The sequence below is a fragment of the Marmota monax genome, unplaced genomic scaffold, assembly GCF_021218885.2.
Source record: "Marmota monax isolate L192 unplaced genomic scaffold, Marmota_monax_Labrador192_F-V1.1 WCK01_AAM20220418_F8-fsc00118, whole genome shotgun sequence".
Classification (NCBI taxonomy): domain Eukaryota; kingdom Metazoa; phylum Chordata; class Mammalia; order Rodentia; family Sciuridae; genus Marmota; species Marmota monax.
The window spans coordinates 189749-261837 of record NW_026695231.1 but is presented as its reverse complement, the minus strand read 5'-3'; the positions used below and the strand labels follow the sequence as shown (position 1 = coordinate 261837).

The following is a 72089-nucleotide window of genomic DNA, read 5'->3' as shown; positions in this document are numbered from 1 at the left end:
ATGCACCAAGAACAGTAAATAGTGTGAATAAGACTGAAGCCCAATTGGACACAGAGAGGTACGCCTGTAATCCCAGCAGTTTAGGAGGCTGAGGCAGGAGGATCATGAGTTCAAAGGCAGCCTCAGCAATAAGCGAGGTGCTAAGCAACTCAGTGAGACTCTGTCTCTAAATAAAATACAAAATTGGGCTGGGGACATGGTTTGCTGGTCGAGTGTCCCTAAGTTCAATCCCCAGTACTCCCCGCCCCCCGCCCCTGAAAAAAAAGAATGAAGCCCACTAAGAATCCAAAGACAGTCCAAGGACACGCTAGCAAACATTCATTCATTCATTCAGTTTGCTGGTTGGCACTATTTTAAGCACTGTGGATACCATGGCAATCAAAATATATACAGTTCCTCTCCTTGTGGAGCTTATGGTTTTATGGTGGGGGAGTATATGGAATGGAGTTCCTCAAGCTTGGGAAGAGAGGCTGAAAAAACTGCTCCAGAGAGTTGCCTGAGGTTCTAGTTCCTAGAAGTTGCAGGCCTCAGGGTGTCAGAGGACACAGACATACCCTGATGACCAAAGAATTCTGATGTGCCCTTATTGTTGCTTTGCCGCACTGATTCTGAAATGCCACCAGAAATTGCTGCTGTGGACGGCAATGGTGGAAGGACACAGAGGGGTGAGCACAGAGCAAGGAGGAGAGAAAACCAAAACCAACATGATCGCCATCTGAAAAGAGCCGGAAAACCAAATTCCAAAATGCACACAGAAATGGAATGCTCAGAGAGGTAGACAAAAAAGTCAGTTATCAGGAAAGAGTTACACTGCAGATTCAAACTAATTTCATAGACCAGTCTAACAAAGAATTTAGAATAAGTACATTTGGAGTGTCAAAAGGGATGGATAAAAGAAATTATCCAAATTACAAAACAGGTAGGAAAATATACCAGGTGGTATAAAAAGGAGTCAACTAAATATTTCAGAAATTAATAACATAAACATTGAAATGAAAAATACATTAGCTGGGGTCCTAACTCAGTGGTGAATGAAGTGTGTTCTTAGCATGCATGAGTCCCTGTGTTCAATTTCCAGCATTAAAAGAGAAAAGAAAAAGAGAAAAAATATATGTAAATTTAAGGGCTGGGATTGTGGCTCAGTGGCAGAGTGCTTGCCTCGCACATATGAAGCACTGGGTTGGATCCTCAGCACCACATAAAAATGAATAAACAAAATAAAATATTTTTAAAAATATATGTAAATTTAAAAAGAAGAAGAAAAATACATTAGATGGGGAAATTCCTGACCTCGGTGAAGTTGAAGCTCACAGGATTGATATAGAAAAGGTGGTTAGAACACAATCAAAATATAAGCAAAGAAGAGAAAGTATTAAGAGACCCAAAAGATCAACTGGTAGATTTCTACTACCTTCTAATAGGAATTCTGAAAAAAAAAAAAGAGGGAGAAAGGAGGGGATGATAGTAAAACAATATTTAAAGAAATGATTGCTGAGAATTTTCCAGAATGAAGACTTCAAGTCAAATATACAATTGATTGCTGGGCATGGAAATAAGAATAAATTCAAAGCTGACATGCTGTAGCAAAATTACAGAATGCCAAAGGTAAAGAGATTTTTTTTTATAAAGTTAACAGAAATAAAAGATGGATTACCTACAAAGAGATGAAAATTAGTCTGACATTAGCCTTCTCATAGAAGATTCAAGAAGATAAACAGAGTAACATGTTCGAGGAACAGAGGGAAACTATTCGTAAATCTAGACTTCTGTAACATGACGTTTCAGACATCCAAAAATTAGGAGAGTCTGCCAACCACAGACTGTCACCTATGAACTTATAAAAACTATTATATTTTTATAAAAATAGTTATTACATTTTTAAAGTTTTTTTAAATCAAGTTATTTTTATAAAATTATAATAAAATATAAATTATGCAAATTTATATGTATAAATTTATAAATTTAAAATATAAAATTAAATACATAAAAATTATAATAAATTTAAATATATAAATATTTAACACAAAATGTATACACATATACTTTATAAATATATATTATACTTTGATAAAAATAATTAACTATTGATTTTTTAAAAGATCTTTAAAAATGAAAAGGGTAAAACTACAACTCCAGAACAGAAATAAGATGGGGAACAGGGTTCAACTTATACCTCAAAAATGCTGGGGTCCTTGTTGTAGTTTACAGGAAAATGAAAGTTCTGCTTTAAAAAACATATTGAGGGGCTGGAGTTGTGGCTCAGTGGCAGAGCACTTGCCTAGCATGTGCGAGGCACCAGGTTCGATTATCAGCACCACATATAAATAAATGAATAAAATAAAGGTCCATCAATATCTAAAAAAAAATTTAAAAAAATAAAAAATATATTGAGTACAAATAAAATGAAAAACCAAACAAAAGGATGATGATAAATAAGTAAAGTGTTCAATTTATGAAAGCAGGCAAAGCACAACATAGAAGCCTAAATTAGAAGAAGATAATAATACAAGTGAATAGGAAAGAAGTTATATTTAGGGAAGATGAATAAAATGAAACACTGGTTTTTCTAAAATGACTTACAGAAATAAACTCTGAGCATAAATAACACCCCCCAAAAAAAGATGAACACAAAAATAGGAATAAAAAGGGATAGAAATGGAATGGAGATTTTAAAATATATAAATAAAGTCTATTACAACTTTATTCCAAAAAATTATGGAAAGAGAAGAAATGGATAATTTTCAATAAAAAATATTTGATAATTCATTTAGATTAAATCAGAATAAAGCCTGCACCACTAAAGAAATTAAATTCTTAATCAGAAGTTCTCCCACCTTCAAAGACAGTAGGCCTAAATGGTTTTACTAGTTCTTTAAAATATAGATAAAAGGTGCTTAAAAAAAAAAAAAACTGTTTCAGAGAATGGAGGGGGAAGGACAATGCCTAATTTATTTTTTGAGATACTAAAGCCAGACAAGGATGGTACAAGGATGGTAGTAAGGAAAATAATTAAAAAAAAATTTTTTTTGTTGTTTTCAGTTGTAGTTGGAAGCAATGTTATTTATTTATTTATGTTATAAATTTATTTATTTATTTATGTTATAAATAAATTTATTTTTATGTGGTCCTGAACATTGAACCCAATGCCTTGCACAAGCTAGGTGAGGGCTGTACTGCTGAGCCACAACCCCAGCCTCAGGAAAATAATTTAATCCCACTTTTCATGTTGATACAAAATCTTAGAGAAAATATCATGATCAAGTAGGATTTAATCTCGAGTGAATATATAACTCAAAAATTTATAAACAGGCTGTGGATATATACAGCTCAGTCTGTAGAATGCTTGTCTTGCATGCACAAGACCTTGGGTTCAATCCCCAGCACAACACACACACACACACTAAAACCTGTTTAAATTAACAAATTAAAAACAAAAAAAGAAAAGCCTTTTTCTTTTATTTTTTTAGTTATCATCTCACAAAACACAGAGAAGACATTGGACAGAATTCAACATTCATTCACGGCTTTAAAAAAAATGTAGAAGGCAATTTCATTACCTTAGAAAAGCCATATATCAAAACTCTGAAAGCCAATATTAGACAAACTGATATTTTAAAGATATTACCTAAGAAACCAGTTAGAAGCATCTATTCACCACGAAACTGAAGGTCTTAACTGATGCCAGATACAGAATAAAGAGAGAGAAGAGAAAGTAAACTATTCTTGTTTGCAGAAAATGTGATTTTCTTTCTTTTCTTTTTATATTTATTTTTTAGTTTTAGGTGGACACAATATCTTTATTTTACTTTTATGTGGTGCCGAGGATCGAACCCAGTGCCTCAAGCATGCCAGGCAAGCACGCTACCACTTGAGCTCCAACCCCAGCCCTGAAAATGTGATTTTCTACATAAAGAACTTAAGAAAATTCAGAGAGAACTAGAAAGTGTTCAACAAGGGTGCTTCATACTGAAATCACACCAAAATATCATAACATCATAACTAGAAAACACAGTAGGAAAAAATCCTGTTCACAGCAGAAACAAGTTATGTGATACCTAGGAATAGATTGGTTAAAAAATATTCAAGGCCTCTCAACTATGAAAGTATTATTGAACAATATAAAGGAAGAATAAATAAATAGATTAGAGAAATCAATAAAGTAAAGCTGTCAATTATCTCCATATTGATCTATAGACTTGATGAAATTTTAGTTTTTCAAAGTTGCTAAATGATGAGAGAGACAGAGACAGAGAGAGAGATTCTTTTTTTTTTTTTTTTCTGGGGGATGAGGGGGGTGGTGCTGGGGATTGAATCCAGGGCCTTGTGCATGCAAGGCAAGCACTCTACCAACTGAGCCCCAGCCCTCAGAGAGATTCTTTTTTTTTTTTTTTTTATGTTCACTTTTTAGTTGTAGTTGGACACAATACTTTTATTTTATTTTTATTTTTATGTGGTGCTAAGGATCGAACCCAGGGCCTTACACATGCTAGGTGAGCACTCTACCACTGAGCCACAACCCTAGCCCCCAGAGAGAGATTCTTATTTATTTATTTATTTATTTTATATTTTATTTTTTAATTGTAGTTGGACACAATACCTTTATTTATTTATTTTTATGTGGTGCTGAGGATTAAACCCAGAGCCTTGCACATGCTAGGCAATCACTCTACTACTGAGCCACAACACCAGCCACAGAGAGAGATTCATAACAAGATAATTAATTGTAAAATTCATATGATAGGGTCAAGAAAAGCCAAGACAATGTTGAAGAAAAAAAAAAAAAGAGTGTGACAGTATTTGTCTTGTTAGATATTTAGACTTATTAAAAAAGACTTGGCATTGGCACCAGAGATACACACACAGATAAATGGAACAGATCAGAAGCCCAGAAATACCTTATACACAGGAGGAAACTCTACACAACTGAAGTAGCACTACAAAGCAACAGGGAAAATTATGGGTCTGCGACCAATGGTTATTCATGTGGGAGAAGAACTGGAGTTAGATTCCTACTCATATATCAACCATAAAGATTAAAGATCTAAATGTAAAAAGCAAAACTTTGCAACTTTTAGAAGAAAATACATTTGTTATTGTCAAATGGGGAAACGTTTCTTGCATGAGACACAAATATACAAACAATAAAATATGAAGCATAGATTTGATTACATTAAGATAAAAAAAACTTGTGCACACAAAGGATACTATAAAAAAATTGAGAGAATTTATGGAAGAGGGGATATAACCAAAAAAAGGGACATATTTTAAGATGCAGAAATTATATAAATATAATTCTTGGGTCACATGGCAATGCAAGTAGCTTTTAATAATAGAAATTAAAGCAAAAACAAAGCATAAAGTTACAATGAAGTTAAACAAAACAAAAATTAAAATTTAAGGGCATAGTCATTAAAAGGTAATTAAAATAAGACATCACATAAAAAGTTTTCAGAGCTGTACTGAAAAGTGAAGTTATATTCTATGTTTTCATGATTTTAAAGGAAAGAAAAAAATGAAAGAAATCAACCCCAAAGTTTACAAAAACAACAACAACATTCCTAAGAAACCAGGAGAAAGAATGAAAAAGAGGCAAAACCAAACCTAAATGAATTAGAATATAGAAAATGTACCAAATCAATTCAAGAGCTACTTTTAAAATAAATAATAAAAACTAGAGAAACTAAATAAGAAAAAAAAAACAAACCCGTGGATAATAAAATTAGAAATAAAAGATTCAGCACCAGATACGGAGATATTGTAAATGTAAGATGACACTTTGGGAAGTTCTGAGTTACAGATTTGAAAACCCAGATGAAATGGAGAGTCTTTTGGAAATATATGCCTTTTCAAAATTAGAAGTATAAAACCTAAATGCTCCAATTAGAACCAAAGAAACTTAAAGAAAAAGGGGAAGATTTTCCTACAGGAAAAAAAAATAAGTGTTTAGGCCTAGAAAACTTTATAGGGTCTAGGGAAAAATATTTGAACTTTTAAGGAATAGGTAATTATCATATTTCAATAATTATTCCAAAACATTGAAAGATATGGCCGCTTATCTAATTCGATTTAAGAGATAATCCTGATGTCAATCCCTGAACAAGACAACTCAAAAGAGAAATTGTTATCTAAATTATGAGTAGAGAGAAGAAAATCCAAACACAGATAACAGAGTATCAAAAACGTGATCCAAGTAGGGTTTAACTTGGAAAGAAAAATTATGTTTTAACATCTGAAAAACTCAACAGTATATCACATCCATATCATATCTTAAAAAAGAAAGTCCCAATGAAATTCTCAATAGATGCAAAATACATTAACATTTAATTGCTATTCTTTATTTAAAATAATTAAAATTTAAGACTTCTCAGCAAAAGTATTTACTTGAAAGCATCAAAAACATCCTTAAAAATGAAATAGTAGGGCAACATTATTAAAATCAAGTTATGTAGTTATGTAGTTTACTGTCATTTTTATTTATCAACCTGGAGATTCTGATCAATGAGTACTTACAAAAAAAAGATGCAGAAATATTGTAAAAGAGAAAACATTTTGCAATTATTTGAGGTATTTAATTATATTCCTGGAAACTCAAAGAACAATTCAACTAAAAATTATTAGAATTGATATGACAGTTCAAGAAAACTGCTAAATATAAAAAGATATAAAAGGCAGTAGCTTTTCTACAAAAAAAAATTTTTCTATACTTTTCTATATAGAAATGTTATCTAACTAGAATACAAAAGTTTTAAAAGATCAAATTACAGTAACAATCAACAATAATGACATAATAAACCTCTATAAAATGCTTGGAAATTGCATTAATGAGAATGTGAAGGAACCATATAATAAAAACTGCAAAACATTATTAGAAAATGAAGGTTTGAATACTAAATTTTTAGCAATGATATCAGTGTTTTTCATAATAATTTGAATGATCAACATGATTTTAATAAAAAATCCCAATATGATTCTTTTCAGAATTTGACAGAATCACTTTAATGTTCAATGAAAGAATAATCAGGTATGAATAGAAAAGAGAATATTGACCTTAGAAAAAAATAATAATGAACAATTAAACCATTTTAAAATTCACTGTCAATAAAACTGTGGAACTGATAAAAGAACAAGAACACAAATATGCAAATCAAAGGCACAGAATAGATATTTTGAGACCATATTACATATGACAACTTATGTGATAAATTTTTGATTTAAATAAAAATTTTATTTAATAAATTGGGCTTGATTAATTGATTATTTAGAAAAAAATAATTTAGAGATTTACCTCAAATTATAATCAAGATAACTTCAGATATATAGTTAGATATGAAATATAAAACTATTCAGTAAAACTAAGAAAACCCTACAAGCATATAAAAAAATGTTCAACAACTTTAATCATCAAGAAATGAAAATTAAAACTACATTAACCTACCACTGTACACTCAACAGAATGGCTAAAATAAAACCACTGACAACACCAAATGTTGGCAAGGAGGCGGTGCAATGGAAACTCATGCAGTGTTGGTGGGAGTGTAAAATATCACAGCCACTTTGGCAGTTTCTTATAAACCAAACCCACATTTATCCTGTGACTCAGCAATTCAACCCTGAGGTATTTACCCAAGAGAAATGGAAGCATACTTCCACACCAAAGAACATTTAGAAAGATGTCCATAGCTCCTTCCTTTTATAATGGCTGCAAACTATAAACAGTCCAGCAGTAGAGGAATCACAGACAAATTATAATATAGACAAATGACAAAATCTTATTTTTGGCAACAAAAAGACAGTCCTGAGCATACCAACAGAGATGAATTTCAAAAACATTACACTGAGTGAATGAAATCTTATACACAAGAGTTCATACTATGATTCCTTCATATAAATTTCTAGAAAAGGAAAATTATACTGAAAAAAGTTTTTAAAAATGTGTTTGCCTCTGGGTAAAGTGGGAGTGAGGATTGACTGGGAAGAGACACTAGGGAATTTCTGGGGTAATTTCTCACCCCCACCCCCCACCTCTTATTAAATAGTTTTATTTTAGATACAACTCACATGACAAATAAATCACCCATTTAAAGTGTACAGTTCATATTTTATGGCCTATTAATAGGTATATGTAACCATCACCTTAAAAAGAAACCCATACTTTTGAATGTCTATATCTTGGTAGATGTATTTATCTGTTCTTTTTTAAGACTCACTGATGAACTGAGAATTTATCTACTTCACTGTGGATATATAGAATATATAATTTTTTAAAAATTTGTTTTAATTGTAGATGGACACAATACCATTATTTTTATTTATTTATTTTTATGTGGTTCTGAAGATGGAACCCAGTGCCTCACACGTGCCAGGCAAGCACTCTACCACTGAGCTACAGTCCCAGCCCTAGAATATATAAATTTTACCTTTAAAGAGCTTTTTTATATTAGAAGAAAATATGAAGCAGTTTTCAAAGCTGTGTATATGATAGCTCTTTATTCAAAAAAGAAAATACCGAAAGATTTGATCACTTAGAATCTTTTTTAAAAAATATTTATTTTTTAGTTTTAAGTGGACACAATATCTTTATTTTACATTTATGTGGTGCTGAGGATCAACCTCAGTGCCTCAAGCATGCTAGGCGAGCACTCTACCACTGATCCACAACCCCAACCCCTTGATCACATAGATTTAAGTATAAAAATTACATAATCAGGGCCGGAGTTGTGGTACAGTGATAGAGCACTTGCCTACCATGTGTGAGGCCCTGGGTTCGATCCCCAGCACCACATAAAAATAAAACTAAATAAACAAAATAAAGATATTGTGTCCATCTACAACTAAAAGTATTTTTTAAAAATACATAATTATTCTTTTATGTATATACATTATGTAATTATATATGTTACATATAATGCTCATATATTTTACATATCTATGTATCAAAGATATATAAATGTAGTCAAATTAAAATATAAATATCAAGTCAGAGGTTATTAAAAACATATGAGACACCCACCCGGTGGCAGAGTGGCCGGCTAGGCCTAAAGCGTCACAGAGGTTTGAGTTAAAAACAGATACCATTAACAGGCACCGATTTTTAATAAAATCCCATTTACAACTTTTTTTTTAAAAGCATATTAAACAGATCTTTACTACATATTTTATATGTGTAATAGATTCTAAATCATTGCAAATATTGATACCCACAGATATATGAACAAAGACTAAACAAAAATCCATAAACAGGAAATAAAACTTGATGAAAGTAGGGGAAATTTCTTTATGTTTACAGAAATTGAAATTAAAAGAAACACTTTTCAAAGGCCCTATGGTTTATATATTCTGATTTATTTATTTGTAAGAAATATGTTTCTTCTCCTTTGAGAGAAAATATTTGAAGTCTGTAAGAATGGCTATGCACAAAGATGTACAATATACTGGCTTATATTTATACTTAAAATAAGCCTTGAATTCTTATAAATATTATGAATATTATGATTGTTATGAATGGGTGAGTGGGCATCAGTCGATCCTGGTAGACCACAAGAATGTTTAGTGCAATTCTACTTGAGATATTTATTATTCAGATATTAACCAAAGTTTAAAATAGAGGATTAGTTAAATTAATTACAGTAAAAAATAATAAATGGATTTAGGACTCTTATACAACTATTACAAATGATGTAGAAGAATACTTAATGATGTGAAAAAATGTTTAGAGTACTTTATAAATTAAAAGAATAATAATTGAGAGAAAATAAAATGCTTATTTTTTTAATATTTATTTTTTAGTTTTAGGTGGATATAATATCTTTATTTTTTATGCTTATGTGGTGCTGAGGATCGAACCCAGTGCCTCACAGGTGCTAAACGAGCACTCTACCACTTGAGCCACAACCCCAGACCCGATAAAATGCTTTTAAAAATGAAAACAAGAAGGGCATGAAATATGGTTAACCTTTCTTATTGGGAAAAAAATATATATATACATATATGTATACACACACACACACACACACACACACACGACTAAAACTCAAAACAGTCAAGAAGTGCCATTTGGGGCTGGGATTGTAGCTGAGTTGTAAAGCATTTGCCTGGCCTTAGAAATACTCACAGCCTGAATGTGTGAGGCCCTGGGTTCATTCCTTAGCATTGCAAGTAAACAAATAAATAAAATGAAGGTCCATTGAAAACTTAAAAAAGAAAAAAACTCAAATGAGGTGATTGAAAAAAAAGAGGTGTACTCGGCATGGGGGCACACGCTTATAATCCCAGCAGCTCGGGAGGCTGAGACAGGAGGATCTCAGTTCAAAGCCAGCCTCAGCAAAAGCAAGGTGCTAAGCAGCGCAGTGAGACCCTGTCTCTAAGTAAAATACAAAATAGGGCTGGGGGTGTGGCTCAGTGGCTGAGTGCCCCTGAGTTCAATCCCCAGTATCCAAAAGAAAAAGAAAAAAACAAACAAACAAACAAACAAAAAACCACACACACACATAAAAAAAAAGAAAAAGAAAATAATGAGGAAAGAATACAAGGGAAGGAAAGATTGAGGGAGAGAGGAAGAAAAAACAATAAAGGAAATAAGAAGGGAAAATTGAAGAAAAGCATACTACAGGAAGACATCAGAAGGAATTTCTTCTATGAGTTTTCCCAAGCTAACGTTTATTTTAGCATATATGTCAAGCACCTGGATCCTTGAGAAATGTGCTACTAATTTAATAACATGGTCAAATTCACATTCATTTATTTAAAACTATTTGTAAGAGAAATAAATCAGGATCAAAAGTAAGGAGCCCTTAAAGAATAATGACCACATCACATAAAACTGAATTACATGGCCTGGTCTGATAAGTACTTATCTACCTGTAGGAATAATGAAGTAGAGGATGTGAGATTATGCAGTCTCAGACTGCAGCTTTAAGATAAAATTGTAGGGGAGGTTCAGACCTTAGAAATACCCACAGCCTGAATTTGGGTCGAAACACCAAATGACAGCCCCTGGAAGAGGTGATGATGATGATGATTTGAAGTGCTGGGGACTGAATCCAGGACCTTGTGCATGCAAGGCAAACACTCTGTCATCCCCAACCCCCAGCACATTAAATTTTCTTTTCTTGCATCTTTCTCAGATGTTTGCGATGGGATCACAGAGCCCCACTCTCTTACCAACCATTTTGGATTGGCCCTGAATATACTGGCTTATATTTATACTTAAAATAAGCCTTGAATTCTTATCAATATTATGAATATTATGACGGTTATGTATGGGTGAGTGGGCATCAGTCAATCCAGGTAGACCACAAGCATTCATCTGAGCCTCTCAGTTGAGGGTGCTTGGCTTTTTCAATTTTCCATGGTGCAAACATAGAATATGCAAAGGGCATGTGTAGTCAAGAGATGAGATTTGATAAAATTAATTTTTCCTGCTTCATCAAAGACATTCAAAAGTGAACAGGAATGCGTGTGTGATTCAGCTTGGAGGCTTAAAAATAATTATTGGTTTCTTTGTGAATACTTTATGTAGAAGTGAACTTATAATTAGTTCTTGACTTTTTTGTCTTTATATTTTGAGAAAACATTATTTGCTTATCCTGTGAATGACACCTTGCTATATACCAAACAAAGCTTACAAGAGAGGAAAACATGCCTGGGCAAAAGAGCACGGTGGAAACAAGACTGATGGGAAGTGTCAATTTAGGGATGAAGGCACAGGGAAAGAGAGAGGGAGACAGGCAGAGGAACCAAAGCAGGAAGAAACAAGAGAGCGGTATCACTGATTGCAGAGAGAACAACTTTGTAATATGCCATAGCTATACTAGTTGGCCCTCATCAAAATTTAGAAGCAAGTTCTCACATATAAAATAAAGTATCTGTTTTTCTCCATTTTAAAAAATGGCAGAATTAATTGTTCATTAACTCTGCCCATATTTACTGAGCACCTAATATGTGCAGGTCCCTAGTTAGACACTGGGGCTACAGTGGTAGGCAGATCTTCTTCCTATCCTTTCTTTTACACTTTTTATTGTGTATGTGAAAGTCAAGTCTTTTTGTGTTCTAAGTGTTTATTTTCCCAGTGACCATTGGTTCTTCACATGCCATCACAATGCCCAAGTACCAAATCGACTTTATTGGTTACTATTCTTGAATTGATGGTTTTAGGTCAAGAATCAGCAGGTGAAATTTATTCTGACAGTCGTCCTGATTTACCTTCAACATATAAATGTGTTAAAATTACTGTCACTTTTTAAAATGAATTTTCTAAAGGGACCTTTTTCAGCTGAGTGCTCTACTTTCATTTGATTTTAGCATTTTGTCCCCAAGGATGTAAGCAGTTATCTTTTCTTATTAATGTTAGTACCTTCAGTAACCACATCTCCAAGCATGTCCCCACTTGCTGAATCCCCAAGTCCCTGGCAGGTAGAACTAGAGGCGGGAAGACCAAAGGAACAGAACAGCTCTGGTGTTCATAGCCTTATCACATTCGTCAAATCTGCACATATTTACTAAGCACCTAGTATGTGCGAGCCTCTAGTTAGACACTAAGGCTATAGTGGTGGGCAAACCTTGTCCCTACCCTCCCAGAGTTCAGGGTTCATCCTCTGAGATTGGCAGAGCACAATACTTCCATTATCCAACATGGGACCAACGCAGAATACTTGAGTATCCAATAGGAGACCAGGAAATTAAGGCAAGGAATCCACTCAGCTCTGGAACGCTATGGAGCATCCAGGTTTTCTCTTCTAAGATGTAATCACTCAGTCTTTGCACTCAACAGCTATCAGATTTTTTTTTTTTTTTTGCGGGGTGGGGATTGAACTCAGGACCTTGTGCATGCTAGGCAAGCACTCTACCAACTGAGCTACATGTCCAGTCAAAACTTTTAATAATTAGATGAAGAAGCTTTAAGAAGGCATTCATCTCCCTCCCCACAGGCTTCCACCCCATCTTTAAAAAACTGGAAGAAAGACTTTTGTCCTCCTTCCCACCTTAGAAGCAGCAGCATTTTTCTTAACCTTTTTGTTCATTTGTTGCGTGCTGGGGACTGAACCTAGGGGCATTTTACCACTAAGCTACATCCCCAGTCCTTTTGCTTTTTTTTTTTTTTTTTGACACAGAGTTTCCCTACATGGCTCAAGCTGGACTTGAACTTGGGATTCTTCCGCCTCAGTCTTCTGAGTAGCTGGGATGATACGGTGTGCCACCACGCCCAGACAGCAGCAAATTTCTTTGCACAAGCTTTGAGTATCATTATAATTATTAATATTACTAATATGATTTTTTTAAAAAGGAAATAATTTGCTAAGGACTTTAACTCCATCTTTCACTGGAGTTGGGTAAGTGAAACTATAAACACTTTTTTTTTTTTTCCTCCTGTAGAACGATCAGATTTTGAAGTACTTGTCTCTGGACCAACCCTTGGGGGACTCTGGGCTTGCCTGCCTTAATACCATCTGAATCGTTTACAAAGAAGCACAACCAAGAAAGGAGGGCTGTTTTTTCCTGGGGACATTTTCTTACTCCTTGGCTCATTTCAGCTGTTAGCGGCAGCTGGTTACTCCAGGGCGCTGAAGTGCCCTGTAAACATTCTAATGCCGTGTATTACTCATAGTTTGAAAATCACTTTGACTCCTGAAATGTAATTATGTTAATGTCAGATGAGTCAGCGGGAGGACCGTGCGGCTGCCCTAGTGGCCTCGAACGCACGTCCTCCAACCTCAGTGCCTCAACACCTGGGGGAGAGGGGAGGGGAGAGAAAGAAAAAGAAATCTCCTTTTGAGGTGTGGAAAGAGAAAGATAAATTATGCTTATGGCTCAAAGAACAGCTTCAAAGGATTGGCCAGTTTCGCTTTCGCTACGACATGAAAGAGATAGTTGAAGTAAAATCAATAACCCTAGGCTAATCTATTTATGTGAAGAATAAACAGGAATTTGCACAGTTTCTACAAAGACTTTGTGGTTTCCCCCCAGGGATGAGTGGAGTGGAGACTGGTTACTTTGGTCACTAGTCTTTTTTTTTTTTTTTTTTGGTTCCAGGGATTGAACCCAGGGGCACTGTACAACTGAGCCACATCCCCAGCCCTTTTTAATATTTTATTTAGAGACAGAGTCTTGCTGAGTTGCTTAAGGTTTCCCTAAGTTGCTGAGGCTGGCCTTCAATTTGCAATCTTCCTGCCTCAGCCTCCCAAACTGCTGGGATTACAGACGTGAGCCACCTTGCCTTGCCACTATTTAAACTTTATTTAGTTTTTTTTTTAACAGTTTTATTTGTATTCAAAAGACTTATCTGTATTCAAAATCATTTAAAATAATATCTAAACGAAATGCCAGAATAGCACCACAAATTAAGATAAAAAATAACAAGGAAGATGTTGAGGCTGTTAATCAAAGTTCAGAAAGTCATTAACATAAAAACAAAAAGTTTACATTAAAAGAGCCAGATGGACAAAGTATGTAAGAGTCAGTAAATACCTATAGTAATGCTCAGCTTCTGCTATTTTTTCTTTTTTAAAAAAATTTGTTCTAATTAGTTATATATAATAGCAGAATGCATTTCGATTCAACACTATTTAGCCTTTTTTTTTAATACCTTTATTTTACTTATTTCTTTTTATGTGGTACTGAGTATGGAACCTAGGGCCTTGCACATGCTAAGCAAGCGCTCTACCACTGAGCCACAGCCCCAGCCCATCAACACTATTTAGTCTTTTTTTATTTATGCATATATATATATATACCTTTATTTTATTCATTTATTATTTTATTTATTATTTATTTTTTTAAATATTTATTTTTTTTAGGTGTAGATGGACACAACACAATGCCTTTATTTTTATGTGGGGCTGAGGCTCGAACCCAGGGTCTTGCATGGGTGAGGCGAGCGCTCTACTGCTGAGCCACAACCCCAGCCCGACTATTTAGTCTTGATCTGTTATTTTCATGTCTCCCCTTGGAGGTGGTTTCGAATCAAAAGAAATGATGCTGAGCACTCCAAATGTGCATGCTCCAGGACCTTTCTTCTCTGTCATCCCTGGGAATTGGGTGGTTGCTCATTAGCAGTGGAACTTTTCACCCTGGCCAGCTTCCCCCACGTTTATTGGCAGTTTGTAGCATCATTTATAACTAAGCAGGACAAGACTGGAGGTTTCCATAGCCTGGCTGACCATGACTTCTGCCCTATAGCCCTGGTCAGAGTTCAACCTGTTCAATAACCCCAATTCTCCCCATCCAGCCAGATTTACCCAGCAGTTCTGTCCTAACTCAGGATGTCTCTTAAATACATTCACATTGCCTCGGAAAAGGCTTTCGGGCACATTATCTCACCAATGTCTCATAATAACCCCATATCTCATAAACAGAAAAACAGGTTCAGAAAAGGAGTGTCTTGGTCCAACAACGCTGCACATGGAGTGGCAGAAACACTCAAGCCCTGTGCCCTTTCTAGTCTGCCAGCGAGAGAACAGCAGACCTACAGTTCAAGCACTGGAGAATACCAGCTGGTTTGGAAGTACGCCAAGTACACATATTTTTACAGATGAGATGAATAACCAAAATCTAGAGCAAGACGATGACTTGCCCAAGGTCACATAACTTGTCAGTGGCAGAACCAGCTTCTGGACAAAGTCTCCTGACCCTTGCCTAGGGTTTGTCCTCTCTAACCTCTTAGCCTCTTCACTCTGGACTTATTCCAGTTTGGACACTGAAAGAGGCAGTTCTCCACTTCAGTTAAGCTACCCATCTTATGCTGCTAACAGAGCATTCCATTCCCAAACACAGAGGCCCCAGAAGAGGGAGGAAAGTCAAGGAGGAGAACACACAGGAAGAAATGGGTTAACCATTCCTAGTGGCTACCCACAGTGAGATGAGTTATCAGTACCCCAGATGGACCACAGCCCTGATCAGTGGTATCCTTAAACCACAGCTTCTTCTAGGATGAGCTCAGACGACATCACTGCCTCTGTTGGGTGCTGATTTGGCTCCACCCTTGTTATGCAACCCATGAAGGGGCAGGTAAAAAGCCTAATCCACCCTAGAAATTCTGTAACACCCCAATTCCAGGCCTTTCCGACCCCACCCTGCAGACCACCTCTTTGAGTGCCACGTAGACATTACGTATCTGGTGCATCAATCTTCTCACTTTCCCAACTCTCTTCAGGGTGGTACCCACCCAGCCTGGCTATGGGGTACGTTCCCCCAGCTAAAGATTTCCTGAGCAAATGCTTTTCTACTGTAATGCCCCCCCAGCGCCCAGCATTGGCCCTGAAACAAAGAAAAGCCAAGACTCACGTTTTGAGGTGAAGTGTTGAAAATCCTTAGGAAACTGTGGAACAATCTATTTAACTGGAGGATTTCTCCTCTGGTCATGTCTTCCCATCCGGTCCCATCCAATTTATCCTCAAGGCATGATTGGTCTACTAGAGCTGACCCCACCCCTGCCCCCTAAAGCAACCAACAGCTGTTACTATATTGAGTGGCAATATGATGTCATATCATAGGTGACTAACCCACCGAGGCTTCCCTACGAGCCATCATCTAAATATGACAGCCTTCCATCATCCTGACCTTTTCGTGGGAGAAAGTTGAGTGAGGGGCTTGACACTGACTCTTGGGCTCAAGTGCATGTCTGGCCTGCTGAGGCCAACACCTCTGACCATCTGGGGTCACACAGTCACCCCCTCGTGCAGATTCCCTTCCTATTAGAAGAAATACTTAAACCCAAGATAGCGTCCCTCCAGTGGCCTGACTGAAATAACCAGCCATCAGAATATACGATAATGATAGACTTGTGGAAGGAACTGGTGGTGGTGGTGGGGGGGGTTGTATATATTTACTATTTATATATTCCAGATTCTGTGCCAGACTCTTTACATACAGTTTTGAATTTATTTCTCAAACTGCCCTGTGGAGTTAAGTAAACTGAAATCAGAGGGGTTAGGTCACTTTCCCAAGGTTACAAAGCTGGCTGGTGGTAGGGTTCAGATATCAGCCCAAGTCTATGTGACTCCACAGTAAAGTGAACTCTACAGAAAATTGTTACCAGCTCATATGGCATTTTTTTTTTTTTTGGCAGGGGTGGTGGTGGTAACCAGAGATTGAACTCAGGGGCACTCAACCACTGAGCCACATCCCCAGCCCTATTTTGTATTTTCTTTAGAGACAGGATCTCACTGAGTTGCTTAGTGCCTTGCTTTTGCTGAGGCTGGCTTTGAACTTGTGATCCTCCTGCCTCAGCCTCCCAAGCCTGTGGGGTTACAGGTGTGCCCCACCCTGCCCGGCTTTTTTTTTTTTTTAATAAATTTTATTTTGTAGACCAGTTTCAGATTCACAGAAAAATAAAGCAGACAGTATGGAGATTTCCCCAATATCCAGTCCCCCACTAGTATAGCCTCCCTCATTTTCAACATCTCCCACTAGAGTGGTTCATTTCTTATGGAGGATGAACCTACTTGACACATTATTATCACCCAAAGTCCAAAGTTTACATTGGAGTTTACTCTTGGTATTGTCCATTCCATTTGTCTGGGCAAAATTTTAATGACATAATATAACTATCATACAGAGTAATTTTACTGCCCTAAAAATCCTCTGTCCCTTCCCTCTTCAACATTCCCTCCCCTTAACCCCTGGCAACCACAAATCATTACACTGTCTTCAAGTTTTGCCTTTTCCCAGAATGTCATATCATTGGAATTACACAGTGTGTAATCTTTTCAGATTTGACTTCTTTCACTGCATAGCGTGCATTTAAGTTCCCTCCATGTCTTTTCTTGGTTGGATAGCTTGTTTCTTTATAGCACAGAAAAATATTCCATTGTCTGGACGTACCACAATTTATTTATCCACTCACCTACCAAATCAGCTGGCTTTTAAAGCTTCATTCTGGTGTGGTCATTACTGAAAGTGGAAATGGCCACAGGGCCTGGTCTTCCTCTTTCAGGAACCTATGTCTGTCTCCTCACTCCTGTCAACCCATGATATCTGAGAGGGGGTGCAACCTTTCCACTCCCTTCTCTATGTATCATTTCAGCAGCCCAGGGAATAGCTAGGCCACCAGTCACTGAGCTCCAGGGGCAATCTGAGGAGAGCACGCTCTCTCTCTCTCTCTCTCTCTCTCTCTCTCACACACACACACACACACACACACACACACACATACACACAGAACTACAATAAAGTTAGGGTATTTCCTCTCCCTCCATGTTTGTCCTCCAGGTCCAAGGCAGCCATTAAAATATATTTATGACCATCTTGGAATACAATTAGAGAACTTAGTATTTTCATGTACAAAGACCTATTTTAATTTTAATATTTTACTTTTGCAGAAACTTTGCTTTAAGATGTTATTTTATTTTATTTTTTATTGATTTTTTTTAAAAAATGAATGACAGCAGAATGTATTACAATTCTTATTATACATATACAGTACAATTTTTCATATCTCTGGTTAAGATGTTATTTTAAAAAGTATATATATGTGTGTGTGTGTGTGTGTGTGTATGAATGACTTCTACCCAGTTAGCACATGAGAGTCTCTTTTTAAATTCTGCCCATCCTCCCATCCATCCAGCATTCATTGAGCAGAGTTTAGGCTCAATGAAAATCACATTTGGAAGCTCCAACCCACAGTGAGGTGGGCCCTTGAGGAGGGGATTAGGTTCAGACTGCAGTGGGAGGGTGGGGCCCTCATGATAGGATCGGAGGGTTTATAAAAAGAGGAAAAGCACCATGGGCACACACTGAGGAAAGGCCAGGTAAGGACACAGCAAGAAGGAGGCCATGTAGCCAGGAATAGTGGTGCATACCTGTAATCCTCAGGCTTGGGAGACTGAGGCAGGAGATCAAAAGTTTAAAGCCAGCCTCAGCAATTTAGCAAGGTCCTATGCAACTTAGCAAGACTCTGTCTCAGAATAAAAAATGAAAAGGGCTGGGATGTGGCTCTGTGGTTAAGTGCCTCTGGGTTCAATCCCTAGTACCCCACCCCCACCCCCACATCCCCCACCCACCAAAAAACAGAAGGAAAAAAGGCAGCCATCTGCAATCCAGGGAGCTGGGCTTCCTCAAATGCTGAATCTGCCTATATCTTGATCTAGGATTCCCCAGACTCCAGGACTGTGAGAAATACATGTCTATTGTTTCTGCTACCCAGTCTATGGTATTTTGTTATAGCAGCCCCAGCTAAGGCTAGCATCTACCATATCTTGATCTTAGACGATAAGTCCTTCCAGGACATGGAATCTGTTGACTCAAGTTTTTGTGCAGTCACATCTGTCACAGCACTGCGCTCCACTAGTAAATACTTTTTGATGGAGGAGGGGAGGAGGGAGATTTTGACTGAAAATATGCCTGTGAGGCCATCTGAATTAATAATTATCATCAAGTTATAGTTACTATGTTTATTGTTTATAACATCAAATTATTTTTGTTAGTATTACAACAGATCCTTGCATTGTACTTTCTGTGTTTTAGGACCTAAGTGTTTTTACATAAATGGTGAAGCAACTTGTTGCTTGAAAGGCTTTTACAGGCTGAAATATAAATAGATTAAAGAAAGTTTCAAATAAATTCCTGGAGGGTAGATCTACAAGAAGTTATTAAAGTGGAGTTAGGGATAATCAGGGTGCATTCCTAACCAATGAGAGTGATGTCATGAAGAGCAAGTGCCATAATCCAGCCCAGACCATCTTAGTGGCCCTGTCTGAGGCAGAAACTCAAGTAGACAGAGGTCACAGCTGACCTGTGCACCACTAAGGAGTTACTGGATTCAAGCAGGAACCTCTGAGCTTCCAATCCTCAGTGAGCTGGCTGAATGTTGTCTTCTCCCACCCACTGCCCAACCTCCTTTCTCTGTCAGGGAAGAGCGTGTGTCCCACCACCCAATATCTCTCCCTCCACAAAAGCAGTTCTTTGCTTTGTGTCACACAGTGAGTCACCGGGCCTTGTTGGGAACAGACCCAGGATTGCTGCTCTTTTGCTTGCTGGGGCTGTTTGCTAGAGATCACAATCCTTCCACATTAGTAGCCAGTTACATTTATGGCTCTTAATGACATTTAATGGGACTTCTGGGTTGGGGAAATGCTAGGGAGTGAAGACTGGGAGATAAAAAATCAAAACCTGCAGTGACACACAAGGCCTTTATTACTGATGATTTAAAAATGGCAATGGACTTCAGAGTGTCATTCCACTGGGAAAATGATTCTTAGGTCCGAGAAGGAACAGCCCCCTTGCCTGTCTGGAAACTGGGTAGAAGAGAGAAGGAAAGGGGAAGATAAGACAGCCAGCAGTCCTCAGAAGTCACATTCTCCAAGTCTTCCCTATGGTTTCAGACCCCTCATGCCACTCACTGTCTGTCTTCCTCTTTGTCATATACATGATAGTTTACCATGCACATTTATGCTAACTGTCCTGAGTCATATAACAGGGCTGTGAATGATCCATGTTAAAAAGAAGTGGGCTGAGCCAGGCACGGTGGCGCACACCTGTAATCCCAGTGGCTGGGGAGGCTTAGGCAGGAGGATCACAAGTTCAAAGCCAGCCTCAGCAACAGTGAGGCGCTAAGCAACTCAGTGAGACTGTATCTCTAAATAAGATACAGAATAGGACTGGGGATGCAGCTCAGTGGTCGAGTGCCCCTGAATTCAATCCCTATAGCAGAAAAGAAAACAAAAAGGGTGGAAGTCAATTGACTAGGACCCTCTACCACTACCAGCCCATGAGACTTCAGGCAGGTCACCTCACCTGGACCTTAGTTCTTTAGATACAAAACAGAAACAGGAGCTGCTCTGGTTAGCCTGAGGGTAGCTTCCATCTGTGTGTCCAGCCACAACCCAGTCAGAGAAGGTGCTGTCCCCACAGATATCTCCCCACCAAATACCTGAGGTCACCTGTAGTTGTCTCTAATTCCTAGGGAACACATACACAGTGGCCACAGACACCTGAAAACCTGGCAGAACAAGAAAGACCAATGAGCAGCTGGGTACTGTGCTGCATGCCTGTAACCCCAGCAGCTTGAAAGGCTGAGGCAGGAGGGTCGCAAGTTCAAAGCCCGCTTCAGCAAAAGCAAGGTGCTAAGCAACTCAGTGAGATGCTGTCTCTAAATAAAATACAAACTAGGGCTGGGGATGTGGCTCAGTGGTCAAGTGCCCCTGAGTTCAATTCCAGTACCCCTCCTAACCCCCCCAAAAATGAAAGACCAAATGCTTCCATTAGCACCAGAGGCAGAAGCAGGCAGACATATGGAGTCTGGTGGTGACTGGAAACTGGGAGGAAACAGGTATCAATTCTAAATGTCCCCAGGGGTAAGCTGGAGGGCAGAAGCTGTTCTGGTGCACCTGTTCTTGGTGTAGCCTGAAGATGGGGCAATGATATTTAGCCAAAGACCAGTAATGACTGTCAGATAGAACTGACAGCTGCTTGCCCACTTGGCTCTGTTTGGAGTACACAGATTCACCACCATTTTGCTCAAAACTTTAAGAAGCTGTTATTGTCTCTAATTTGTTTTTGGCATGAACATGCTGTTCCAATAGGAAATTGTCCATTGTTTTAGAGTAGAAAGGGGATTGTGATAGAAGAGAAACAAGGTAATTCTTCTGGCCACTGGTTTCCAGAAAGGAATTGGTCAAGGGTAGATGTGACAGGGCTGGGACTGGGACAGGGACAATGAGCCAATCTTAACTCCCAAAATGTGGACTTCAGATTCTGGTTGACCTAGGAATGACTTTCAGCTTACCATTCATTAGCTGTGTGATCTAGAGAAACTTAATCTTACTGTGTGGCAATTTCTTTCCTCATCCATAAAATGGGAACAATAGTTCCTACCTCTGAGTGGAGTTATAAGGATTAAATGAGAGGGGGAGGAAAGATAACGAAAATATCTGACAAACAGTAGCTTCAGTAAATCGTTACTGAAGGATGTTTTGGTAGTGCGAAACTATCAAGTAATACAGGGATCTTGCCCTCTGGGAGCTTCCAAAAGCAACATTAGTGTAGGAATGTTTAAGGAATTTAACACCTTGTGAAGTTAAATGACTCTTTTCAGATCACACGCTATCACAGTTTGAACAAAATTAAAACAGTAATGTTGCTGAAAGCTCAGTCTTTGTCCTCGATGCCAATTCAGAAAACTGAGGTTTATTGTTTTGCTAGCAAAGAAGACACATAGGGGACTCCTGACCCAAAGGAGTGACAGTGCCCATCAGTAAGAACACAGGGTTTTAAAGAGGTGACTCAAAGGCCTCATTCCACCTGTTCTCTGTAGGAGTTATAATTCACTTGTTAATTTAGAAGAGAGTCATTTCTGAGATCTTCCGGTACCATCTCCAAAGTCTGGATTACTTCACTCGGTGGTGGGTGTGCTCGAGGACAAATAACTCTTCCTAAAATGGGGAAGAAAGGTGATACTGTTTCCCTGAGATTAGAGAAGGGGAGAGATAAGGGAGGAGCAGGAGAGAGGAAGAGAAAGAGGCAGGTCCATTTTAAAAATAAGATGCAAAAACAAAAATAATTTGCGGTGGCAGAACAGTAAGGAGCTCTATTCAAAGAATAAAGTGGACCACTGTTATAGTAATAAATGCGTCTAGTCAGCCCAAGTTAATGGATTAAATAAATTTAAACCACAGCATTTCTCTATAAGCGGAGGCATAAGCATAAGCTCAGAGCCTGTAGAAAAGAGGAAAGGAGTCAAGAACCACAGAAAATTCTTCCTGACTCTTGGGTCAGGAGCATAGAGTAATTGAGGTTAATCAAGGAGGGCTTCTGGGAGGAGGTTCGGGAACGTCCAAGGAGCCTTCAATGAGATCCAGTTGCTCCATCACCATCTCAATTGTCAGAAGTCCTCAGTACAAAGGAGAATAAGAGAGGGTCTGAATCTAAGGTGGGTGAGGGGCGATCCCAGTCGTGGTTCCTTTAAGGCATCGAAACTCCTTGAACATTCTACCTTCAGCTCCGCGGCCTCCCGGAGACGCGCTTACGTCACCTTTCGGGGAAGCGGCTGACGTCAGCGCGTTCTCCAGCGCTTGGGGGCGGGGTCGATGACTCACCGGGCTGCGCCCCTTGCCCCCGCCCCTCGCCCCCGCCCCTCCCGGCTGCGCGCACGTGAGCGTGCACTACGCTGGTTTCTAAATTTAGTTCCGGCGGCTTCCCTGGGGTCGCCTGAGGTAAACGCGGGCAAGGGGTTGCGGCGGGCGAGAGAAGCAGTTCTTGTTGTCCCTTCTTGTCTCTCCGTGGGTCCTCCTTCAGGACGGGGGTCCGGCGGGGACTCGTGGTGCTGGAAGGGGGCGTTTCCCGAGGCGCGAACCGAGGGGGTCCCGTCCGCGTGTCAGCCCAGCCCCTCGCGCGGCCTTGCCCTGAATAGGCGCCATTGAACCGAGGTTTCTTCTTGGAGGACCACTTGGGGCAGCATTTGGGGGGCGGCGTGGGTCGAAATCACTAGGGGAGCGGGACTTGGGTCGGAGGGAGTCCAGTGGGCGGTCGATGGCCGACGTGGAGGGGGAGGTCGTGACACTGGACCTCAGAGAACATGCTCCCGAGGCTGAGGTGGCGTGGCTTCGGGAGCGATATCGCTTCCGCGCGGTGAAAGAGGGCCTTCCAGCCTCGGGCCAAGCACAGGGAGGGACCTGAAGGTCACTGGGTGAGGGGCCAGCGCAGGTGCCACAAACCCAGGGCAGAGCCTAACGCATACCAGGGTGACCTTCCAGGAGCCAAATGAAAGCTTCGTGTTTTTTTGTTTTTTTTTTTTTAATTTTTGTTCCAAGAAATTGGTGCCAAACAACTTTTGAAATCCACATTCTCCACTTCTTTGGGTGGCAGGACAGAAGTTCTGGAAATAAGCCCTGTTAGCGTAAAATGAGCTACAGTTTTGACTTTGAAGAGTGGTCTGACTTGTCACAGTGACCTCACTTCTGTTGTTAGGGTGGTATCCTCAGGTTTCGACTTCATTAGGTGGTGTTGGAAAGTCCAAGACAACGATAAACCCCGAATATTAAATGTTAATGTGGGACAATTTCTAATGGTTGGGTTGTTAAGTTTCTTTCTCTCTCTCTCTTTAAGGAAACTGATAAGTTAGATGTGGAGTAAAGATAGCCTTGGTCTTTTATATCCTGCATTGTCTTCCTTAACTCATTCAGCTCTTTATTTGTATCCTCTTTGAATTCATTGATCATTTTTAACATTCTTTTGAATGTTCTTTGACATTTCATCTACCTTAATATCTTTGGAATCAGTTACTAGAGAGTTACGAACTTTTGGAGAGCCATATTACTTTGTTTTTTTCATATTTCTTTTATTTGTTTTTTGAGATTTGCCCATTTGGGGGGGTATATATATATCTTCTACTTTTCTGGGAGGGCCTTCTTGAGAAATAGCCTTCTCTTAATGATGTACCCAGGGCTGTTAGTTTATTGGTAATGTTAAATTTAATTCCAGATGGACTTAGTGTTAGTTTGCCTCTTGTTTCTGGATGTGATTGATGAGTTTTGACACAAGTGTGTAGTGTGTTGGAGCCTGAGAAACCTGTATCCTCTGGAGGTCTTAGAAGAGAGGGTTCTCTCTGGTAGTTTAGGCAGATGTGTTGTAATTGGTAAATCTGTGGTTACGACTTCAGTCTTGTCAACTTAGTTCTGTCTGCAAGGTATAGGAACAGCCTATGCTGAGGTTCTTTGTGGTGTGGTTTCTGCCCCAGTTGTGCTACTTTTTTCTCATGTTACTATGGGATCAGATGTCAGGAGCAGAACTTCAGGACCCGGTCAGCCATGTTTTTTTGAAAGTAGGTCCATGGCAGTAGGATTTTTTCTCCCCTATTCTTAGAGTTGAAGTATTCAGCAAGGTTTGAGTGGTACCAGATTGTGGCTGAAGTAAAGTACACTTTTTCTTGCCTTGCTAATGGAAAAGTACCCACTTAATACATGCAAGCTACCAGGCTTGATCCAGACTCCACTCAAAAGGAAGAAAAACATAAAAACAAACTAGATATGGAAATATAATAAAAATCAATTAAACCACACTACCAATAATAATAGAAAAGAAAGGGGGAAATATTATAGAATAAACTGAAAATGGAAATGTTAATGAAAATAAAAAAAATAAATGAGACAATAGAAGAGGGGAGAGGATCCTATTATGCTATAATAAAAAAGGTTAAAAAATAAGGAAAAGGTACCATTAAAAATAATAATAGATGGGGGAAAAAAAGCCAAGAATTCCTTCTAGTTCAAATGATCTAATTGGAAACACTTTCTGAGCAGGTATACCCTCTTCCCAGAGCCCCTTAGTCTTTGTGCCCAGTACATGGTCATTGTCTGGGCCATAGCCATCCTTTCTCTCCAGCAAAGATTTGGTGTTTTGTGGGGTTTGCCCAGGTGGGCATAAATTTAGCCCAGCTGACTACAGTCTGTTTACCTGAGGGTGTGGCAAGTATTCAATCCAGGATGCCTCTAGGTGTGAGGGGAGAGAATAAACCCTGCAAAATCTGCATGGGAGCAGGAGGCACTCCAGGAACTGTGCATTTTACCACCCTCAGTCTGGATGCATTCAGGCCTGGGTCCTTCCTTCATAACAATACTTGAAAGTAGTCTTGCTTTTTATAGAGGACACCAATCACTGTGTTCTGCTGTCTGCCTCAGTCTGCTTCTTGCTACTCAAACCATTCAGCAGGCTTGTGCCAGCTATGGCTGGTGTCACACCCAGTCAGTGTGGCAGGGTGTTCACAGGGACCCTGAACTGTGATTGCTTCAAGTTTTCTGCACCTCAGAGCAGTTTGGTCCCTAACAATTGGATCCTTCTTATGATGGCTTTTGGTTAAAGCACTCTTGAGAATTGCTGAATATTGTATTGACTTCTCTAAAACTATCTTGCTATGCAGGAGGGGAAACTCAGTTCAGATACCCAAATTGGATTTATTTATTTGTATTTTATCCCAGATTATTTTTTTATTCTTTTTAGATATACATGACGATAGGGTGTATTTTGACCATACATACATGGAGGATAACTTCCCATTCTTGAGGTTTTACATGATGTGGACTTAACACTGGTCATGTATTCATATTTGAACATAGGAAAGTTATGTCTGACTCATTCTGCTGTCTTTTCTGTTCCCATCCTCCCTTCCTTTCCTTCATTCCCTTTTGTCTAATCCAATGAACTTCTATCCCCCTCCACCCCTGCATAAGTTTGTGTTACCATTGGCATATCAGAGAGAACATGCGGCCTTTGGTTTTTTTAGGATTGGCTTATTTCACTTAGCATGACAGTCTCCAGTTCTGTCCATCTACTGGCTGATGCCATAATTTCATTCTCATTTATGGCTGAGTAATATTCCATTGTATATACATACTACATATTCTTTATACATTCATTTTTTGAAGGGCACTTAGGTTGGTTCCATAGCTATTGTGAATTGAGCTGCTATAAACATTGATGTGACTGCATCACTATAGTATGCTGATTTTAAATCCTTGGATATATACCAAGGAGTGGGATAACTGGGTCCTGAACTGGATCTAGAATTTGTATGAACTGTGGATTTCTCTTTCAGTTAGAACTTCCAGTCTAAAGTTACAATCAGGATTGATTGTACCCTCTGGCTTACCTTATGTTTGTAGTGTCATTCCCTCACTGGGGAGCCAAACCATTGTGACCTGTGTTGTACTTTTCTCTACATTCCCTTTCCAATTCTCCATGCTGTTTAGGTTTCCCCTTACTTCTTTATTACTTCTCAGAGTTTTCCTTCTTTTTCAGAATATAGTATTTGCTTTGTTGTTCTGACTTTTCTCACTTGGAGAGTTGTGAAAAGGAAACGTTTTATCCACCATCTTGTCTCTTCTCTTTTTTCACTGGAAGTAAAAATTCCAGTACCTCTGACATTTCTACGGTTAAGACTGGTTGGTAAATGGGTTGTTTGCATTTGAAACAGAATCAATTTCTGCACAATGATACCTCCCTGCCTATCCTGAAATTGAAGGGTGCACAATGAAGAGATTGTACTTACCCTTTCTTAGAAGTTATTGATGTAAAGGGAGGGAGATCTTTATCATAAAGCTTTAGTAGCCAGAGCTCTCAGCAAAATGAAATTGAAACTACTCTCAATTTTATAAAAGGCTAATGACGGCAAAGTATGTTGTCATTTTTTGACACATACCTTGAGATTTAGTTTTGAAAATATATAGTATGTTAAAGTGGTTAATATTTTCATTGAACTTAGTACCTCTACAAAATCTTTTATCAGAAGGTTTATATTTATATCCACCAAGTTTAATTAATTGAATCAAGAAAGTAGAGGTGTATATTTAGAAAGTTTTTTTAAACAAGATTTTAATTAGTGTTTTATTAAGCATTCCATCTAAATTTTCCCATATAGAAAATTGTGTGCGGTGATAAAAATTAGAAATAGATTTCTTGGAAATATGAAAATAGAGGAAAAGAAAAAATAAAGGACATTTTCCCATTGACCAGGGTAATCTGCCAATTCCTGTTCACATTGATATTTTCCTCATCAAGTATACGTCTTTTTTTTTTTTTTTTTTTTTTTTAAACGATACTAGGGATTGAACCCAGGGCTGCTTGACCACTGGGTCAACATCCCCAGCCCTTTTTAAATTTTGAGAACAAGGTCTTGCTAAGTTACTGAGACTTTTTGAACCTACAGTCCTCCTGCCTCAGGGTCCTGAGTTGTTGGGATTACCACCAGAGCCGCTATACCTGGCCTCCAAGTATTCATCTTTAGGCCCAATTTCACCTGGATTCCCCCCCCCCCTCAAAATAGAGCCTTATAATGATAACAACAGTGTTCATTTGTTGAGCACCATGTATCAGACCCTGTGCTCAATGCTTTACATAATTAATTTTTCTTTCTCAATGTTATATCATTTTATAGGTTCAGGGAAGTTAACCGAGTTAGCTAAGGTCACACAGTTATTAAGAAACAGCCATGAGTGGACTGGGGTTGTGGCTCAGTTGGTAGAGCACTTGCCTAGCATGTGTGAGGCCTTGGGTTCGATCCTCAGCACCACATATGAATAAGCAAATAAAGTGAAAAATCCACTGGCAACTAAAAAATATTAAAGAAAGAAACAGCCATAAGCCGTGTGCAGTGTGCATCAGCTTGTGAGGCTGAGACAGGAGGATCGAAAATTCTAAGCCAGCCTCAGCAAAAGCAAGGTGCCAAGCAACTCAATGAGACCTTGTCTCTAAAAAAATATATAAAAAAATAGGGCTAGGGATGTGGCTCAGTGGATGAGTGCCCTTTAGTTAATCCTGGTACCCACCCCCTACAAAAAAAAAAAAAAAAGAAACAGCCATGATTTGTATTAGAGTTCTCCAGAAAAATACAACCAATAGAAAAAATATATGTGTGTGTACATGATTGATTATAAGAAATTGACTCATGCAATTATTGGAAACTGGCTAGTCTCAAGATTTTCAGGGTGAGTCAGCAAGTTGGAGACCTGGGGAAGCTGATGATGTAGTGTGAGTCCAAAGGTATAAAAAAAGTATGTCCTAGTTGAAAGGCAGATAGGAAGAAAGAAGAAATCTCTTTTACCGTGGAGATGGTCCATCTTTTTTTTTAGTCAGGTTTTCAACTGATTGGACAAAGTCTATGTGCATTATTGAGGGATTTCCTCAGTCTGTCAATTTAAATGTTAATTTTATCTTGAATAACCCTCCCAGAAATACCTAAAATAATGTTTGGTCAATAATGTCCAGCCAAGTTTGACAAAGAGTTACCCATCACATAAAATGGGTAATTCTTATTTATTTATTTATTTTGGTATGAGGGATTGAACCTAGGGGCCCTCAACCATTGAGCCGTATCCCCAGCCCTTTTTTGTATTTTATTTAGAACCTGGGTCTCATTGAGTTGCTTAGAGCCTTACTAAATTGCTGAGGCTGGCTTTGAATTTGTCCTCCTGCCTCAGCCTCCCAAGTCGCTGGGATTACAAATGTACACCACTGTGCTTGGCAGTAATTCTTATTTATTTATTTATTTTTTGCTGGGGGTGGGCAGGGGAATTGAACCCAGGGCCTTGTGCTTATGAGACAAGCACTCTACCAACTGAACTATACTCCCAGCCCCAGCAATTCTTATTTTAAAAAATTACTTTGTGACCTTTTCCTTTTATTATCAAATATAAAAATATCAAGGAGCATTTAAAAAATGTGGATGAACAAAATCGAATTTTATTGATAGTCACAAAAGATATGGTTGAGCCTGTCTAGGTTTTACAAATGAAAAATTTAAGATGAATTTTGGAAGATGAGCTTCATTGGGAGAGGGTAGTTATGATAGTTGTCCCATATCAATTCATCATTTTCATCTCCTAAAAGTTAACTTACCAACCATAATACTTGAAGTATATTTGTATTTGTTAAAAATAAAGCCGGGTGTGGTGGCCACTCCTGTAATCCCAGCAGCTCAGGAGGCTGAGACAGGAGATTGTGAGTTCAAAGCCAGCCTCAGCAATGACGAGGCGTTAAGCAACTCAGTGAGACCCTGTCTCTAAATAAAATACAAAATAGGGCTGTGGATGTTGCTCAGTGGTTGAATGCCCCTGAGTTGAATTCCCAGTATCAAAAATAAAATAAAGCACTCTCCTACACTTTAGGGGGACAAAAAATCAGGCATGTATTATTTTTTTTTCAATTGGCAAAATTTCACTGGCCACGATTATATTGCTTCAGTCAAGGCAAGAAAGCTCTTCCTGTTATACAATACATTTGTTCTAGGGCTTATAGGACCTCGAATTACCCATTCATTTAAATTGATTTTGGTTTGCTTTGGTATTCTAGTGAAATAAAATCAAGGTATAAAGTAGGAATGCATAAGAATCTAAGTTGAGAAGTTTCATGAATAATTGGATAACTTTTTTCAAGTTAGTTTCCTGTTGCAGACAATGACTTAGATCTCCAAAATAGTTACAAAGCTGAGTCCTTTATAAAGGATTTATTGGGTGTATTTGCTTCTATTGAAACCTTGGTAAAAAACAAAATCACTTTATTACCTCTTTCTGTATTCTTTTTTTTTAATATTTATTTTTCAGTTTTCGGTGGACACAACATCTTTATTTTATTTTTATGTGGTGCTGAGGATCAAACCCAGCGCCCCGCTCATGCCAGGCGAGAGCGTTACCGCACATCCCCAGCCCTTTCTGTATTCTTAATAGTCTTTATTTTTTAAATTCAGTTCTATTGGAAATTATTTTCTTTTGCCTTCCTTTAAATGCTGATCTAAAATATTTTAAGAAGCAAGTGAACCTGTCAAGTAATATAGCTATCTGGAAATTTTTGCCCTCAACTATTACAGTTTTTGCAATGTAATGTAAGTAGTGTTATGGTAATATTCTAGAAGTTTAAATCATTGCAATTATTAACAGTCTTAAAGCATTATTTTTGAGATATTTTAAAATATGCCTTGCCCCAGCAACACTGTGGTTATAATAAATGTTTAATAATTCAAATCCTTATTTTTGAAAAGTGTATCATAAATGAATACAATTACAAGACCTTCATCACACATAAATACAGAACTTGTTTTATACTTAAATTGTATTTTAATTTTAGCTGGGTAGTTAAGATTTCAGGCTTTTTTTAAAAAAAAGTTACGTTTAGTTGTCTGGACTCAGGTAACAAAGTACATCTAAACCATAGCATCCTGTCCACATTTACAGTATTTTCCTTTTAGCTGCTTTACTTGCCTTTATAGCATGTGTGATATTTTGTATTCATTTGTTTTTGGTGTTCACTAGAACATAAGTACCATGAGAGCAGAGCCTTTGTTTCTTGCTTTATCACCAGTGTGTAAAATGAAGTAGTTCATAAATGATTGGGGGTTAATTAATGTGCAAGTGTTTAAGAGAGAATAGGGATAAAGAAAGATAATGGGATCACTATGTATCTGGAAAATCTTTAATGTCTCACTAAGTTGAATTTTGGGTAATTGGAAGTCACTGATGGTTTTTATAATAATGAAGTGGAATGATGAAAGTCATGTTTTAGGTGAGTACGGTTGTAAAATTCAGAATAGATTGCATTGTGGCAGACACCAAAGACAAGGATTATTATAGGATACCATGCTTTCCTGATGTTCCTGTTACCAAATTTGCTTCTCCTTCTTGGCAGATAATGAGGTTATCTTGTACCATCATATATTTGGAGATTGTGTTGTCCTGCAGGTTATGAGAGTAGTGTTCCCATGTTACACTGCCTTTTTCCTAAATCCTGTGTTGGTTCTTCTCTGTATCTCTTCCTGCCTACCATCTTCTCCCCAGCTGTAGTCCTGTGGAAAAGGAATTGTAACACCTCAGCATACTTCCTTTAGGAAAGTGAGAGATTGTTGTTTTTTTGTTTATTTTTGTTTATATTTGTTTTTATATATCTCTCCTCTCGGCTTATCTATATTTTTCAGTGGCTATCTTCCTCTATAGGGACAGGCTCTTTTCAGTATGCCAACTCACACATGCATAGCTCTCTCTGGTTTATGATAATCTGTCTCTCCCCTGACTTCTTCAGATTTGGGGGTGTAAAGGCTTCTTGCTCTGACTATTCCCTAGCTGCTTCCATATTTTTAGTTGGTTTTCCTTAACCCAACCCTACCTTTGTAATGGTCCCTTAGTTGAATCACTTAGATATATATACTCCAGAAGTCTGATGGTTTAAGCAGAATGTAAGCACTCTTTTTCTTTCTGTGTCTGCTTTTCCACAGAAGTATAGTAGAGACCATGTAGCAATAAAAATCACTTTCATATTATGTTGCTTGTTTTTTTGGTTTTGAAACTGATAAATGGTTAAATTTGCCATATTAGAAAAACAGAAAAAAGGCAAGAGGGCAGATAAAAGACACCTAGACTTGCCTTCTTTTCTACAAGATAGAACTAGAGCAACAGGTGTGTGGCTAAATGTCAAGGTAGATGGCTGTGGGAGAGCACTGGAATTCAACAGTGTAAAAAGCAGACAGTAGAACCCAGAGATTTTGAATAATAGAATCGCAAGTGAAACAGTGCCTATTGAATGGCAGCATGGTCAGAGGAGGGGAAGGGTTGTAAGTGAAAGAGTGTCCCATTGAATTTCTGTAACATAAAATCTGACATTGTGCAGACAAACGCAGTCTTAACAGACAAGAGACCTGGCACCCCAGTGAATCCTCTGTAGAGGAACTTGTATCATCTCCCAGTGAACTTGTATCATCTTCCAGCACAGATTTCTGGGTCTCCTTCGTCCCCACCTTCAGAGATATTCAGGACTGTGCTGCAGCACTGAGAATTTGCTACACCCTGAGTGTGCAGCCTGAAACACTACCAAGTGCTCATGGTGTACTAGCTCATTTCAGCATGTAAAGCTGGTGAGAGAGATTTTCACCACAAATCACTTACCTGGCAGACACTATAACTGAAAGGATTGGGGAGTGGGTGAAAATCTTCTGGTCACTCTGTCCATGGGATACCTGGGAAGAAGCTTTAAGTAGTCGCTTAATTGTAAATAGGGGCTATTTACAATTGACATAGTATAATCTGACTTGCTCCCTATTTAAGCACCTTAGGGAATTTTCATTTTTGTGTATTTTGTTCTTTTTGTTTTAAATATTTTTTGTTTTCCCTTTTTATTTTTTAACTTTTGTTTTCTTTTTCCTTTTTTCCCCCTATTTTTTTCTCTTGTTCTTATTGGTGCTATTATTCATATTTATTTTATATTTTTGGCTATTTTTATTTTTATTTTTTGCAGTACAGGGAATTGAGCCTGGGACCTCGTGCACATTGGGTAGGTGCTCTATCACTGGAACTATACTCCCAGCCCAGCTGAGGAATTGAACCCAACTCTAGCCACAATTGAACCCAACTCTAGCCACAATCTTGGTGGATACTACAACTTAAAAAGAATATAAGGGCCAAAAGCTCCTGGCCAATGACCTGCCTTCAAGTGGAGGTCTGAAGTCCCCTTCCTGGATGGACATTCCCATAGTAACAGCAGAGAGGAATAGTACACACGATGTGGACACCACACCTACAGACCTCTGTATGGGTCACACCCATATATCAGATTGTGCATTCCTGGCAAGACTGAATGTGAGTGCCACAGCGGGGAAGCTGTGATCTTCGACCCTGACTCTCCCCATGAAATGGAGGAACTTCAGGCCCTTCACCATAACTGGAGTAATCAACCTCAGAATTGCTTTTGTGTAATAGAGCCAATATCAACAGTGCCTATAGAAACTTCCACCACCTAGTAGGGGTTTCCAGAGGGTGTACCTCCATGTCTCCACTTACTCTGCTGCCTACACTAAACATGCCTGAATTATGAGAGGGTTCCCACTCTTGTGAGACTTGCCCAGATAGTAGATACCTCAGACTTCAGTATGGCATGCACTGTGTCCAGACCCACTAATCATAGCCCAAGAAGCCACAGAGAGATTGCATTATTGAATTGGAGGTAAACTCAACATTATACAATAATTTGACACCACAGGGCATATCAATTGGAAGCCACTAAGAAGAACATCACATAAAAGTGGAAGAGAGTCCAATTCAATAGATTGGTAAATCTCAACCTAGAAACATGAAATATGATGCAACGTAATAGAACACCTCCAAAAGTTCATAACTCTTTAGTAACTGATTCCAAAGATATCAAAGTGGATGAAATGCCACACAAAGAATCTTTCAGGAGAACAATGTTAAAAGCAGTATGTGATAAAAGGATAAACAGCTGGATGAATTAACAAAACAATTCAAGAAAGATCTGAAAAGTTCAATGTCAGAAAATTCACTTGGAAGTCTCACTATTAGAATGGATAAAATAGAAGAAAGAATAACATATAAAGATGAAACTTTTGAAATATTAGTAGAGAAAGAAAATTGAGTAGGTATGACGTTGCCATACAAGAGATTTGGGACAACATCACAAGACAAAATATCTGGCTCATTGGCATACCCGAGAGAGAAGAGCTACAGGTTGGGGGCATTAAACAAAACCTATTTAATGAGCTGGGCGCCTTGGCGCATGCCTGTAATCGCAGCAACTCGGGAGGCTGAGACAGGAGGATCATGAGTTCAAAGCCAACCTCAGCAAAAGCAAGGCGGTAAGCAACTCACTGAGACCCTGTCCCTAAGTAAAATACAAAATAGGGCTGGGGATGTGACTTAGTGGCCAAATGCCCCTGAGTTCAATCCCCAGTATCCAAGGGGGGAAAAAAAAAACCTATTTCCCAGATCTTGCAAAAGACATGGGCATCTATATACACGATGCATATAGAACCCCAAAGAGATATGTTGTGAAAGGAACTTTTCCATGATACATTGTAGTTAAATTGTCAAACATACTTCATCAAGAAAACAATATTAAACGTGGCAAGAGAGAAGTGTCAAGGTACATTTAAAGGCAGACGCATTAGACTAACTGAATATTTCTCAGAAGGAACTCTATTAAAGGACAGGAGGGCATGGATCCATGTATTTGAAGTCACGAAAGACAAAAAAAAAATGAGCCAGCCAAGAGTACTGTGTTCACCAAGGCTATCTTTTAGAATTGACAGAGAAGTAAAGACCTTCCAAGATAACCATGAAGAAAGGGAATTCTTGACTACTGGACCAAATTACAAAACATAATTAAGGCAAGCCCACAAGAAGAGGAAGAAAAATTATAGGAACATGTAAAAGAATAAGTCTAACTAGAAGAGAATAGATATGCAAATGAGAAATAAGAAAGCATCAAACATTATCGTCATTAACCATTAAGTGTGTAAGATGAATGAGATGAAAGAATGAACAGAATATTTAAAACAACCAGAAGATAAACAAACACTATTAGAGATAGATTCCAAAACAGTAATAATGGGTGACTTCAGTACCCTACTCTCATCAATGGATGGGTCATCCAGGAAAAAAAATCAAAGAAATATCAGTTAGATTATATTTCTGATTAAATGGACATTGTAGACATCTATAGAATATTCTACCCAACAGCTGCAGGATGCATAGTTATTTTCATCAATGTATGAGTCTTTCTCAAATAGACCATATATTAAGTCACAAAACTAGTCTTAACCAATTCAAAACAATTGAATTAGTGATGTAGCTGAATACAAAATCAACTTAGGAAAATCAGATTTTCTGAACATTAATGAGCTCATTGAGAAATTAGGAAAATAATCTTACTACAGACAAAACAAACCTGGAAAGAAACTGAAGAAGCCATTACAAGGTGGAAAGACAGACCCTCCCCCATGTTTGTGTACTGGGAGAATTGGTGTTAAATGGCCACACTAGTCAACCTTTGGTGTGGCCCTTTTCTTTCTTTTTTTCTGGGGCAGGGGAGCCTGGGGATTGAACTTAGGGGCACTCAACCACTGAGCCACATCCACAGCCCTATTTTGTATTTTCTTTAGAGACAGGGTCTCATGAATTACTTAGTGTCTCATTTTTGCTGAGGCTGGCATTAAACTCTCAGTCCTCCTGTTTTAGCCTCCCAAACAACTGGTATTACAGGCATGAACCACTGTGCCTGGCTGCACTTATGGTTTTCTATGTGTAGAATCATCAACAAACAAGGATAATTTGACTTCCTTAATTTTTTAACAATTTTTTTCCTTTAGTTGTCAATTGACCTTTATTTATATGCGATGCTGAGAATCAAACCCAGTGCTTTACACATGCTTGTAAGCACTCTACCACAGAGCCACAATCCTAGCCCTTCCTTTATTATTTGTATTTTTTTTAAAGTATTTTTAGTTGTCAATAGACACAATATCTTTATTTTTTTATGTGGTGCTGAGGATCAAACATGCTTCACATGTGCTAGGTAAGCACTCTACCACTGAGCTACAACCCCAGTCCTATTTGTATGTTTTTATTTCTTGCCTAATTGCTCTGGCTAAATGTTAAGTACTGCTTTTAATAAGAGTGCTGAGTAAGCAACTATGTCTCATTCTCGAATTTAGAGGAAATTATTTCAGTATTTTCCAATTCAATGTTTTCATATATATTTATTTTGTCATATATAGCCTTTGCCCTGTCTCAGGAAACTACTGAAGGTGAGTACTCATTCAAAATGAGAATAAGCCAAGATAACTTGTAACTTTGAAGACTGAAATGAAATGTAGTTTAAGTGAAAGAAAAAGGCAAGAGAATGGAAACTATAAGTAAAGAGGAAAGGAAATGCATACTCTGAGTTTAGATAGGTTGGAGAATTGGATAATATCCTGTTTCTTAACATCCTCAGTAAAGGGATTAATAGATATAGTTGTAAATTATACAGTATCAAAGCAATGGTTTCCTGAAAGACCTTTTGAAAATGTTATGAAAAGGATCCTTTGCAATAGATACATGTTTCAATTGAAGATTTCTTACAGTCTTCTTCTGTTACTATAACAAAATGTCTGAGATAATAAACTTCTATTTTTGGCTTACAGTTGTAATGCTCCTGGTTGGTTTGCTCAACAAACACATCATGGTGGCGAACATATGACAGCAGAGATGGGCTACAGTCTCCAGCTGTGAGACCTAGACTAAGGGCTGGGTTCCCGTTTTGCTCATGTAAAACGAGGCTCCATGATAAAATTGAAGATTACTTCCAATTTGTAGTTCTATGCTTTTTAGTGGTGTTTAATAACAGTATTAAAATTGACAAAATTTAAGCCTTAAGCCTTGTTTTTTAATGCAAGGAAACATGATAAAATGTTAAGTAACAAAAACAACACACATGTACACATTGTATTTAAAAGATGGTCTCTCAACTTTATTTTTTAAAAAAAAGTGAAAATGAAAAGATACCCATAATGGGACTCTATGAGCTTATTGATAACTCCCCTGCCCTTCCAGTTTTCCTTAATTTATTATTTTGCCTTTCACCTATTTGGTTGTAGAAAAATTTAAAGAAAAAGAATATCTATGATAATCCATAAACATGACCAAATTAAAGTTATGTTAATTTTATCATATGTTGATGGCATCATGTGGTCACTGTATGAGGCAAATCTTTTGGTGAGGGAGGGGTGGTGCTGGAGATTGAATTTGGGCAGTCAACTCCTGAGCCACATCCCAACCCTATTTTGTGTATTTTATTTAGAGACAGGGTCTCACTGAGTTGCTTAGTGTCTGGCTGTTGCTGAGGCTGGCTTAGAACTCATGAGCCTCTTGACTCTGCTTCCTTAGCTACTAGGATTACCGGTGTGCACTGCTGCATCCAGCTGAGGCAAAGCTTTTTTAAGTTTTCTGTATTACTATAAGCCATCGTCATTTTTTTCCTTATGCATGACAATAGAATGTATTATTTTGACATACATTTATGGATGTTATGGTTTTTGAGGTGTACCCCAAAAGCTCATGTGTGGGCAATGCAAGAAGGTTCAGAGAAGAAATGATTGGGTTATGAGAGCCTTGACCCAACAGTGAATTAATCACCAATGGGGCACCCTTCATGCACTAGGAAGTTTATTCAGAAGTGTTCAGGCTGCTGCAGCCAGGGTCCCTGGGGCCATGGCTACCGCTCCAGATGGCAGCAGACCATGGTGTCAAACATGTGGTGCTGGTTCTGCAGGAAAGCAGGATGCTGGAGTTAGTGGGTTATGGAGGCTTCCACCAAGATTTCAAAGGATGGCCTGGAAAGCCAGGCAAAGTGCAGCAGGGTTGGAGTCTCTGTGGGCAGCCCCCAAGAGGGTTAGGCATGGAGATGTGTGGAGGAAGCCAAAGCTCTGATGGAGACCCCTGAAGATTAAGAAATGCCAGTAACGTGGAGCATCATCCTAGGAAAGCTGCAGGATCAAGAAGACAATCAGGCCATTTGGGCTGCAACCAACAAAGCCAGAGGGGTAATCTATACAAGTTCTTTGGAGAGGACATCATATCATATGCTCCAGATGCCAGACAGAACTATAGGACTTGTTTGACCAGCTGGATTTCAGCCTGGCTTTGGTCCCTTCCTTTCTCTCTATGCCTCTGTTTTTCTAAATGTTTTCGAAGGCCTCTGTTTTTCTAAATGTTTTCTAAGTGTTTAGTTTGTACCTTTATGTTTTCTAAGTGTTTATTTTGTACCTTTATATATTGGAAACTTGTAAATAGCTTGATTTTTACAGGAACTCATGATGCAAGTTTGCCTTGAGTCTGAAAGGAAACTTTGGACTTGAACTCTGAGCAGTCTTGGAACTGCTGAGACTGTGGGGACTCTTGGGGATAGACTAAATGTATTTTGCTTTGTCAGATGAGTGTGAGCTTTTGGGGACGGGGTGGAATGTTATAGTTTGGATGTGAGGTGTACCCCAAAAGCTCATGCGAGACACTTCTAAAAGGTTTAGAGAGGAAATGATTAGGTTGTGAGAATCTTAACCCAATCAGTGAATTAATCACCTGATGGGATTGAGTGGTAACTGAAGGCAGGTGGGTGTGGCAAGATGAAGTAGTGGGGGTCTCTCTCTGCTTCCTCCTGATCATGTGAGCTGCCTCCCTCCTCCACACTCTTCTTCCATGATGTTCAGCTTCACCTGTAGTCCTGAGGAATGGAGCTGTCTGCATATGGACTAAGAACTCAAACTGGAGCCCTCAAATAAACCTTTCCTCCTCCACAATTATTCTGTTTGGGTCTTTTAGTCACAGCAGTAAAAAAAGCTGACTAAAACAATAGAGTATAACTTTGCCTTCTTTTAGAAAAGAGTCCCCACAGTCTCAACAGTTCCAAGATTGCTCAAAGTTCAAGTCCAAAGTCTCCTCTGAGACTCAGGGCAAACTTGCATCCTGAGTGCCTATAAAAATCAATTCTTTAAAGAATCAGCATAAATCCAAAAGACTTCTATTAAGGGGAGGAAGGAAACATTAAAAGAACAACCTGGATCGGGTACTAATTATTTTACATGGTTATCTCACATAGATATTAAAGAACTTTTAGGAGATTATCCTATTCTGTTTGACAAAGATCTTCAAGATAAATGACTTTTTCTTTTCTCTAAAAGTTTACATACCTTGGCTGGATGTGGTGTTGCACACTTGTATTCCTAGCATTCCAGAGGATAGGTCAGGAGTATCAGAAAAGTGCAAGGCCAACATTAACAACTTAGCAAGATCTTGTCTATAAATTTAAAAAGGGAGCAGTGGATGTGAAGTGCCCTTAGGATCAATCCCTAGTACCAAAACAAATAAAAGGTGACATTCAGATGAATATGTATGTCATGATCCTGCTTACATTAACAAAAAAGAAAACCCTTATGTCTAGAAAAATTCTGGGAAGCTACATAAAAGTATTTACAGTAGTAACTAATAAATGTTGAAGATTCGGGATAAAAATATTTATTTTATATTTTTTCATATTTAAAAAATAGAACAGGGGCTGGGGTTGTATCTCAGCAGCAGAGCGCTAGCCTAGCACGTGTGAGGCCCTGGGTTCGATCCTCAGCACCACATAAAAATAAATAAATATAGTGTCCAACTAAAAGCTAAATATTTAAAAAAAATTAAAAAAGAACAGGTATTAGCCTAATGTGTATATGACTTTCAGGAGAAGAAAAGGAGGCTTTGAAGATCTAAAAGAACCAGTATTTTTCTTATAATTTGCTTTATTTATCTGTGAAGAAAACAGTAGTGTGCAAGAGGGCAGTTTTCTCAGTATAGGTAGCCTCATAAGGTTTTCTCTTAATGAGAAAGAACATCTTTTAAGTTGTATTTGCTTTTTGTATCTAGTATACCTTATTTTTTCTGTTTTTATTTTAGTTGCAGATGGACACAATACTTTTATTTTTATGTGATGCTAAGGATTGAACCCAGTGCCTCATATTCTGGGCAAGCACTGTACCACTGAGCTACAACTGCAGCCCCTACTGTACCATTGTTTTGACATTGCACAGATAATGCAATTTCAATGATTCAGTTTTGTTGTGCAATGTAAGATTTTTTCATTTATTACTGTTTTAAAATATAAAAAATGTGTTTTGCATCTGAATAAAATGCCCTGAAATATAAGAGATCTGGATTTCTACATGGTACTGTATCTTAAAGACGACTCAAAAGCACAAAGATAACCCAAATATAGAGAAGGTTGTATGACCTAATATATGATCTTTATGGGATTTGGTTCAAATGAAATGATAGTACTACATAGACCAAGAAGAGAGGGCTTGGCCCTGGGCTTCAAAGGGACTTGCAAACATGCCTGCACACCCCCCTCCCCCCCCCCCACGCATACATACAAAATTATTAGCACATGACACCTGTATCTCAAGATTTCATGCTCCCAGGGGTGGGGAGGTAGCTCTGTTGGTTAGAGTGCTTGCCTCCAATGCACAAGGCCCTGGGTTCAATCCCCTGCACTGCAAAACAAAACAAACAAATGACTTGGTGCACCCAGGTAACAGTTCAGATAGCAGAAAAGTGCTTCACCACATTCTGGAAGTTTTGTGAGTTGCACTGGTATTACAGAGTTAAACATGATGTGGGAGAATTGAGAGGGGTTGAGTGGAAGAAACACTTGGGTAAAATAAAAGACATTAACTTGTCAAATTCTCAGTTATTGTGAATGGAAGATTCTTGGTTAAAGAAGTACCCTATCCTGAAAATGCCAGGAATTTTCTTGCTACTCTTGGTCCCATGTATTAGCAGGGTAATTCTCAATGGTTGTACGTGGCAGATGAGGATATCAAGTAATTCTTATTTAATTGATTCATATGCAAACAAAAGCCCAAAATGCCAGGAATGATAGATACTGAGTCTTAACATTGGCAAAAAGATGAGCAATTTGACTGTAATAGTGAATAGTATTGTTTTAGTTCAAATGTAATATTTAAATTTTTGATAAAAACCTCAAGTTTTTAGAAATTTTTGTCAATTATGTTATTTTTTTATTTAGTGATTTCAAGTATGAGAAAGTTACTATTGAGAATGTATACTCATTTAGTATAATTCTATTTTTTATGCTTGGTATCATTACTACCAATAGATCATAAGTTGTGAAAATCTTAATAATGTGATTTCACTGAAATGAAGTCAATTATATAGTTGCCATTCCAACATGGTCAGTTCATCAACAGACACTCAGACATATCCAATAAAGAAATTCTATTGTAGGGCTCAGTGGTAGAGTGCTTGCCTAGCATGTGTGAGGTACCGGGTTCAATCCTCAGCACCACATAAAAATAAAGTATGTGTCTGTCTATGACTTAAAAATATATTAAAAAAAAAAGAAATTCTATTGTCTTTCATATTTTGCTCACATAAAAATGTGTCTTAAACCTGTTTTTAAATTTGGACATTCGAAAAGTGTATTTGTGAAGATAGAAATATGAAACATGCTTTATTTAACAGCTTGTTAATTTTATAACTTCTGTGTGTTTAGGAATGGTATGTGGTCCTCCATTTCTTCTCTTGCCCTGGCCTCCACAAATGAAGAGGTGGGCCTACAACAAAGAATAAGTGCTACACTTAACAGCTAGTGGTGGCTTCCATCAAACCTAGCTCATGGGATATTTACAGAATTTGCCAATGATTAAAGTTGTCTTTTAATGATATGGTATTTTGAGGTAGTAAGCTCCCTGTCTCAGAGCATGTTAAAGCATCATCCTGTGCTTTAAGTGGCAGGAAGTTAAATAGCAAGAATGTTGGAGGGGTAAAGTTAATGCTGAGTATGATGTTAAACTAGATTACCATCAAGATCCACTCCAATTTTAAAATCCTCTAACTGGTATTGTTACCTAACCATAGAGGCTATAAGGCCTTCCTTAAAAATACGTTTTAGAAACTGACACTATCTTTCTAGGTACTGGCATCAGACTTTCTCCTAGTGTCACCAGTTTCTGCTGAACATTTGGTTAACATTTACATAATGTTTTCAGTGACAAAGCACAGTTTTGGAGTTAAGTGCTTTCAAATACAAGATGATTTTGACATCTAATTAAGGTTACAGAGTAAAACCTACATAACAAAAAAAAATCTGTAAATGTTCAGATTACCTCTAAACAGGTATTTGGTTCAGGTATGATTATTAGTATTATGAGGGGACATTACAACACAGTTTATTGTTATAATAATTACAGTTGCAGTGCCAATAGTAAATATGCTATTGTAGTGACAATAGCAAATATGCACATAGTGGGAGAATTGGGAAAGATTACTTAGCAAGATCTAAACTAGAGCAAGGCTGGAGTTACTTTGTAACTTCAGAAAGCTTTCTTTTATTATTAAGAATTTTCCAGTTTTTTACAGGAGAGGAGAATGTGTTGAACCAAGAACTATAGAATATAAAAGTTTAGAGGTGTTCACCTGATCCTTTCAACTTATGAGCCACATCCCCGGTACTATTTTGTATTTAGAGACAAGGTCTCACTGAGTTGCCTGGGGCCTTGCTAAATTGCTGAGGCTGGCTTTGAACTCACGATCCTCCTGCCTCAGCCTCCTGAGCCCTGGGATTACAGCTTGTACCACCACACCTGACTCTGACTTTAGTATTTATTTCCATACACTTTGTTGCCATGGCCAGTTCATAGAATTATTTAGAAGTTGGATTTCTAATAAGAATCAAAGGCACATTAGGTAGAATAATGGCCTTATTTTAAAAAGATAAAAATATCACTTTTTTTTTTTTGGTACCAGGGATTGAATTCAGGGGGCACTTGACCACTGAGCCATATCCCCAGCCCTATTTTGTATTTTATTTAGAGCAGGGTCTCACTGAATTGTTTAGGGCTTCACCGCTGCTAAGGCTGGCTTTGAACTCACAACCCTCCTGCCTCAGCCTCCCCAGCTGCTGGGGTTACAGGCGTGCACCTTCGTGCCCAGCATAATGTGATAATACCTATTTATAAATCCCATTATTGTAGGTTCTTTAAAAAAATTTTTTAGTTTTAGATGTACACAATATCTTTGTTTACGTGGTGCCGAGGATCAAACCCAAGGCCTCACACATGCTAGGCAAGTGCTCTACCATTGAGCCACAATCCCAGACCACATTATTGTATGTTCTTAAGTCTTACAAATTGCCCCGGAGTTCTCTAACTAGAAGACCGTCAATGGAGGCCAATTTCTCCCCTTCCATATCTCATCAAGAGATCAAATGTTCAAACTTCTCCATCCCTCATCTTTTTGTTACTGTTTATTCACGAAACAAAACCTGTAGGCATTTTATAATCCTTTTCAATAAAATGTGTAGTATAATTACAGCATTTATTTATTTTTGGTACTGGGGATTGAACCCAGAGGTACTTAACCACCAAGCCACATCCCCAGCCCTTTTTATGTTTTATTTAGAGATGTCTCACTGAGTTGCTTAGGGCCTCCCTGCTGGATCTGATTTTGAACACAATGTTCCTGCCTCAGCCTCCTGAGTGGCTGGGATTACAGGCATGTGCCACAGTGCCTGATTACAGCATTTAAATTAGAGAATTCTTGAAGTCTGATCTGGACAGCTCAAAGGAAATAACTTTCAGATATGTATATGTGTATCACATGACTGAGGACAACTGAAAAATAAAAACTTCACTTGCTAAATACAAAGGTAAGGAACTGAAACACAAAGGAAAAAGTACCAAAACTGGAACTTAGAAGAGGAAAGAAGCAGGACAGAACTGAAGGCTGAGTGATAAAAGCAAAAAACCCAAAACAGGAAATGAAAGTCAAGTGACAAAAGACAAAGGGAAATTAAAAATTCTTTATATAAGGAACTATAGTAATAAAAGGGAAAATATTGCCATATTAGGTGCTGGAGGGAGAAATACATACATCCTTGTCAACATGCAGAGATTCAGAGGGAGTCAGGCTTCTCCATGGGAACAGTGGACTGCCTGTTTCAAGAGGACTTCCAGCTTGGCATTTGTTACTCTGTGGAATTATCTGGCACAGCCCTACTTTCCTGAATTGGGAGTTGAAAGTAATATTGCTTTCCTGAAAGATTATTATAAAGAGTAATCAGACGTTCTTTTTAAATTTTTTTTAAATTTTAATTTGTTATATATGACAGCAGAATGAATTACAATTCATACTACACATATAGAGCACAATTTTCATACCTGGTTATACACAAATCATAGAGTCATGTGTCTTAATACATGTACTTATGGTAATGATGTCCATTTCATTCCACCGTCTTTCCTACTCTCATGCCCCCATCCTTTTCCCTCCCCCCCTTTTAATCAGACATTCTTCAAAATACTTGTAACAATGCCTCATATCTAATGAATTTTGGATAATGGAAGTTGTTAATATAACATCCAAATTATTATTCCTTCCTTATGCTATTATTTTTTATAGACATAGTATGATAGTTATATGACCTTCCAAATACAAGTAACTACCCTACAGGTATATAATGTCCTTTGTTATTTCTAGTAGTCTTGTTTTCATCAACACCCTTGATGACGGGCCATTATTGGCAAATTTTATTATTCCTAATTTACAGACAGGGAACAAAGGCCTAAGCAATTTTCCAACAAGATATAACAAGTAAGTAGTTTAACTGCATATAAATCCTGCATCTCAGAGTTCTGTAGGCTAGCCAGGAAGTCCTGTTATGACAAAAATCAGAGTTATGTTTTTCTTTATAATCCGAATCATGAAGCATAATCTAAGCAGTGATTTAGGCTGATTTAACTATAGAACTTCTATATGTGCCCTGTGATATTAAATATTTCTTAGAAGGAATGTTTAAAGCACCATTTGTGCTTGCAAAGAATTAAATATTTAAAATATGTTAATATTATAAAATAAAACATTTACAAGTTCATACACCCATTAGAAAACCTATATTACACTAGAAGCTTGTATGTTTTATTTGGCCTTAGTTATTACCCTCTATGATACTAATATAAATACTAGTGATATTGATATTAGTCACCAATATTTATTCCTCTCTTACTATAACCCTTCTCTCTTTTTCAGGTCTCTAGTTTTCAGTGATAAGATATACAGCAGAAGAATGTAATTGGTGAGACTATAGAGGGAGCATTTATCCATCCCGTATACTCTAGTAGGGACCGGAAAGGCCAGACAATTAGAGGCAGTAAACATCCAGACCAGGGGTTTCCAGGTAGGGTCCATGTCTAGGTTTAAAAAAAAATTAAATCGAAGAATGACATTGAGATACCACACTTTAACTTTGCCAACTAAGAACATTTAGAACAACTGTGACCATATATTAATAGCATACCTTACTACAAGAAAGAATATGTCAAGTTTGAGAAAAACTTGTAGGAAGCACAAAAATATCAGAGTAAAGATAATCTATAAGAACTGATAAATGACACCTTTTAACTGTCACACATGCATGAATGTGTGTATAACTCCTGTTGTTAGAGACAATGAAAATGGACTGTCCTAATTCTTTTTTTTAATTTATATATGACATCAGAATGCATTGCAATTCTTATTACATATATAGAGCCCAATTTTTCATATCTCTGGTTGTATACATAGAATAGTCACACCAATTTTGTCTTCATACGTGTACTTTGAATAATAACGATCATCACATTCCACCATCATTAATTACCCCATGCTTCCTCTCTTCCCCTCTAACCCCTCTGCCCTTTCTAGAGTTTGGCTATTCCTCCCATGCTATCCCACTATGAATCAGCCTCCTTATATCAAAGAAAACATTCAGCATTTGGTTTTTTGGGATTGGCTAACTTCACTTAGTATTATCTTCTCTAACTCCATCCATTTACCTGCAAATGCCATGATTTTATTCTCTTTTATTGCTGAATAATATTCTATTGTGTATATATGCCACATTTTTTTTATCCATTCATCTATTGAAGGGCATCTAGGTTGGTTCCACATCTAGCTTTTGTGAATTGTGCTGCTATAAACATAGATGTAGCTGTGTCCCTGTAATATGCTGTTTTTAAGTCCTTTAGGTATAAACTGAGGAGAGGGACAGCTGGATCAAATGGTGATTCCATTCCCAATTTTCCAAGAAATCTCCATACTGCTTTCCATATTGGGTGCACCAATTTGTAGTCCCACCAGCAGTGTATGAGTGTACCTCTTTCCCCACATCCTTGCCAACACTTATTGGACTGGCCTAATTCTAGGGATTACTTTTTGGGAGCTGTTCTAGAGACTCCTAAATAATCCTTTTGGGAATTAGATAAATGTAGAATATGAAAATAAGCAAGTGACTCTTACTGAGAAGGTACTGTTAATTCCATGCCCTGTGCTAAGTACTTTGGTTGCTTAAGGAGAGATGAGTTCCTACAATGTTTGTGGGAAGGAGCCTCCCTTTGCTTTTTTTCTGATTCTAATAACCATGAGAACTATCATGATTCAAAAGATCTCATTGGTAGCTGGTTGGGCACATGCCTGTAATCCCAGTGGCTTGGGAGGCTGAGACAGGAGGATCCCAAGTTCAAAGCCAGTCTCAGCAAAAGCGCTAAGCAACTCAGTGAGACTGTGTCTCTAAATAAAATACAAAATAGGGCTGGGGATATGTCTCAGTGGTCAAGTGCCCCTGAGTTCAATCCCTGATACCAAAAAAAAAAAAAAAAAAAAAGACTTCATTGGTGAGTTGATTTTTCCAAAAACACTATCACTATATGAAATTAAATTCTAACATAACAAAGGCCTGACCAGACCTTTACAGGCCATTGCAGTGTGTCTAACCACACTGGGATTCAATGTTGCTCTTTTACAAAGGGACAGAAAGTTGTCAGTTTCTTTTGCCACAGCTTCTGTGCAATGACAAAGCGCTGCTTTGACCAGAATGCTGGGCCTTTGAAACCACAATAATCAACCAGTTATGAAAACCCCAAATAACCCTATTGACAAAATCAAGACATATGGTACATGGAGAGTGACCACCCTGAGTCACCCGAGATCATTTGATACTTTATTTTTGAATAATTTTAGTGGGGACCAAAAGCGTTTTATTTGCTGGTTCTTCTCTTCAAATAAGAGTACAAAAAAAGGAACTAAGTCTTGTGGTTTAGTTTATTTTGGAACTAGTGTAGATGATGTGATTCCTCAGCTTTGGAAAGCCTGTGGCTTACTGGTTGGGATGATAACATCTCCCTAAACTGACCAAACAGCCAAAAAGAATCTACACTCTGTTGCATAAGAAAATTTTGCTCCCAGGAAAGCATGTTATCATTCCAGACTCTTTCAGAAAATGAGAATGTTGATGTCCTATATGTAAGATGTTGAGTTAATTTCACAAATGTTTTTAATTTTCACTGTAAATCTAAAAGTATTTCATCTTAGCGAAAGTATTACATTCTTCATTCTTTTTTTTTTTTTTTTTTTTTTTTTAAATGTTTATTTTTTAGTTCTCGGCAGACACAACATCTTTGTTTGTATGTGGTGCTGAGGATCGAACCCGGGCCGCACGCATGCCAGGCGAGCGCGCTACCGCTTGAGCCACATCCCCAGCCCCACATTCTTCATTCTTAAAAATGGTTTTCATGAGTTCATTGTCCAGTTTCTCCATCTATATCTGATCTCCTTACCATATGCTGCTTAGTTAGCCTTCCACTCACTGCTGAACATTCTCTTTGTTCTTGCAAATTGCCAAGGTCATTTTCATCTTAGTGTCTTTGCATTTGTTATTTTTCTCTGCCTGCAGTGCTCTCCCTATCATCTTTATATAGCTAGCTTCTTCTTGTCACTTAGGTCAATGTTCAAATATCATTCCTTGGAAAAGCATTTTGACCATTTTGACTGAAACAGCCCATTTCCATTTGTTACTCTCTAATTTATCACCTTATTTTATCATCTTTGTAGCAGTTAGGAATATCTGAAAATATCTTGCTCTTGCTTATTATTTATTAATTTATTTGTTTGCCCTCAGTAGAAGGAAAGTTCCCTGAAAATAGCATCTCTGTCTTATTCATTCCTATAGTCTAGCATTGGAATAGTATCTGGCACATAGCAGCACTCAATAAATATTTTATGAATGAATGAATGTTGAATGAATGAAAGGATAGACAAATTCATAAGCATTTTCATGGCTTGTCACTTTTTTTAAAAGAAAACAATATCCTTTGATGGTCATGTGTATTTTCATAGTGGACTGAAATCTCTGATCGCTCCCCTACCCAAAGACAAGGCCTTAATGTGTATGGTGCAACAGTGTGGTTGGGTCATTAAAAGCCAGGTGATAGTTACAAGAAGTGGAGGCAGCTCCCCAAGGAGTTCCTTTTTCTCTCTCCCCTGTGAACACCATGTCCCTCTTCCCATTCACTGGGTGGTGGATCATGCAGTGGCTGCAGGTAGATAGTGCAGTTCACAGCACATATCATGGGCCCTGTGTCATCTTGTCCCCTTTATCCCAGAGAGTTCATGCCTAAATAGCATGAAGATTAAATGTATGTTTATCAATTCTCTTGATAATTATTTTAATATAGATATTAACGACTCATGATTTATCTTATCTGGCTTAGCACTCTATAATTGAAGAGTTGCCAACTTTTCACTTATATAACTCAGTCTGAAAGAATAATCCAATAAGGGTCCAAATAAAATTTTAATAAAAAGGGAAAGATAAAATGTAATGGCTTAGAATAGACAAACATTTCTTAAAAGTATCCATTTTAAACCTAAAGCTAACATGATAATTAGTAGTATGGAAAAACTCTAAAAACAAACACACTCATTCTTCCCACTTTTAAAATATAGAACCCAGAAGTTGTAACCAATGCAATAAGATAAGAAAACTAAAGAAATAATATAATTCTTTTAAAATAGAGACAAAATTATATTTATAGATAATTACATACCAAAAAAAGTCAGTAAATTTTTTTAAAGACTGATAATGGTGTTCAGTAAGGTAGAATTATAAAATAAGTACATAAAATGTAGTAGATTTTTAGAGAACATTAGGAGTTACTTAGGAAACAAAAGGAAGAAATAACTGAAGAATTTTATTAGAGTTAATATTCCAGATAAAATTTTTCTTTTCCAAATGTCAAAAGATGACATTAGTGCCAGTCACAGTGAGTGACAACATGCTTGGAATCCCAATGGCTTGGGAGGCTGAGGCAGGTGGTTTGCAAGTTCAAAGCCAGTCTCAATAATTTAACAAGATCCTGTCTCAAAATAAAACACAAAAGAGCTGGGGATGTGGCTCAGTGGTTAAGCACCCCTGAATTGATTCCCTGGTACCAAAAAAAAAAAAGGCACTAATATTTAAAAAATATTTTTAATTGTAGGTGTACACAATACATTTATTTATTTTTATGTGGTGCTGAGAATTGAACCCAGTGTCTCATATGTGCTAGATAAGCATTCTACCACTGAGCTACAAGCCCAGCCCTGGCATTAATATTAAACTCCAAAAATAAGATTATGAATTTTAATTTAATACTATATTTTACTATGAAAAAATCCACAATTTATTACCAGTCCACTCTGCTAATGTTTATACTCTTCCTCTATTTATAGTCTTGTATTAGAAACTATAGAGAAAACAAAGGGAAAAGAAGAAAACATTGTCCCTACTTTTAAAGACTTATAAACCTGTTAGAAATAATGAAGGCATGAGAAACTACTAGAAAATAATTTCTGGCAATATTTAGTAAATACTTTATGAGCATCTGTAATGAGAAGATCCCTTTGTGAGTTGTATGTGGAGTGTGGTGGTTAGACTTACCATAAATATGATTAGACCTCAGTCCTTGCCATAGATGCAAGCTGTCAGGGAAAAAAAGCGCACAAATCTTTATAGCTATAATGCAAGTAAGCTGAACTTTGAAAGAGGAAGGAAGGCTTTCAGTAAGCAGAGATAGACCAACCACAAGGCATTCCAAGTGGAGGGCATGACTTTAGGTAAGAAAGTGTGGGACAGTTTGTGAACACAGAGTAATCACGTTTGGCTGAAGACGGGTATACATGAAAGAGGATTGGAAGACAAGGAGGAAATAATTGAAGGTCAAGTCTCAGGATGAATTTCTACCTGAAGAGTTTTGATGACATTAATTGTCAGGAGATTGACCTAAGACATTGCAAAACAAGAACACTTCCCTACAGTTCTATGATGTGTGTCAGTGGCACTTCAACACTGAGTTGAACTGGGGAGACATAAAGGATGGTGGGTCTGTTAGGAAACTGATATGACAGGTAGTAGGAACCTGAATCATGCTGTAGCAGACTTGAGAGGCTCTGCAGAGGTGGGATTAAAAGATGTTGGCTCCCGGAACTGTGCTTAGAGTTTAATAGAGAGTCAATAAATAGTCATCAAATGAATGGATAGTTTTTCTTTTTCCCTTTTAAATAAGTTCTCAAGAGGAGCATATATAGTTTTCTTTGAAGCACTGTTCACAGTCATGATTTTAGATTAATATGCAAGAATTATATTGTTGAATGTCTCTGTCTCCCTTAAATGGTAAACTCATTGGGGATTAAAAAGCTTGTTCCTGGGCTGGGGCTATAGCTCAGTGGCAGAGTGCTTGCCTTGCATGTGTGAGGCACTGGGTTCAATCCTCAGCACCACATAAAAATAAAATAAAAAATAAAGGCATGTTGTCCATCTATAACTACAAAAAAATAAAAATAAAAAATAAAAAGCTTGTTCCTGCCAGGTATGGTGGCACACGCCTATAATCCTATTGGCTAGGGAGGCTGAAACTGGAAGATCGCAAGCTCAAAGCCAGCCTCAGCAATAACTAGGCGTTAAGCAACTCTGAGAGACCCTGTCTCCAAATAAAAAACCAAACAGGGTGGGATGTGGCTCAGTGGTTAATGCCCTTGAGTTCAATCCCTAGTAACACTGCCCCCCCCCACCCCACAAAAAAAGCTTGTTTCTTGCCTCAGCTCCTTGATTTTTTTTCCTTTTTTTTTTTAAATTTTTTATTGTTGGTTGTTCAAAACATTACAAATTTCTTGATATATCATATTTCACACTTTGATTCAAGTGGGTTATGAACTCCCATTTTTGCCCCATATACAGATTGCAGAATTACATCAGTTACACATCCATTGATTTACATATTGCCATACTAGTGTCTGTTGTGTTCTGCTGCCTTTCCTATCCTCTACTATCCCCCCTCCCCTCCCCTCCCCTCCCCTCCCCTCCCCTCTTCTCTCTCTACCCCCTCTACTGTCATTCATTTCTCCCCCTTGTATTATTTGTCCCTTTTCCCTCACTTCCTCTTGTATGTACTTTTGTATAACCCTGAGGGTCTCCTTCCATTTCCATGCAATTTCCCCTTCTCTCTCCCTTTCCCTCCCACCTCTCATCCCTGTTTAATGTTAATCTTCTTCTCATGCTCTTCGTCCCTACTCTGTTCTTAGTTACTCTCCTTATATCAAAGAAGACATTTGGCATTTGTTTTTTAGGGATTGGCTAGCTTCACTTAGCATAATCTGCTCTAATGCCATCCATTTCCCTGCAAATTCTATGATTTTGTCATTTTTTAATGCAGAGTAATACTCCATTGTGTATAAATGCCACATTTTTTTATCAATTCGTCTATTGAAGGGCATCTAGGTTGGTTCCACAGTCTTGCTATTGTGAATTGTGCTGCTATGAACATCGATGTAGCAGTGTCCCTGTAGCATGCTCTTTTTAGGTCTTTAGGGAATAGACCGAGAAGGGGAATAGCTGGGTCAAATGGTGGCTCCATTCCCAGCTTTCCAAGAAATCTCCATACTGCTTTCCAAATTGCCTGCACCAATTTGCAGTCCCACCAGCAATGTACAAGTGTACCCTTTTCCCCACATCCTCTCCAGCACTTGTTGTTGTTTGACTTCATAATGGCTGCCAATCTTACTGGAGTGAGATGATATCTTAGGGTGGTTTTGATTTGCATTTCTCTGACTGCTAGAGATGGTGAGCATTTTTTCATGTACTTGTTGATTGACTGTATGTCCTCCTCTGAGAAGTGTCTGTTCAGGTCCTTGGCCCATTTGTTGATTGGGTTGTTTGTTTTCTTATTGTCTAATTTTTTGAGTTCTTTGTATACTCTGGATATTAGGGCTCTATCTGAAGTGTGAGGAGTAAAGATTTGTTCCCAGGGTGTAGGCTCCCTATTTACCTCTCTTATTGTTTCTTTTGCTGAGAAAAAACTTTTTAGTTTGAGTAAGTCCCATTTGTTGATTCTAGTTATTAACTTTTGTGCTATGGGTGTCCTGGGGAATTTGGAGTCCGACCCCACAATGTGTAGATCGGAGCCAACTTTTTCTTCTATCAGACGGGGTGTCTCTGATTTGATATCAAGCTCCTTGATCCATTTTGAATTAACTTTTGTGCATGGTGAGAGAAAGGGATTCAGTTTCATTTTGTTGCATATGGATTTCCAGTTTTCCCAGCACCATTTGTTAAAGATGCTATCCTTCCTCCATTGCATGCTTTTAGCCCCTTTATCAAATATAAGATAGTTGTAGTTTTGTGGATTGGTTTCTGTGTCCTCTATTCTGTACCATTGGTCCACCCTCCTGTTTTGGTACCAGTACCATGCTGTTTTTGTTACTATTGCTCTGTAGTATAGTTTGAAGTCTGGTATCGCTATACCGCCTGATTCACACTTCCTGCTTAGCATTGTTTTTGCTATTCTGGGTCTTTTATTTTTCCATATGAATTTCATGATTGCTTTCTCTATTTCTACAAGAAATGCCGCTGGGATTTTGATTGGCATTGCATTAAACCTATAGAGAACTTTTGGTAATATCGCCATTTTGATGATGTTAGTTCTGCCTATCCATGAACAGGGTATATTTTTCCATCTTCTAAGACCTTCTTCTATTTCTCTCTTTAGTGTTCTGTAGTTTTCATTGTATAAGTCTTTCACCTCTTTTGTTAGGTTGATTCCCAAGTATTTTATTTTTTTTGAAGATATTGTGAATGGAGCTCCTTGATTTTTTCCCCACACTGTATCCCCGGAGTCTGCTGTATAGGAGGCACTCTGACTGCTTATTGACTCCATAGCTTGTCAGCTCAATAAATATGGGACTGAGAGAGATGGAAGAGTGATTCAGATGTGAATCTTATTTCAATGTAAATGGCATGTTTTCTTTTACAGATACAGGAAAGTTAGGAGGAGCAGTTGTTGGGGCCGGGGGACAATGTTATTTGTTCACTTTTACACTGCTGCACTTGAAATCTAGGAGGATTATCCAGGTAACAGCATTGAGTAGCTTGTTGAAAACATAAAACTAGAACTCTCAGATAAATTGGACAAAGGATAAAGATCTGGAAGACATCTGTATAGAGTTGTTAATTGAAACAGTATGAGCACTTGAGATTGTCAGAAAAAAGATGTAGAAAACGAAGAGGAACTGGGTTGAAGACAAATCTTGGGACACACCTGTTTTAAGCAAGGTACAAGATGATCCAACAAAGGAGAATAAAGCAAGTTAGAGTTGGATGCAAACTATGTTCAAGTCACTCTAATGTCAAAGGAAGATTGTGTGAGAGAGAGAGGTACTGGGTACTAGACCCAAGGGCGCTCTACCACTAAGCCACATCTCAAGCCCTTTTTATTTTTTTTATTTTGAGGTAGGATCTGGCTACAATGCCCAGATCCATCAATTTGTGGTCCTCCTTCCTTGGCTTCCCAAATTGTGATAGCACACACCCAATTCAAGGGAAGATTTTTAAGAAGGTAGTTAACAGCTGTATCAATCTCATTAGGAAGATCAGTGAAGATAAAATCCACAAGAAGCTACTTACTACATCTAGCAGTTAGAATCAAGACTTTAAGAGTTTGCATATGTGTGGAAAGAGCGTAGTAAGTGAAGTCAGATTTAAATGGACAAGGTAAAATATAAAGATAGTAGATACAAATTACTTTCTCACAAATTGTTGGGTAGGACAGAAAAAAAGATACAGGGAATAACTTTCCCAGAGTATCATGCTATACACTAGTCTAGTTCAGAGTCTTTGTGTCACTAAATTCCTTTGACACATTCTAGTTCCAATGTATAGTTAACAAATAGTTGCTGGTTACTTCCAAGAGCAGCAGCAATATAGACTGTACAAGAAGATGCAGCAATATAAGTAGAAGAGAAGGCAAGAGACAGCAATTTCAGTAGAAACAGCATATGAGATTACATATCAGATAGCATAGAACCACACAAAGAACAGAATCCACCTGGTTTATGAGCATCATTGACTATAGTTATGTGCCAGGCACTGGTATCTGGGTAAGAGAGGATTCTAGGGTGGAGAAGGAAGTGAATAAAATCTCATCCTTGTTGGAATCAGTCTGCTGATGGGGTTCTTGGCTGGAATAGTGAGGGTCTGGAATAGTAGGGGAGGCGTCTTTAAATTGAGTTTGAAATTGGGCTTGAATGAGTCAGAGTGGGTAAAGAAGGGAACCTTCAACCTGTGGGACACACTTGAGGAAATCACAGCATAAGGACCGCCTTCCTGTGAGTCAGTGAAATGTCCATCTGACTAGTGAATGTGAAGGTCTTATGGGCAAATAAAGTTACAGAGGTGATCCTCATTTGCTGATCCATGGAAGATGCTACTCCCTCCGTAAAGCCTGAGGGGAAAAAAATTCTGATTATTTTGTTGTTTCTTCCACACTATTTCTCTGAGCTTCAAGTGGAAAATTTGCTTGGTGTCATGATTATATCATTGACTGGGAAAACATTTCCCACCCAAATAAGAAACAAATAAATTTCACATGTGAAGGGCCATCTTGAGACCAGGCACTGTTTGGCCACTCACCTTTTTACACTAAAGAGGAAGGAAGAGCTCCACATAGTCATCAGAATGAACCCACTCTTTCACCCACAGATTGCAAGGCAGATACAAACAGCCTTCTCAGATGCTCTGTCATCTTGTGTCATCTTTGTCATAAGACCAGGGATTGTGCCTCTCAAAGATTCATGTGACTTGAGATCTGTTCCAACTGCAGTTTTAAAGAAGCTAGTTGAGCCTTATATTTCTTAATATCACTTGATATCAGACCTTTCTTTTGTGAACCACTTCACTTTTAATATTGGGCTCAGATTAATTGACTTCTAAGATCCTTTTCAAGTTTAAAAGACTCCATCCAGTCTGAGGACCTGATTAGAGAACACTCTCTCAGCAGATATTGTAGCTTGTTCATTCCACTACAAAAAGTCTAAAAGATACAAGGATTATGGGCCTTCCAAGCTTAAGGAGAGCATGGTTACAAGAAAGTAACTTACAATGTTCTACAAAGGGATGTTATTTCCTCAGGATAAAACAAAAGGTAGCAAAGAGAAAATATCCACCTAATCCAATATCATAAGTTTGGGCAGTAATTTAGAGGACGGAGGGGAGTTCTTGTCCTTTATGATATTCCAAAATGACTGTCATTGAGCTTGATACAATATTTTGTACATCTTCCCTGATTAAAAATTTACTTATAAATACAAATTTGCAGGAAAGTCCTGAAGGCTTAAAAGCAGTGGAATAATATGATGTTCACTAAATAGTACCAAAGGATACTGTCATCCAAGGAGTCTGTTAAATCCTTGAAAGCAAGTGCTAGCTGCTGTTGTTTGGAAAATCATAATCCCTGCGACGAATAACCTATACATGACATTTCTATTCACTCTGGTTTGGTGACTAACTTTTGGGAGTTTTCTGCGATCATTTGGAAGTTTTAATCCATAAAATTAAGAAACAGATATACGACAAGGCCTGATGTCTAGGAGCAAAAACAACATAGTTTTCTTAGGTACCTCAACATATTCATCTGAACTGGCTTCTGGAGAAGGGACAAGTTAGATGTTGTTTATTTCTGTTTTTCAACTTACCAAACAATTTAAATTCAAAGATTCAGGAACAAATAATGTGTTGTGCTATAGCGATAAGCACTCTAGAAATGGATACAAAGAATGCTTTCTTCTGGCATTATTGTTTTGAGCAGGTTTGGGCTTATGGCTCAGGTATGCAGGTTGCTGTGAATGAATTGATTAATGTACTTTGTTAAAATTGATCCCAGATAGAGTCCAGATGCTTTCATTTATCATGTGACACTTCCTGATTCCTTTTTTCCTCCTTTGATTGTACAACAAAATATCTTGCAAGAGTTAACTGTAGTATAGAGATTCAGAACTTTCACTTGCTCTGTTAATGGATTTTTTTTTTGGTATGTGTAACTTCTCCATGTTTTTCAAAGGAAACAGGACCAGGAAGAAGGCCACACATGAGAAAGGAGGCTATATATATATATATATATATATATATATATATATATATATATATATACACACACACACACACACACAATTAATCCTTTCCCCCTCCACCCTAACACAATCACAACTAACTCTACCCCTTCCCATTCCATAATTCACCTTCTGAACTTATTTGTTTTTTCCCCAAAATTGGTGCTTGAAGTTTATCTTAACCTAATTTCACTTGTTGGGAAGAAAGCCCTATTTCTAGACCTAAAAACTTGAGTTTTTCATGCTATCCTGATCCGGAATATAAGAACCAGTAGATATTGTAGCAAGGGACAAGTTTGCTCTGAGGGAAAATTTCCCTATTCTTTTAAGAGTATGATGCCTGGGTTTGCTTTAACCACCGAATCAAGTCTAGAATCCTGGGGATTCATCTTACCACCTACTTCAGTGTGAGCTTTATAGATCTATGGATGTCAGAGAGACTCAGATATCTGTCAGCATCACTAAGATACTCAGTTTTCACCAGTGTAAAATCAGAGCTAATGTTCCTTCTCTCTTGGGGTTGTTATAAGGACTGTGAGCTGCAGTGTTTGAAAGTGCCTGCCATGGTACTTCTCAAGAGTTTGTCTCTTTGTCACCTTTTACCCGAGCTGATGGAAGCACTGTATCTCCTGGAAAAGACCCAAGATGCTGCTAGTACAGAGTGACACATTGTCTTAAGCCTCATGAAGAGTGCGGTTAATGGGAAATGATTTCAGCTTATTCTATCTTCTAGTAATCCTGTGATGCCATCCCAAAACAAAAAGCACATGACTACTCGTAAACCCACAACACATGAAAAAGAAATTGGATTCTACTCAGAAAATCAGGCTGTAAAGCTAATCGGTCTGATCCAATAACATGGCCCTGCAGGATGGCGTCATCAATTCTGAGACACCGGAGGAGGAGGGAGAGTGAGCACTTGGGGAGGCAACTGCCCAGCTCTCCAGACACTCAAGCCAATGAAAAATTTATAAGGAGATGTTTTATAGCCAATGTCTAATACCATTGCTGGGTCACAAGCCGATCTGAGCCAATCAATAGTATTCATCATCCTGAAAGGAACTAGTGATTGCATGTTTATGAGAACTGGGAGGTTTTCCAAGCCAAGGCCAGTTTCTGGTTACTTGGTATGTGTCACCTTAAAAATATAGAACTTATTTTGAAAATGGAACCCAAACAGCTTTTAAAAATTATAAAGAGGGGAGAAGAATGAATTCTTTCTGAAGTTAACCCAAGGACAATTTTTTTAAGCGACTTTTTTTGTTTCAACCTTCTGTGGTCATTTTTTATACTATTTCTTTTTATGTAGCTCCAGAATTTCTTTTAACACTTTAACATCTGTGTTAAACTCCTTCAAATACAAATGAAAATGTATGAGAATGAAATCATAAAAATAAAACTGGCAAATAGAGTCAACTTTATCATTATATATCATTAAGTTCCAAAATGGTTAATTTTAAAAAGCTTTTACTCTGGGCACATTGCACATCGCTGGAGTCCCAGTGACTCCAGAGACTGAGGTGGAAAGATTGCAAGTTTGAGACCAGCCTCAGCAATGTGGTAAGATGCTGAACAACTTAGTGAGACCTTGTCTCAAAATAAAAAATTAGAAGGACTGGAGAAGTAGCTCAGTGGTAAAATACTCAAAAACAAAACAAATAGAAAACAAAAGCTTTACTATCATAGAAGCTTCAACTTGAGTCTAACAGTTTGCTTTCTACCTAGGCAGTGATTTTAAAAGCAGAGAGGAGGAGTAGAGAGAGCAGGATGAGCTTGAGGGTTCTGTGCTCAGAAGTTTGCTGAAGATTTCCGGGGGGAAACCATACCTCCTCCTGGTTAGATGGGAAAAGCTTTGAAAACGCTTGGGCTTTCATGTGTATATTCTAGGCATGGCTAAAGTAGGGCCCTCTCTTATGTTATCAAAGCAGATCCTGTTGGATATCCCCTCCCCAAAATTGTTTTTGAATAATGAAGTAAATGTAAAAAGTCTTGGAAAGTCTCAGAGAATCCACTTGTGAGGTAGGAAGACAGGAGAGGAAGAGTTTATAATGCAATAAGAAGTGTTTCATCCTTTCCCTGGTAATGGTATCAGGAAAGAATCTATGTCTTTCATCTTTGTAATAGGCAAATAAGAATTTTTTTTCAAGACTGAAAAAGTAAAACAAGATCATTGCACTTGAAATCTATAGAAAAGTAAAAAATAAGAAATACAAATCTTTCACAGTCAGGCCTAGTGGCACACACAGTAATCCCAGCAACTCAGGAAGCTAAGGCAGAAGGGTCTCAAGTTCGACATCAGCCTCATCAACTCTGTAAGACCCTATCTCAAAATAAAAAGGAATGGGAACACAACCCAGTGGTAAAGTGCCCCTTGGATCAATCCCCAGAATGTCCCCCTGCAAAAAAAATTGTCATGAGTCTAGTGTCCTGAAAAAAATCCATTCAACAAGATGATCTATTTTCTCCCTAACAAATAATACATGCCCACACACATATATGTCTCTACTAAGTTGGAGTTAGTGTATACAGTTTGATATCCCAAGTTTTCAATGTATATTTATTTTATAATTGTTTTCATGTCTCAAAATGGTCAGACATATGGGCTGAGACCATAAATCAGTGGTAAAGCACTTGCCTCCCACATGTGAGGCACTGGCTTCGACTCTCAGCACCATATAATAAATAAATAAATATATTTTAAAAAAAGATGTTGGGTTCATGTACAACTAAAAGAAAAAATTTTTTTAAAAAAGGTCCGATATGGTCAGGTGTGCTTTCATGCATTCATAATCCCACAACTCAAAAGTTCTGGCAACTTAGACAGTCTCAACAAATAAAAAGAGCTAGGAGTGTAGGTCAGTGGTAGAGCCTTGCTGTACTGGTTCAATCCTTAGTACCCGCTGCAAAAGAGATATGATATTTTGTTGTCCAGCTCATACTCTATTTAAGGAATGTGACATTATGTGTCATTCTTCTATTGACATACAGGCTGTACATTTTGAAGCCCCAAATGGAGCCTTCTATGCTGGTCTGCCTGCCTACCCATCTCTGTCCTTAAGCCCTTGCCACCTATGCTGAAGTCTGTCCCATTTCCCCTGTTGGAATGGATCACTCTCAGGAGACAGGGGAGTAGGGGCTTTGGAGGCCCAAGCCTGGGCTTCATACCTTGAGCAGTGTGCTTCCCAGCTCTGTGACCTTGGGAAGTTTCTTAAGGAATCTTCAGTCTCTTCACTCTTAAAATGGAGATAGTGATCCCTACCTTGGAGTGTTAATATAAGAATTGAGTAGAATATATGTGTTATAAAGTTTTCTGTCTTCCACCCTTTTTTGATTTTCTAGTTTCTCTCCAAAGAAGGTACAGAATAGTGATTAAGAGCTTGAATGAACTTGAGAAAAATCAGCCTAGTCTCTCTATGCCTCCCTCATATTTTTCATCTGCCATCTGGGAATAACAATACCTATCTGCATTCATAGGTTTTTAGGGAAGATTAAATGATATGATTGACATAAGGCACTGAATACGAGGCACAAATAAGAATGCAATAAACATTAACTATTTTTCTTTTATAGTTTAGGGGACCTCTCACAGGTGTCATTTTATTGTTGTCACCAGAGAAAGAACACCGCTATGGCTTCACAGTGGTTAGTAAGTTCTCCCCTATTGTTTACCCCTTGGAGTCTGATGTGTATCTAGGCAAGCCATGCTTGGGTTGGGCCCTTCTTTTCTACTTGCCATACACTGCAGAGGGCTCGGATCACTCAGACTTCCCCAAAATCCCCAAGGATAGATTCTGTGGAATGAAGGAGTCCTTCAAAGCAGTGGCCTGAAGAGGAAACCCTCCTTAACCATGGCTTAGCATCCAAGTATCAGACCAACAAGAGAGAAAGTTCAACTATGAGAGAACTGCCTGAACTGATTCAGTCCTCAGATGGCAGCCCGACATAGATCACTGTAGGGAATGGCTCTGGCAACCTTATCCTCCTTTGGGATTTCATCCTATTGTTTATGTGTGTGGGTGTGGGGAGGGGGTTCTTTTTCTAACAGGGAGGTGATAATGTCCTGTCTTGGGTGTACCAGCAGTCTCACAGCGAGAGGATGGTTCTCTCTTAGAAACTAGGATGTGGTAGCAATCTTAGAGGGTATCTACCCTGCTGTGCTCTAGTCTAGTAGTGTTCTCACAGTATGGTCCCTAAACTGACAGTATCTCAGCCACTGGGAACACTCTAGATGGGCAGATTCTCAGTGACTCCAAAACTGCTCAGTCCAAAGCTCTGGGTGGGACCCAGAAAATGATCAATTCCTGTTTGTTTATTTAAGTTTGTTTCAGAGGACTTTTGAACCAGAATTCTGAGTAATAAAGTATGGGTCATTCAAAGGAAAATTTTAAAATAAATGAAGCTTTGGGGTTCCCAGACTCCTTGCTTTGGCGTTTCCTCCTTTGGAGATCTCAAAAGTCTCTGTTCAAGAGATCTGGTCATCAAACAGGAATTGATGTAAAAAGTTGAGGTAGGAACATAAGCAATTGTCAGAAAGGGCCTGAGAAAGAGTCATAGTTGAATGTCTTCTCCTTTCCCTTCTCTTTCTTGGTTTCTAAGCTGTCCATTCTAAAGTTTGTGAGTGCATTGGAGTTACCTTCAGGGTTCATTGCAACATCATTTGCTGGGTCCCACCCAGAGCTTCAGACATTACCACCTCCCTGATAGAAAAAGAACTCCCCAGTGCCTCCTTTCTGGGCCAAGACCATGCCACAGTGCAGTGGTTTGTGAAACTATTGTTCAGAATTCAACTAAAGGAAAATGAATTGGATATGAGCATGAATATTTATGTACAAAAATGTTCATCTCAGTATTGTTTATGTCTGAATTGGATATGAGCATGAATATTTATGCACAAAAATGTCCATCTCAGTATTGTTTATGTAGGGCAAAATTGGAGGTACATTGGGGAATGACTCAAATAACCAAGAATGTAAGTCAAATAAATTATGGCAAACTCTTATAATGGAATATATCAGCCCTCCAGATCCATAGGTTCAACATCCACAGATTCAATCAACTGTGGATAGCAAATATTGTGTGTGTGGGGGGATTGCATCTGTACTGAATATGTGCAGATTTTCTTTCATTATTCCCTAAACAATACAATGTCACAACCCTTTACAAGGCATTTGCCCTATTAATAGGTATTGTAACTAATCTAGAGATAATTTAAAGTACATGGGAGAATTCTTGTCGGTTGAGTATGTAAATACTATGCCCTTTTTTATAAGGGACTTGAGTATCCAGGGATTTTGTATCCACAGGGGGCCTTAAAATCGATCCCCCATGAATACTGAAGAGCATATATACTATGCAGCTCTTTAAAATGACATTTTAATAAAACACTTTGTGTTGGGATAGGTAATAACAATAAAACAATAAAGTGAAAAAGATGAATATAAAATAGTATTGAATAAGCCTATGTGTATATATTAAGAAAGTCTAGAGGTAAACACAATTTATGATTGGTTAGTTTCTTTGGGTAATAGTATTTTTTCCTTTATACTTTGGTATTTTCTAATTTTTCATTTTTTTAATTTTAATATTTATTTTTTAGTTTTCGGCAGACACAACATCTTTGTTTGTATATGGTGCTGAGGATCGAACCCGGGCCGCACGCATGCCAGGCGAGCGCACTACCGCTTGAGCCACATCCCCAGCCCTTTAATTTTTCATTTTTAACTTTTTGGTACTTTCAAGTTTTCTATAATGATCATGTATTACTTTTACAAATAGAAAAAAAAATGCAATAACATTGTGTGAACTTGGGTTAGCCATTTTACCCCTCCATCTCAGTTTCTTGCTCCTGTGTAACATCTTTCTGGGACACTCTACTTTGTGGGGAGAGTGTAACTATTGGAAGTTCCTTACCACCACCACCCCGCAAAATTTTTCTTCTTTAACCTCCACTTTCACTATGTTTTTATCAGTGGATCTGGTGGCTATTTCAATTCTTTCACCTCCTCCAACCACCTTATTCTGATGATAGCAGTGACTGAGTTGTCATAAATGGAACAGGCTCAGGTGTGACCATCCTTGGCCCAGACTGCAAATGGGCATGACAGGAAAGGGTAAGAAGCAGGGACAGAGAAGGCCACTGATGCACAGAAGAGAGGGAGAGGGGCCTGGCCATGCCACCAAGTTTGGCCTGAGCTGGCCACAGGAAGCTCTGCTATTGTGTCTAAAGGATGGTCCTTGGAGGTCAACAGCTAGGTAAATTCAAGCAACCAGAAAATAGCACAATGGCCCAGCATATAGCCTGGCACTCACTGAATGTCTACTTGCTCAATAAATACTGTATTTTTTCAGAGAGAGAATAAATGAAGCTTCACCCAAGTCTTTGGTGATTAAGATTCTCTACCAGAGAATGGCAGGCAGGACTAGGGTTCTGGACACATACCAACCTGCAAGACAAGGGCAGAGATCTTCTTGTATAAAGAAATGGTGCAAACAGTGAAGCAAGCAGACCTTCAGAATCAAACCTAAAGGTTTCAATCCCACCTCCACCACCAAGTGGCTGGGATATATTGGGCACTTTCCCTAACCTCCCTGGGCATCCTTTCCCTGGGGGCAATGTGGGGATAACTCTGCCCACCTTGCGGGGTTGTTCTATGATGCCTACATGAATTAATGTTGAAGGACAACTAGAGGTCTACTCTGGTGGCTCTGAGGCTGCCTGAGGGGGGATTAATGCGGGAGTTGTGACCCAGACCCATGCCCGCAGAGGTAAGACAGGGCATGCTGTCTCTAGCCCAGGAACCCAGGGAGGTTACTGACATCAGACACTAAACCTGGCTGGCAACTGAGCTGTCACCTCTGGCCTGCCTGGCTCAGAGGCTGGCCAGGCCCAGACCTGGAGGCAGATCTAACAACTGAACTGCAGAGGCAGAGGGACACTGAGAAACAAGAAGTGTCTGGCATCAGAGACCAAAATGATAGGAAAGAAGGGTAAGGCTTTTTCCCAACAAGCTTGAGCACCCAGTAGTGTCCTCAGACGGGGCACCTATGTTGGCCTTCTCTTTCTCAAGGATGTTTGGACTCTTCCTTCACTTGAGGTGACATTCTCCATAAGCAATTCTTATAGCTCTTTGGTAGTGTGCACTAAGATAATTGAGACCTCTGTTCATATGCTGTTGTATTAAACAACATGGTTCCTAATGCCAGGAGCTTGGGATTCCCAAAGCCAGGCCACTTTCAGAGATGAGAGGTACTTATGCTATATACACATTCTTTTTTCTCTCACCCACCTGGCTTTTGTCGCTGGAGCTTTTTTCTGTTTTGTTTTGCTAAATCCTACCTTCAAATCTTTGAGTTTATCCTTATTTGGAAAGTGCATTGTGTTCATTGTTATCTGGCTCATCCACCAGTCTTATTCCAACTGCATTTCAGGCAGGCTTTGGCAGCACATTGCCTCCCCACCTCTCATGGCTGCCTTCTGGCAGTCATCTCTGTGCTTAGGAATAAAGTCATGGCAAGATGCAATCATACCTTTCTTTCTATGGTTTCTTTCTGGATTGCAAAAAAAATATCCTGGTGATCTGACTTGTTTCTCCACTGCTATTGATGAATAAATGCATGAGAAAATTGATTTAAATAGTTTTAAACAATTAAAAAAAACGATTATTAAAACCCAATTGTACAAAAGGTAAAAAGAATCCCCTTGCTGGGGCTGGGGTTGTGGCTTAGTGGTAAGAGTGCTTGCCTAGCACATGCGAGACCTTGGGTTTAATCCTCAGCACCATGTATAAATAAATAAAGGTATTGTGTCCAACTATAAATAAAAAAAATATTAAAGAAAGAATCCCGTTTCTATCCTTGCTATTTTATAGATGAATACTAAGAAAACTTCCATTGATTTTAAATTGATGATTTCTCATGTGGATAATAATGACAGCCATTTAACTTGGGCTGAGGGTTATATCATATTCATCTTTCTGCTCATTGCAGATCCTAGCATGGAACCTGTCACATACGTGGGACTCGACACACATTGGCTGGGCATGAAAAAGAATAAAAGCCAGCTGTGTGGTGGCATATGCCTTTAATCCCAGCTACATAAGAGGCTAAGGCAGGAGGATTTCAAGTTCTGTGGATTGGCCACTCAAGAACATCTTAGGATCTTATCCCCTTGCGTTCTACTGTGGGGTTGGAAACAAACAAACAATTGATTGTATTTCCCAGCTATTCTTTCATTTAATGAAACCATTCTGGCTAAAAAGATAAAAGTGTAAGCCTTCCAGAAAAGCATTCTTTCCAGAAATAGAAGCAGACTTCTCTAGGAGAAAACCATCAATTCTTTTATACTTCTCTTTTCTAACCTGGACATGATGCCCAAAGGTGCAATAGCCATCTTGAAACCATAAAGGAACAAGTACCAGTAAGATAGTCAAGTGAAAAAAAGAAGAAAGCATCTTGATTCTTGGTGGTGACACTGATGACCATTATTGCAAGACTGACTCACCATCTGAGAGCTTCCCAAAATGTTGGACATTTCAGGCTAAAATAGGTATGGTCCTGGGAAAGACTGAATGTTAGTCATCCTACTCCATCCTGGACTGATTATTTACAGAGATTTATTTTACAATGAGAAAAATAAATCCCTATTTTTCTCAGTCATGACAGTTACATTTTTCATTGTTTATAGTCAAAAGCATAATTGATATTTCTGAAATTTAACAAACAGACATTTACAGAGTTACAGTTCTTTTGGTGCTAGCTGCTGGCATACAGGTTATCTTAATTGAGTCTTGTAATGATTCTTTGTGATAAATGTCATAGTTTTGTATTGCTATAACAAAACACCTGAGGCTGGGCTTTATGAAGAAAAGAGGTTGATTTGGATCAAGATCTGTTTACTAGAAAATACAAACAGCATGGTGCCTGAGTCTGGTGAGGGCCCTTCTAGTTGCCTTAACATGGTGAAATGTGCAGAAGAGACCAAGCTTTGGGGTGGCCTTTTTTTCTTTCTTTTTTTCTTTTTTTTTGTAACAACCCATTCTCATAAAAACTAAACTAGCCTTGAAAGGACTACATTTATCATTTTCAGGGTTGTTACCCCAAAGACCCAATCACCTTCCACTATGCCCCACCTCTTAAATATCCACCATTTCTCATATCATTACACTCAGGACCAAGTTTCCAAATAAGGACCTTTGGGAGACATACTTAAACCATGTCCAAACCATAGCCTAGTTCATTATACCCATTTTATGTGTGAAAAAAGGAACCAGGATTCCTAATTGTAACTTAAGTCCCACATTCTATGCCACGCCCTTTTCTCCCCAGAGCCACTCGGACTCATTTTCTGTTAACTCAACATGGTGATTTACTCAGAAGGGCATTATGCCTTTCCATTGGATAAAGTGAGGTGCAGTCACTGCATTTATTTCTGTGATTTCTTTTTAGACTTCCACAAGTTCCAAGGGACCTGACTTTTTTCCCTATCACTGCTGTTCATAGATGGATGAGAGAATAGTTTTGCAGTTTCATGAAATTTTAAAAAAATTGTTGAATGGTTCAAAAAGCACAAGAGAAAGTAATAAAGTCTTCTTTCAACCTGTTACTTATAGATGAAGATTAGGAAAACGGCCATAAGTCTCAAGTTGACAGTTTTAAATTTGACATTATGTGGACAATAATGATAGTCCTTTAACTTTGCATTCAGTTTTAGAAATTACAAAAGACTTTCAAAGACAGTCTCATTTTCTCTTTCCAGCCAGTTGGGAAAGTTTTCTTTATACCCCTTCATCATCACAGGTCTTCCCCTAAACCCACTCCTCTCAATCCCAAGGTCAGGATGTCCCTCTGGGTCCCTTGCTCCTTTGGTAGACTGTCTCTCTCTGAGCACACCCTAGCTGGGGCTGTGGGTCTCCTGGGCTTCCTGGGTACAATCAAGGTTTGGTTTGGTTTTGTTGATATCAGAAATTGAACCCAGGGGCACTTAACCTCTGAGCCATGTCCCTAGCCTTCTTCTATATTTTATGTGGTCTTTGTATTAGTCACCACACAGAACACAGCCCTTTCCCAGAAGATGTTATGAGTGTTCCAGATGATTGCCTAACCTGCTAATTTTTTTAGCTATGCATGACAGTAGAATGTATCATACATACATGGAGTATACTTCTCATTCCTGTGGATGAACATGATGTGGATTTATACTGATTGTGTATCATATGTGAACATAAGAAAGTTCATTCTATTGTCTTCCCCATTCCCATCCCTCTTCACTTCCCCCGACTCTGCCCTGTCCAATCTTCACTTCCCCCGACTCTGCCCTGTCCCTCTCCTCATCTCCCCCTCCACCCTGCCTATTGTAGTTGGCATTCACATATTAGAGAGAACATTGGGCCTTTGGTCTTTTAGGATTGGCTTATTTCACTTAGCATGATAGTCTCCAGTTCCATCCATTTACCTGCAAATGCCATAATCTCATTCTTTAAGGCTGAGTAATATTCCATTTTGTACATCTACCACATTTTCTTTATCCATTCGTCTGTTGAAAGGCACCTAGGTCGGTTCCATAGCTTAGCTATTATGAATTGAGCTTCTATAAACATTGATGTGCCTGTGTCACTATAGTGTGTTGATTTTAAGTTCTCTGGGTATATGCCAAGGGGTGAGATAACTGGGTCAAATGGTAGTTGCATTCCAAATTTTTGAGGAATCTCCATACTGCTTTCCATAGTGGTTGCACCAATTTGCTGTCCCACCAGCAATGTATGAGTGTAGCTTTTTCCCCACATCCTCACCAACAGTTATTGTTACTTGATAATTGCTATTCTGACTGGAGTGAGATAAAATCTCAATGTAGCTTTATTTACATTTATTTAATTGCTAAAGATATTAAACAATTTTAATATATTTTTGACTGATTGTATTTCTTCTTCTGTGAAGTGTCTGTTCAGTTCCTTTGCCCATTTATTTATTGAGTTATTTTTTTTAATGTTAAGCTTTTTGAGTCCTTTATATATCCTGGAGATTAATGCTCTATCTGAAGTGCTGGTGGCAAAGATTTTCTCTCAATCTATAGACCCTCTCTTCACTTTTTTCTTTTTTTGGTAATGGGGATTGAACTCAGAGGCACTTAACCACTGAGCCACATCCCCAGCCCTATTTTTGTATTTTATCTAGAGACAGAGTCTCACTGAGTTGCTTAGCACCTTGCCATTGCTGAGGCTGGCTTTGAACTCTCAATCTTCCTGTTTCAGGCTCTGGAGCCACTGGAATTACAGGTGTGTGCCACCATGCCTGACTCTGTCTCTCTCTTCACATTCTTGATTGTTTTCTTTGCTGTGAAGAAGCTTTTTAGTTTGATACCATTCTATTTATTGATTCTTGATTTTACTTCTTGTGCTTTAGGAGTCTTGTTGAGAAATTTGGTTCCTAAATCAGCATGATGGAGATTTGAGATGACTCTTTTTTCTAGTAGGCACAGGGTCTCTGGTCTAATGCCTAGGTCCTTTATCTACTTTGAATTGAGTTTTGTGCAGGGTAAGAGATAGGGGTCCAATTTCATTTTGTTAAATATGAATTTCCTTCACCTGATCTTAGATGTATATAGTTCGGGAAACCCTTTTCAATAACATATTTGACTTTCATTTTCTCTGGCAGTTTGTGTATCTATTTACAGACTATCTTGCATTAAAGATAATGTTCATGCCAGAGTGGTGATGCATACCTGTAATCCCAGTGGCTCAGAAGGCTCAAAGCTAGCCTCAGTAACTTAGTGAGGCCCTAAGCAACTCAGCAACACCGTATCTCTAAAAAAATATAAAAAAGGCTGGGTATTTGTGCCTTCGTTATGAATTATATAGAACTCTGTCAACCCAAACAGTCACTTATTGAAGAACTATTAATTCTGCTCAGATTTATTGGGCAGATTTATTTATCTAATGGTGAACCTATAGTTGGACTATGTTTTTTTTTTTTTTGCAGATTTGTACATTCATTATTTCCATCTTTCATTTATATTTATTCAACAAAGGACCATAAAATGTTAACATGAGAGAGTCCCTGTTCTCAAAAGGTCAAGATCTGGTCTAATCAATCATTCTGATACTTGGTTAGTTCCACGAAGAGGAAGACAAATCTTTGACAGGGGATCAGAGATAGTTTCACAGTAGAAATGAAGTAAAACTGAGAGAGGAGTCAATGCTTAATAGGTATACTGGGCATGAGACGTGTGAGAACCAGGTAAGAAGGGAGGGTGGTTCTTTCCAAAAGAGGAAATAGCAGGTATAAAGGTCAGACATGTGTTAAAAACCTGGCTTATACAAGGACCAGGTAATATATGCAGAATGACCCGAGTCCTGGGAGGATGGGTGGGGCAGTATTGGAAACCATACATCCCATCACCCTACCTGCTGCTTGGTGATTCATCCTCCACCAGATTAGAAACCCTGTATCCTTTCTCCCCTTCCAGGTGCCACCCATTCTCAAGATCTGCTTCCTTCCTGAAGCCTTTGCAGACTATGTACCAAACAAGTGTGCAGGAGCTAGGGCTCTGGCTCAGTGGTAGAGTTCTCGCCTAGCATGTGCAAGGCACTGGGTCGATTCTCAGCACCACATAAAAATAAATAAAATGAAGGCATCGTGTCCATCTGCAAATGAAAAAATTAAAACACAAAAACATTTGAGCATTTGGTTCCATTCTGTGTTGTACGCTACCAAAGATTTTAAAACAAATCTTCCTTTCCTACCAAATTATAAACTCCTTGAAGGTTGAGACTATGATTTATACTTTCAAATTCCTCTGGGCATCTCGGCAAGTGTTGCTCTATAAATACTAATTGAGGCAACACTAGCCTGGAATCTCTTGAAGTCCTAGACAGTGCCCATGGACCTGACAGCAAGCAATGCCTGGTGAGTCTCTTCACAAATCTTCATACACCTGCTATCACACCAAATCCTAGGTTTGTGGTGTCATTCAGATGCCATTAGCCTGATTTTCTGTTTTCTTGGAGAAAAGATGAGTAATAATGTTACAGGAATTTAGAGGGATTCCCATTAGAAGTCCCTAACTCTAATCAACCTTTGAATTTACTGTTAATCAGCTTCCTACCCACGGAAAATTAAAAACAACAACAACAACAAAGAAACAAACTTGCCATTTATGAAGCCTTAGACTCATAGATAGAAGAACCAAGTCTTTGTTTACTCTACTGTATGCCAGCCTGTGACCTTGGACCAGTCATTTATGCACTTGTAAACCAAATTTCTCCTCCCTTTAAAATTGGGACAGTAACAACTCATGGGTTATAATAAAGATTAAATAGAGTAAGGGATGTGAAATTAACTGGTAATACATGTAATGTCATTTAAAAGCACAGTATTTTAATCAATATTATAGATTTTGAACTCTGGTCTTATTCCCAGAGTTCAAAACCTACATGCATGCTCTCCACAGGCCGGCAAGTGAACTGTACTTATTTTTAAGGAGTCAGAGTATTCATCATGGAATATCTAGGAGATCTATTGCAGTCACCTTCTCAGGCGGCTTATAAAGGTCAGAATAATCCTGTTTGCCTTTCCGGGGATTGCAGATCCTCCAGGCAACGACTGCCATTCCAGGTACGGCAGAGGGACAGCCCCAGCTGTGGCAAGTTTCCCAGGCTCGATTCTGGGAACATCAGCTTTTCCCTCAGGGAATTCTGCATTCCAGGCTGTCCTCTGCAGAAAGACATTCTGCTTAGATTTTTTTTTCAGCAAAAAAACAACACAGGCAACAAAAATGGGCACGAATCAAAGACCCTAAAAGAGAAGGGGAGGGGGCCCTTGGTTTCCTCAGGTAACTCAGAAGGCAGGTAACCGCCCTCTGTAGTTTGCCTTTGTTTCAAGTGTAGCTCCCCCTGAGGTGAGGCACAGCTGCACCCCTCACACCTACCTGCACTCTACACTACTCTTCTCAAGGCCCCTCCACTTGCCCTATGTCTTTGATCTTCCCAATAAACCTGTAGGTTAGCAAAACCAGATAACAAACCCTCCTTTGCCCATGTAGTTTTTATAGATGACTTGCCTGAGGCCAAATAGCTCAAAGGGACAGTGTGAGGCCTTTCACCTCTGCAAACTGGAACCCCCAGCTTGGAGGGCCCATTGATATTTGAAACTAGACTTGGACCAAGCTTGACAAAAGCCCGGTAGACTGCTGCCTTGGTAAACAGACCCTCCCCCCAACATTAACACTGAATTCCCTGGCAACCCTGGCTAGGCCTAGACACCTGCTTCTGACCACAAGTGTTTATTTTCTTGTGTTTGTTTCCAAGAGGACTGGTAGGCACTTGCTCTCCTGCTTTGGTCCTCACTCCCGGTGTGTAATTGGGGAGCACCCTGGTGGCCTCACGCTGTGATGAATGGCCTTTCTGAGGCGAGCAGGCAGTGACTGAAGCCCTGCCAGCTGTGTGGGCTGCTCCTCTGCAGCAGCACCACACACAGATGTGATTAGACCTGCGGGTCACAGCGCTTGGCAGCAGTTCCGGGAGGCAGCTAGGCCTTTGTTTGTGCCATTGTCTTATCAAGTCACTATAATTTCATTTGGCTGCCAGCTTGTTTGGCCTTTTGGATCACCTGCTCTGTCCCCCTGACACCCACCTTCCTCAGCTAATGGTTAGTTCATCATCCCAGATTTTTAAGGGAAAAGCAGAGTGTAAGAATAATGCCCCCACAAATCATCCCCCCACAGTGCTTTCAGAATGATCACTCTAAATAATGAAAAAAAATGCTACATGTTTTAGCAGGAAGGGAAACTTCCTATGACTTCCCTGTTCCTGATGGTGCAGAGGAGGAAGAACCACTAGGTAGCTCTGGATTAGATATCAGGGATTTAGATATTCATTCAATGCATTTTAATTGAGCACATACTATGTGCCAGGCACTATTCTAGGTACTGGGGTATAATTATGAACAAATAAACTAAAATAGGCAAACAAACTTAAAAAAAATGTTTAAAGATGCTATGAAGAAAAATAAAACAGGGAAGAAGAGCCTGACCATAGAGATACTTTTTCCAGCCCTCAAACATTGACCAGAACAAAATAGATTCCTGACTAACTTATCTTTCCAATTCTCCAGGGCCAGGTACAATTCCCACACCCCTAGCCATTGCTGGTAGGGGCTGCTAGGATGAAAAGACTCCCTAGAATCACCCACCAGCAGTAATGGCAGGAGTATCCTAATGAGCTAGATTCCACCCCATGCAATCCCTTCCATTCAATCCTGCCCAGAATGATCTCTCTTTCACATTTTAACCTCCTTCCTCACCTAAATACTGGCTACCTGAACCCAGTCACTCAAGATCTGCATCATTCCAGTGGGAAGGCCAACTAGCAAACAGAATAACAAAGAGGTAAATTATCCAATAGGGGCTCTACAGGGGCTGTCAATGGAGGGGAAGAGATTTTTTAATGGGGTTTCAGCCTGTGCACTGTGGAACAGCATCCCTGACCTCTACACACGAGATGCCAATAGCTCTCCCTTCCCCAAATTAGGACAATCAAAAATATGTCCAGACAAAGCCAAATGTCCATGGAACACAATTGCCTTTCAACTGAGAACTACTAGTTTAACTCACCATCACTCAACTGATTATTGTATTTTTTAATCCTTGACCAGCACCGCATGTCACCTGTGTTATTCTGCACACTGGGAACTGCTGGCTTCCAGATAAAACCCACATTTCCTACCTTCAGATCTGGGCCCTGCCTGGCCCTCTGCCAACACTGCATTGCACAAGGCTCTGCTGTTTGCTCCTGTAAAGTCCTGCTATTTGTCATTGCCTAATGCACTCTGCACGCTTCATCTTGGGCCTTTGCTTGGGCAGCTGGTGCTGCCTGGAATGTCCTTCCCACCCCCAATCCTTACCTGGCTCACTGATTTATTCTTTAAGACTCCACTTGGGCATCACTTCATGGGGAAACTCCACTGAAGCCCAGACAGGGCTGAGCGGCCCAGTCTGCTCCTGAGTGCCCATAGCAATTGACACCTCAGCCCCTCCTGCCTTTGATAAGGTATATAGGGTTTGGGGGGTTATGGACC

General features: G+C 38.6%; 1 long non-coding RNA gene across 1 annotated transcript; it reads left to right on the top strand.

The window, feature by feature from the left end:
• Positions 1 to 23026: 23026 nt before the first annotated feature.
• LOC131423942 (uncharacterized) lies at positions 23027 to 39137 on the top strand. The gene is made up of 2 exons (XR_009226158.1): positions 23027 to 23144; positions 32701 to 39137. It is a non-coding gene; the product is annotated as an uncharacterized LOC131423942 (long non-coding RNA).
• The last annotated feature ends 32952 nt before the right edge of the window (positions 39138 to 72089 follow it).